The sequence below is a fragment of the Cherax quadricarinatus genome, chromosome 3 (genome assembly GCF_038502225.1).
Source record: "Cherax quadricarinatus isolate ZL_2023a chromosome 3, ASM3850222v1, whole genome shotgun sequence".
In the NCBI taxonomy this organism is placed as follows: Eukaryota; Metazoa; Arthropoda; class Malacostraca; order Decapoda; family Parastacidae; genus Cherax; species Cherax quadricarinatus.
In genome coordinates this window covers 32,528,157-32,600,245 of record NC_091294.1, presented here as the reverse complement: position 1 = coordinate 32,600,245, position 72,089 = coordinate 32,528,157, and the positions used below count along the sequence as shown (strand labels likewise).

Sequence of the window (72,089 nt, the reverse complement as noted above, 5' to 3'; positions counted from 1 at the left end):
ATCCAACCTATTTTTAAAGCTACACAACGTTCTGGCCTCTATAACGGTACTTGGGAGTTTGTTCCACTCATCCACAACTCTATTACCAAACCAGTACTTTCCTATATCCCTCCTGAATCTGAATTTTTCCAACTTAAAACCATTGCTGCGAGTCCTGTCTAGGCTAGATATTTTCAGCACACTATTTACATCCCCTTTATTTATTCCTGTCTTCCACTTATAAACCTCAATCATATCCCCCCTAATTCTACGTCTTTCTAGAGAGTGCAGTTTCAGGGCCCTTAGTCTATCCTCATAGGGAAGGTTTCTGATACATGGGATCATCTTTGTCATCCTCCTTTGTACATTTTCCAGAGAATTTATATCCATTCTGTAATACGGTGACCAAAACTGTGCAGCATAATCTAAATGAGGCCTAACCAAGGATGTATAGAGTTGAAGAACAACCTGAGGACTCCTATTATTTATGCTTCTTGATATGAAGCCAAGGATTCTATTAGCTTTATTGCGAACACTTATGCACTGTTGTCTTGGTTTCAGATTACTGCTAACCAGAACTCCTAAATCTTTTTCGCAATCCGTAATATTAAGATCTACATTATTTAGTTTATATGTGGCATGGTTATTGTCCTGTCCAACATTTAGAACTTTGCATTTGTCTATATTAAACTGCATCTGCCACTTCTCCGACCACTGCATCAGTCTATTCAAATCTTCCTGGAGTGCTCGAATGTCCTCGTCAGAATGAATTCGACGGCCTATTTTGGTGTCATCGGCAAACTTGCCGATGTCGCTCTTTATGCCCTCATCTATGTCGTTTATGTAGATTGTGAACAGCAGGGGGCCCAACACTGACCCCTGTGGAACACCGCTCGTGACGCTTCCCCACTCTGATTTCTCCCCATTTATGCAAACTCTCTGCTGCCTATTTGTCAACCATGCCTCTATCCAGGAAAAAATTTCTCCTCCTATTCCATGTGCTTTAATTTTCCTCAATAGTCTCTGATGTGGGACCCTGTCAAAAGCCTTACTGAAGTCCATATACACAATATCATATTCATTACCATGATCTACCTCCTCAAATACCTTAGTGAAAAAAGTTAATAAATTCGTAAGGCAGGAACGCCCCTTTGTAAAACCATGCTGAGATTCGTTGATTAATTTATGCTTTTCAAGGTGTCTACGAACTGCCTCGGCAATTATTGATTCCATAAATTTTCCCACTATGGAGGTTAGGCTTATTGGTCTATAGTTCGAAGCTAAGGACCTGTCACCTGTTTTGAAAATAGGTATCACATTTGCCATTTTCCACTTATCTGGCACCATGCCAGTTTGTAGTGATATGTTGAAAAGATTAGCCAAAGGTGTGCTAAGCTCCTCTTTACATTCCTTTAGAACCCTTGCATACAGTTCATCAGGGCCTGGGGATTTGTTAGGTTTTAATTTATCTATTTGCCTAAGGACCATGTCACTTGTGACCCTAATAGTGCACAGTTTATTATCGTCCTGTTCTACATAATTTATCATTACTGGAATATCGCTGGTATCCTCCTGTGTAAAAACTGAGAGGAAGTATGTGTTAAAAATTCTACACATTTCCTTATCACTGTCAGTGAGCTGACCCGAGGAACTTTTGAGTGGGCCTATCTTGTCCCTGATCTTACTTCTGTATACCTGAAAGAATCCTTTTGGGTTAGTCTTCGATTCTCTTGCAACTTTAACCTCATAATCTCTTTTTGCTTTTCTAATTCCCTTTTTTATTTCTCTCTTTAACTGAATATATCGATTTCTTAATTGCCCCTCTCCTCTTTTGATTTGCCTATATATGCCTCTCTTTTGACCAATCAGATATTTTAATCTATTGTTCATCCATTTAGGATCATTTTTGTTTGATCTGATTTCCCTATTTGGAACATAATTTGACTGAGCAGCTAGAACTATGCCCTGGAAAGCATCATATCGGCAACCATCACCACCTACCTGACCCCTAGTCAGGTCATTCCAGTTCAGCCCACCTAAGTAATTTTTCAGTCCTATGAAATCAGCCAAGCGAAAGTCAGGGACGGAGACTTGATTGCCATTATTAGGGGAATTCCATGATATATTAAAACTGAGTGATTTGTGATCACTCTCCCCAAGCTCATCATTAACCTCAAGATTATTAATTAGTGTTTCCCTACTGGCAAGAACCAAGTCAAGGAGGTTATTTCCCCTAGTTGGCTCTGTCACAAACTGTTTTAAAAAACAATCCTGGATCGTATCAAGAAAGTCACCCGACTCTAAATTTCCTGTCAAATTGCTCCAGTCAATCTGTCTATAGTTGAAATCTCCCATTAGCACAACATTTTCGTATGTAGATGCCTTACGAATTTCGTCCCATAGAAGTTTACTGCACTCCCTATCAAGATTTGGGGCCCTGTAAATCACACCCAAAATTAGTTTTTCTCGGCCCTCGAGAAGCTGTAACCAAACAGATTCAGTGGCTGACGCTTCTAATTTAATATCTTGTCTAACACAACAATTTAAATTGTCTCTGACATACATCGCTACTCCACCACCTTTCCTGTTGACCCTGTCAGTGTGGAATAATTTATAGCCTTGTATGTGACATTCAGAGGGCATCTCTCTATCTTTCAGATTGAGCCAGGTCTCTGTTATAGCAATAATATCTATGTTTCCTGCACTTGCAATTAATCTTAGCTCATCTATCTTATTTCTAACACTCCTGCTATTAGTATAGTAAACCTTAAGGGAGCTAGTCCCTTGCTGCCCTCTGCTGTCCCCCTTTGTTTGCTGACCTGTTCTATTGTCTTTATTTATAACTTCATGCTGAATGCCTTTTATACATTTACTGTTTCCAACCCTAGTGTTGCAACCTGCTTGTTTCCTAGCTCCGGAACTAGTCTCGTTGCAACCTCTGTACTTTCTCCAGATTCTTGACATGCTTGATCAAGTGTGAGTTGCAAAATGGCGTTGCCTACTTAAGTATGTGCCTAAAATATGCCGTATACAGTGTCGCGAATGTCTCCTTACCTTACGCGTGTTTGCTGCGGCACTTATTCAATCGATGTGCAACTCGGGGGATATACTCAGTACAATGCTCACCCCGATGTCTTCCTTGAGTGAGGTTTGTAACCTTTGCTTCTCGAGTTCGAATTCCGTTTGCGGTCTTCTTTGCCGTCCTCAATCTACATAGATTTGAATTTGCTGGGGTTAAATTCTAATAGCTACCTGTCAGACCAAACCTGCAGCCTGTCCAGGTACACTTGTAGTCTTTCCTGATTCTCACCTGTTTGTAATTTCCTCATAAACTTCTCATCATCTACGAACAGGAATACCTCATGCTGTTCACATACACATGAAACAGTACCGATCCCCAATAAATTTTTGTGAGCCTCGCTAACCGTGTCTGTATGTCCCTGAAGCATACCCGATGGATGTTTTGGGGATCAACGCCCCTGTGGCCCGGTCCTAGACCATGCCTCCTGGTGGATCAAGGCCTGATCAATCAGACTGTTACTGCTGACCGCATGCAGTCCGATGTGCTAACAATAGCCCGGCTGATTAGGAATTGACCTGAGAAATTGGTTCTGGCAATCATAGAAGTGTTGTGGGCACCACCCGCCTGTTTACCATTGTCATTTCCATACTAGAGCTGGTTGAGCACGGTTGTCCATTGTCTCGAGGCTGTGTCTTGGCCTTGTCTAAACCGTGTTATACACATACATTTCTAACTGCTTATAGTGTACATACCTATAAATATCCACATTGCTCTTAGTGAAGGAAAATATATTTCAAAGTCATTCAGCTGTGTTTGTTCTGCTCCTTGATCCCCTTTACACCCAGGATAACAGGCCTTATTATCCCTGGGTTGTAATATTTATAAAGTTCTCTGTGAGAGTAACTGTGGATATGCTGGTAATTCCCCCTATGACTGTGAGTGGCATGGCCAGGATTTCTATCTGGGGAAGACTTAAGGCAGGAATTCATTCTGAGAAAGAAGGGTTAAATCAGGATTTCAATCTGTGGAGGGATTAAAAATCATAAGAGGCTGAAAAAATCGAAGAAATCCTCTTTAAAAACGTGATTTTCAGCATGTGATATGTCGTAAACAGTTGTGCTTTCGTGGTCATTGGTCAATAAAATACCGCAAGAATTAGCTATTCTTTGAAAAAAATTAATAAATATTATTTGTAAGTGGTTTTCAAGTTTCTTCTGTCCTGAGATAAATGTCCACTTGTTCTTCTAAGTCTAAGCTTCTAATATCTTTCGTTGGTCAGTGCATAATAATAGTAATAATAATAATAATAATAATAATAATAATAATAATAATAATAATAATAATAATAATAATAATAATAAAAGTCTAAGCTTCTAATATCTTTCGTTGGTCAGTGCATAATAATAATAATAATAATAATGATAATAATAATAATAATAATAATAATAATAATAATAATAATAATAATAATAATAGTTTATTTTGACATACATATTTATACAAAGGAATACAACAGTTGGGTGCACATGCCAAAAGCCCCTTTATATTTATTTATTTATTTATTTATTTATTTATTTATTTATATCTTTGCAAATAGTACATTGAGATTTTGTATGCAGAGCATTTCCGGCAAACTTAATTTTAACTTAAGATTAATAAGTCAATAACAGTACATATGGTCATTAGATGAGTTACAATGAATACAAGAAGCTTGAGTATTTTATTAGGCTATGTTATATGACTTTAATAAGTCTTGTAAAGAAAATATACAGTTTTCATTATTAACCTTAGGCAGCAACAATACAGTGATTAAAACATTTGAGATGACTACATATATTGAGAGTACGTATATATTGATTATATTGATGAGAGAGTTTTACTTACATGTATAGTTTTTATGTATGTATTTATGATGGGTTGGGACAGGTTAAGGAGATAAGGTGCTTTTTAACTGTAGTTTTAAAAATGCTAGCTGAGTCAGTGGTTCTGGAGATTTCTGGCTGGGAGTTCCAGTTTTGGGCACTTTTATGTACACTGAGTTTTTGAAAAAAATTTAGCCTCACACGGGGAATATCATCGAGGTTTTTGTGCCTAGTGCTGTGTCTATGAGTCCCATTGTAACTGTCAAGAAAGCGTTTCAGGTCGAGATTTATATTAGAATTAATTGTTCTGTAAATGTAGGTTGCACAGTAGTACGATTGAATGTTTTGTATAGTGAGTAGGTTCAGGTTTTTGAAGACTGAAGGGGGGATGGGGGTGTTATCTAGCAGTGGATTGTGTTATCATCCACACTGCGGCTTTCTGTTGTGTTATTGATTTTATTCAAATTCAAATTCAAATTCAAAGTTTATTCTCTATAAGGATTACAATGCTGAGTTTACAGAAATTTGGTTATTGTTTGGTTTACATGTAGTAAAATTGTGATTACAGAGTGTACCACTAGAACGCTTAGCATGGCTAGGCATTTCGGGCATACTTAGTTTTATTCTTAATTGTAAAATGTTACAAAATATGAGGTAAGTTGGTCTTATGGCTAAGTGACTAAATACTAGTTTATGAGTTTAGCAATGTGAATGCTTTTGTTTTGGCACAGTATATAGTTTCAGTATTGGAGTATCACAGGATTCATTATTTTAAGACAGATTAATATTTCTGTTTATGGTCAAATGAGTGAGCGAGTGTAAGTGTGAACCACCAGGTGGTATTCGTGTAGTTAGTTGACGGGGTGTATCAGGGAGATAAGATGTTTTCTAATGGTAGTTTTGAAGGTGATGAATGTGTCTGCAGTTCTAGAGTTCTCAGGTAGGGTATTCCAGATTTTAGGGCCTTTGACATACATTGAATTTTTGTAAAGGTTTAGTCGGACACGGGGAATGTCGTAGATATGTTTGTGTCTGGTGTTATGTCTGTGGGTTCTGTCACAACTATCAAGAAAGCGTTTTAGGTCAAGGTTGATATTAGAGTTTAAGGCCCTGTAGATATAGATTGCACAGTAGTAAGTGTGGATGTACTGAACTGGGAGTAAGTTTAGATCTTTGAAGAGTGGGGGGATGTGCTGCCAGGGATGGGATTTAGTGATTATTCTTACTGCAGCTTTTTGTTGGGTTATTATTGGCTTTAGGTGTGTTGCTGCAGTTGATCCCCAAGCACAAATAGCATAGGTGAGGTATGGATAAATAAGTGAGTGGTATAGTGTGAGAAGGGCATTTTGCGGCACGTAGTATCGTATCTTGGAGAGGATCCCAACCGTTTTGGATACTTTTTTGGCTATATGCTGGATATGGGTGCTGAAATTCAGGTTGTTGTCAAGGTATAAGCCTAGGAATTTTCCCCCATTATTTCTGGTAATTAGAGTGTTGTCAATCTTAATGTTAATTTGTGCATCTCCTGCTCTGCTACCAAACATAATATAGTAAGTTTTGTCAGTGTTAAGCGTAAGTTTATTGGCTGTCATCCAAGTCGATATTTTAATCAGCTCCTCATTCACAATGGTGTTGAGGGTGGCAAGATTAGGGTGAGAGATGACATAAGTCGTGTCATCAGCAAAGAGAATGGGTTTCAGGTGTTGGGATACGTTTGGAAGGTCATTGATGTATATGAGGAAGAGCAGGGGACCAAGGACACTTCCCTGCGGAACTCCAGTATCAAGTGGCCGTGTTGCTGATGCTGTGTCTTTAATGGTGACGTACTGATACCTATTAGTAATGTAAGATTTGAAATAAGCAAGCGCATGGCCTCTTATACCGTAGTGGTCAAGTTTGTGGAGTAGGATTTGGTGGTTTACTGTGTCAAAAGCTTTTCTTAGGTCAATAAAAATTCCTAGTGGATATTCCTTATTTTCCAATGCTGTGTAAAGCAGATCTAGCATTTTTATGATTGCATCATTAGTGCTTTTATTTTTCCTGAATCCAAACTGGCAGGGGTTGAGTATGTTTTGAGCCGTTATAAATGAATACAGTCTCTTGTACACGAGTTTCTCAAAGATTTTGGATAGCAATGGTAAATTAGATATTGGCCTATAGTTGTTTAAGTCTGTAGGGTCACCACCTTTATGTATTGGTGTAACCCTTGCCATCTTGAGTAGTTTCGGGAAGGTGCTAGTCTCTATTGACTTGTTAAAAAGTAATGAAATAGCATGCGAAAGGACATGGGCCGCTCACTTGTACAGTAATGGTGGGACATGAGACAGATTCCCCGAGTTATTTTTAAGTGACTTTATGATCCCAATGACTTCCGTGGGCTCAGTTGGTGCAAGATAGAAGGAATTAGGGAAATTTCCATCTAGGTAGTCCCCGGCATGGGCATTGGTATGTGGGATTTTACTGGCGAGATTAGATCCTATGTTTGAGAAGAAGTCGTTTATCTTGTTAGCTGTGTCAGTGGGATGTAGTGGTGTTTCATTAGGTTTAGTTAGGACAATATTCTTGGTTTTTCTCAGTTTGTGGGTCCCTAGAATCTGAGAGAGTGTTTTCCAGGTCTTTTTTATATCTCCTCTAGTGTCTGTGAATCTACTGGAGTAGTATAGTTGTTTGGCTTTTTTTATTACTTTGGTGAGAGCTGATGAATAGTGTTTAAGAGTATCTTTGTGTATTAAGCCCTGTCTATATTGCTTTTCATATTGGTGTTTCTTGTCTATGGATTTCAGAATGGTGCTGGTTAGCCATGGGCAACCAAGCCATTTGTTTGTGATCTGTTTTGTTTTTATAGGACAATGTTTGTTGTATAGTCTAAGTAATTTGTTAAGAAAGATGTCTGTCCAGTCATCAATACCATTGGCCTTGGAGAATTCTGTAGGCCAATCAACAGTCTCTAGGTCAGCTGTGAACTTCCTTACTGAGGCCTCGTCATGGAGTCTAAATGAGACTTTGTTGTATTCAAGTGGTGGTTTACTAATGTTTGTCAGGAGGAAGGTAGGGTAGTGGTCTGTAGTGCTATCTGTGACTATCCCTGATTTAAGGAGGGCTAGTATATTGGTCCATATGTGGTCTATTATGGTTGCACTTGTCTCAGTGAGCCTGGTTGGTTTAGTTATTGTTGGTATGAGAAGTGTGTTGTTCATATTGTTGATGAAATCAGTTACAGGCTGATCATCTAGTAAGCCAAGGTTGATGTTGAAGTCTCCAGCTAAGAGAAGGTGGTGCTTATTCATTTGTCTGTTTGTTATTAGTGACTTTAATTTCTCACTGAAATTTGGGATGTTTGTGTGAGGTATCCGGTAAATGGCACCGATTGTTATAGGCGTCTTAAGGTTATTTACAGTAAAATTAGCAAAAATGTATTCCCCATATTCATCACTAAAGCAAGTGGTGCTAATACAAGATAATTGGTTAGAGTAATAGATTGCAATGCCACCCCCAACTTGGTTTGTTCTGCAGTTGTGAATTGCTGTGTATCCTGGTAGAGGGTAGATATCTATTGTGTCCTGCTTAAGCCAGGTCTCAGTAAGAATAATGCAGGAGAAGGGTGTCTTTAGTGATTCAAGGAGTGCTAGGAGGTCATCATAGTGTTTGCTTAAGGACCTGATGTTGTAGTTAAGTACTGATAGACTTTAGCATTGTTTAGGATAGTGGTGGCTTGTGATGCTGTGTAATAAAGGCAGTTACTTTCCAATAGGTTTTGATTGGGTGTCAGATTATGGAGGTTTAGATCAGGGTCAACGTGATCAATCATCTTCTAGGTTTAGAATTATGGTTATTTATATCCTGAGTTGTGTGTTGAGTTCTACTACTGATATCTGTAGTGGTTGGAAGTTTGGACAAGTATATAGCTAGAGTATTTTGGTCATGTAGGGTATAGTCACTACTACACATAATGAAGTTGATGTTGTCTGTGTGTTGTGCTGGAATGAACTAAAGTACAACTAGGTATAAACTAGTTATATAAAAATACAAATTAAAAATAGAACAAGACTCTCACTTGTAATTGCACTAAGGTCTAATAATGACTTTTGTGGAGTCTATGTTTTGAGCTAGAGTGAGCTATAGTACAATAGGTTTAATCTAATAATATAAAAGTACAAATTAAAAATAGCACTAGTCTCTCACTAGTAATTGCACTATGGTCTAATATAGTGAAATTGGTATTGACTATGTCTTGAGGTAGAATGAGCTATGGTACAACTGAATTTAATCTAATAATATAAAAATACAGATTAAAAGTAGCACCAGTCTCTCACTAGTAATTGCACTATGGTCTAATATAGTGAATTTGGTATTGACCATGTATTGAGCTAGAAAGAGCTATAGTACAACAACTTTAGTCTAATAATATGAAAATACAAATTACAAATAGCACCAGTCTCTCACTAGTAATTGCACTATGGTCTAGTATAGTGAATTTGGTATTGACCATGTATTGAGCTAGAAAGAGCTATAGTACAACAACTTTAGTCTAATAATATGAAAATACAAATTACAAATAGCACCAGTCTCTCACTAGTAATTGCACTATGGTCTAGTATAGTGAATTTGGTGTTGACTATGTATTGAGCTAGAAAGAGCTATAGTAGTTTTTCGTTGTGGAACACCAGGCACATATAGCATAGGTGAGGTAGGGGTAGATCAGTGAATAGTATAGTGTAAGTAGTGCTGTTTGTGGTACATAGTAACGTGTCTTTGAGAGGATGGAAACTGTTTTAGAAACTTTTTATGTGATCGATATTGGTGTTGAATTTCATGTTGTTATAAAGGTGCAGACTCAGGAATTTTCCTTCAATATGTTTAGCAATAAGGGTGTTGTTAAGCATAATGTTTAGTTAGACCTCACTTGCTCTACTCTCAAACAAAATGTAAAAGGTTTTGTCTGTATTAAGTGTAATTGAGAGACGTTCCCTATACAGACGAAGGCGAAGAGTCACAGAGCTACTGAGTGGGGCCAATATATCTGAAATACGAAGGGAGGCACTAGTCAATGAGATTGTAAATATCGAGCTTAATCTAAAGGAATCTTATAGGAGACAAGAATCACAGGAAGAACTAAAAGCCATAAAGGAAATTGAAAAAAAAAATACTTTTTCTCCTATGCCAAATCTAAGGGAAAAACAACATCCAGTATTGGGCCCCTGCTTAGGCGGGATGGGACATACACAGATGATAGCCAAGAAATGAGTGAGATACTAAAGTCCCAATATGACTCAGTGTTCAGTGAGCCACTGCCCAGACTAAGGGTCGACAATCCAAATGAATTCTTTATATATAACCCAAAATCTGGTCATCCCAAAAATCTCGGATATTATTCTAACTCCACAAGACTTTGAAGAGGCAATTAATAACATGCCCATGTACTCTGCCCCAGGCCCAGACTCGTGAAACTCCGTGTTCATCAAGAATTGCAAGAAGCCCCTGTCGCGTGCCTTCAGCATTTTATGGAGAGGGAGCATGGACACAGGGGTCATCCCACACACACTAAAAACAACACACACAGCCCCACTCCACAAAGGTGGCAGCAAAGCAATTGCAAAGAACTACAGACCGACAGCACTAACATCCCATATCATAAAAATCTTTGAGAGGGTTCTAAGAAGCAAGATCGCTAACCACCTAGATACCCATCAATTACACAACCCAGGGCAACACGGGTTTAGAGCAGGTCGCTCCTGCCTGTCCTAGCTACTGGACCACTATGACAAGGTTCTGGATGCTGTAGAGGATAAACAAAATACAGATGTAGTATACACAGACTTTGCGAAAGCTTTCGACAAGTGTGATCATGGTGTAATAGCACACAAAATGCGTGATAAATGAATAACGGGAAAAGTTGGTAGATGGATCTACAACTTCCTGACAAATAGAACACAAACAGTAATAGTAAACAGAGTAAAGTCCCGGGCAGCCACGGTAAAAAAGCTCTGTTCCACAAGGCACAGTACTCGCTTCCATTCTATTCCTCATCCTCATTTCTGACATAGATGTAAGCCATAGTTCCGTGTCTTCCTTTGCGGATGACACCCAGATTACCATGGCAGTGACCTCCATCGAAGACACAGCATGACTCCAAGCGGACATCAACCAAATCTTCGAATGGGCCACTCAAAACAATATGAAGTTCAACAAGGAGAAATTTCAACTACTCAGATATAGGAAACGTGAAGAAATTAAAAATATATCAGGGTATACAACAAATTCTAACCATAAAATAGAGCGGAAAAGTAATGTGAAGGACCTGGGAGATACTGTCAAAGGATCTCGCCTTCATAGACGACAACAATGTATCTACCTCATCCTCTAGGAAAATGATAGGATGGATAATGAGAACCTTCAAAACTAGGGACGCCCAGCCCATAATGATTCTCTTCGAATCGCTTGTGCTCTCTAGGCTGGAATACCTGTACACTAACGGCCCCCTTCAAGGCTGGAGACATTGCAGACCTGTAGAGTGTACAAACAACTTTCACGGCGCACATAAGTACGATAAGGCACCTAAACTACTGGGAACGGTTGAAGGTCCTGTATTCCCTCGAACGCAGGCGAGAGAGATACATGATAATATACACTTGGAAGGTCCTGGAGGGATTGGTACCAAACCTGCACACGAAAATCACTCCCTATGAAGAAAGCAAAAGACTCGGCAGGAGATGCAACATTCCCCCGATGAAAAGCAGGGGCGCCACGAGTACATTGAGAGACAACACAGTAAGTGTCCGGGGCCCAAGACTGGTCAATTGCCTCCCAACATACATAAGGGAGATTACAAATAGACCCCTAGCTGTCTTCAAGAAGGCACTGGACAGGTACCTAAAGTCAGTACCAGACCAACTGGGCTGTGGTTCGTACGTCAGCTTGCGTGCGGCCAGCAGTAACAGCCTGATTGACCATACCCTGATCCACCATGAGGCTTCGTCTCAGACCGGGCCGCGGGGGCGTTGACCCTCGAAACCATCTCCAAGTAAACTCCAGGTAAGGCTAGTACACCAAACGGGGATTAGAATGAAATTAGCTCAGAGGCACCCACACCACCATATGTCCTCGGATCAAGGTAAAACACCTAGCTCTGCTGGGTGCTTGATTCTTGTAGGATTGCGTGGTCCTGTGGGTTAGAGCATCATGTGATTTTCGCTCACCATGAGGCGGGCCAAAACGACATGGGTTCGAATCCTAGGCTAGTCGCAGTGTTGTTATTGATATATATATATATATATATATATATATATATATATATATATATATATATATATATATATATATATATATATATATATATATATATATATATATATATATATGTCGTGCCGAATATGTAAAACTGGTCAATTAGTAAGAACTCATTTAAAATTAAGCACTTTCCAAAATTTTCTCTTATACGTTTAAAGATATATTTTTTTCATTAATGTTGATGCAAAAATTTATAATTTTGCACCTAAAGGAACTTAGAAAACTTACCTAACCTTATTATAACAAGAACAATTTATTTTAGCCTAACCCAACTAAATATATTTTATTTTTATTTACAATAATTTAGTACTAAACAAACACAGTGAAATATATTTTTTTCGTTAGGTTCAGAATGATTTTGGCGAAATTATTGCATACACAAATTTTCATTTGTCCTATATGGCAAGATTAACGTTGCTATTTAAGCCAAGATCGCAAGTTCTGCCTATTCGGCACGACATATATATATATATATTATATATATATACTAGGTAGTAGGTTGGTAGACAGCAACCACCCAGGGAGGTACTACCGTCCTGCCAAGTGAGTGTGAAACGAAAGCCTGTAATTGTTTTACATGATGGTAGGATTGCTGGTGTCTTTTGTGTGTCTCATAAATATGCAAGATTTCAGGTACGTCTTGCTACTTCTACTGACACTTAGGTCACACTACACATACATGTACACGTTTATTTATACACACTCATCTGAGTTTTCTTTGATTTTATCTTAATAGTTCTTGATCTTATTACTTTTCCTTTTATATCCATGGGGAAGTGGAATAAGAATCTTTCCTCCGTATGCCATGCGTGTTGTAAAAGTCAATTAAAATGCCGGGAACAATAGGCTAGTAACAACTTTTCCTGTAATAATTACTAAAAAGAATAAGAAGAAAACTGTCAAAGTGGGAAGTCTGAATGTGTGTGGATGTTGTGCAAATGATAAGAAAGAGATGATTGTGGATGTTACGAATGAGAAGAAGCTGGATGTTCTGGTTTTAAGTGAAACAAAGCTGAAGGGGGTGGGAGAGTTTCAGTGGAGAGGAATAAATGGGATTAGGTCAGGGGTTTCAAATAGAGTTAGAGCTAAAGAAGGAGTAGCAATAATGTTGAAGGATAAGCTATGGCAGGAAAAGAGGGAGTATAAATGTATAAATTCAAGGATTATGTGGAGTAAAATAAAGATTGGATGTGAAAAGTGGGTTATAGTAAGCGTATATGCACCTGGAGAAGAGAGAGGTGTAGAGGAGAGACAGAGAAATTTTGGGAAATATTGAGTGAATGCATGGGGAGTTTTGAACCAAGTGAGAGTAATGGTGGTTGGAGATTTCAATGCTAAAGTGGGCAAAAATGTTGTGGAGGGAGTAGTAGGTAAATGTGGGTTGCCAGGGGTAAATGAAAATGGGGAGCCTTTAATTGAGCTATGTGTAGAAAGAGGTTTGGTAATAAGTAATACATATTTTATGAAGAAGAGGATAAATAAATATACAAGGTATGATATACCACATAATGAAAGTAGTTTGTTAGATTATGTATTGGTGGATAAAAGGTTGATGGGTAGGCTCAGGGATGTACACGTTTATAGAGGGGCAACTGATATATCGGATCATTATTTAGTTGTAGCTACAGTTAGAGTAAGAGGTAGATGGGAAAAGAGGAAAATGGCAACAACAAGCAAGAGGGAGGTGAAAGTGTATAAACTAAGGGAGGAGGAAGTTCTGGTGAGATATAAGTAACTATTGGCAGAAAGGTGGGCTGGTGCAAGTATGAGTAGAGGGGGGGTTGAACAGGGTTGGAATAGCTTTAAAAATGCAGTATTAGAATGTGGGGCAGAAGTTTGTGGTTATAGGAGGGTGGGTGCAGGAGGAAAGAGGAGTGATTGGTGGAATGATGAAGTAAAGGGTGTGATAAAAGAGAAAAAGTTAGCTTATGAGAGGTTTTTACAAAGCAGAAGTGTAAAAAGAAGAGTAGAGTAGATGGAGAGTAAAAGAAAGATGAAGAGTGGTGAGAGAGTGCAAAAGGAGAGCAGATGATAGGGTGGGAGAGGCACAGTCAGGAAATTTTAATGAAAATAAGAAAAAATTTTGAAGTGAGTTAAACAAGTTAAGAAGGCCTAGAGAACGAATGTATTTGTCAGTTAAAAACAGAGTTGGGGAGTTAGTAGATGGGGAGATGGAGATTTTGGGTAGATGGCGAGAATATTTTGAGGAACTTTTAAATGTCGACGAAGAAAGGGAAGCAAAAATTTCATGCACTGGCCAGGGAGGTATACCATCTTTTAGGAGAGAAGAAGAACAGGATGTGAGTGTGGGAGAGGTGCGTGAGGCATTACGTAGAATGAAACGGGGTAAAGTAGCTAGAGGAATAAGTTTACTGAGTATACAAGGAAAAGTGTACGGTAGGGTTATAATTGAAAGAATTAGAGGTAAGACAGAATGTAGGATTGCAGATGAGCAAGGAGGTTTTAGAGAGGGTAGGGGATGTGTAGGTCAAGTGTTTACATTGAAGCATATATGTGAACAATATTTAGATGAAGGTAGGGAAGTTTTTATTGCATTTATGGATTTAGAAAAGGCATATGATAGAGTGGATAGGGGAGCAATGTGGCAGGTGTTGCAAGTATATGGAATAGGTGGTAAGTTACTAAATGGTGTAAAGAGTTTTTATGAGGATAGTGAGGCTCAGGTTAGGGTGTGTAGAAGAGAGGGAGACTACTTCCAGGTAAAAGTAGGTCTTAGACAGGGATGTGTAATGTCACCATGGTTGTTTAATATATTTATAGATGGGGTTGTAAAAGAAGTAAATGCTAGGGTGTTCGGGAGAGGGGTGGGATTAAATTATGGGGAATAAAATACGAAATGGGAATTAACACAGTTACTTTTTGCTGATGATACTGTGCTTATGGGAGACTCTAAAGAAAAGTTGCAAAGGTTAGTGGATGAGTTTGGGAGTGTGTAAAGGTAGAAAGTTGAAAGTGAACATAGAAAAGAGTAAGGTGAAGAGGGTATCAAAAGATTTAGATAAAGAAAAATTGGATATCAAATTGGGGAGGAGGAGTATGGAAGAAGTGAATGTTTTCAGAGTTGACGTGTCGGTGGATGAATTTATGAAGGATGAGGTTAATCATAGAATTGATGAGGGAAAAATGGTGAGTGGTGCATTGAGGTATATGTGGAGACAAAAAAAAACGTTATCTATGGAGGCAAAGAAGGGAATGTATGAAAGTACAGTAGTACCAACACTCTTATATGGGTGTGAAGCTTGGGTTGTAAATGCTGCTGCGAGGAGGCGGTTGGAGGCAGTGGAGATGTCCTGTCTAAGGGCAATGTGTGGTGCAAATATTATGCAGAAAATTCGGAGTGTGGAAAATAGGAGGTGTGTAGTTAATAAAATTATTAGTCAGAGGGCTGAAGAGGGGTTGTTGAGGTGGTTTGGTCATTTAGAGAGAATGGCTCAAAGCAAAATGACATGGAGAGCGTATAAATCTGTAGGGGAAGGAAGGCGGAATAGGGGTCGTCCTCGAAAAGGTTGGAAGGAAGGGGTAAAGGTTTTGTGGGAGAGGGGCTTGGACTTCCAGCAGGCGTGCATGAGCGTGTTCGATAGGAGTGAATGGAGACGAATGGCATTTGGGACCTGATGATCTGTTGTAGTGTGAACAGGGTAATATTTAGTGAAAGGATTCGGGGAAACCGGTTTTTTTATAAGCCGGACTTGAGTCCTGGAAATGGGAAGTACAATGCCTGCACTCTAAAGGAGGGGTTCGGGATATTAGCAGTTTGGAGGGATATGTTGTGTATCTTTATGCGTACATGCTTCTAAACGGTTGTGTTCTGAGCACCTCTGCAAAAACAGTGATTATGTGTGAGTGAGGTGAAAGTGTTGAATGATGAAAGTATTTTCTCTTTGGGGATTTTCTTTCTTTTTGGGTCACACTGCCTCTTTTTGGGTCACACTGCCTCGGTGGGAGACGGCCGACTTGTTAAATATATATATATATATATATATATATATATATATATATATATATATATATATATATATATATATATATATGTGTGTGTGTGTGTGTGTGTGTGTGTGTGTGTGTGTGTGTGTGTGTGTGTGTGTGTGTACTCACCTAGTTGAGGTTGCAGGGGTCGAGTCCAAGCTCCTGACCCCGCCTCTTCACTGGTTGCTACTGGGCCCTCTCTCTCCCTGTTCCATGAGCTTTATTAAACCTCGTCTTAAAACTACAATAATAATAATATCTTTATTTACTGCAAGTACATGTACAAGGTATACAGGCCTAGCTGACAACAATGACATATTACTACATAGAAAGCCCCTTGTTATGCTCCGCATGTCGGGCAAATTAGGTCAGTGTCCCAGACCAGTCGACTAATACCCAGGCACCTAGGTGGAAAGAAACACGCCCAATGTTTCTACTCTGGCTGGGAATCGAACCCAGGCCCTCACCGTGCAAAGCAAGAGCGTTAGCCACCAGGCCACCAGAGCTCCGTGCTGGTTCCCGCCTCCACTACGTCACTTTCTATGCTATTCCACTGCCTGACAACTCTATGACTGAAGAAATACTTCCTAACATCCCTTTGACTCATCTGTCTTTGTCTACCATGTCTATTCCACGCAGTATTTTATATGTCGTTATCATGTCTCCCCTGACCCTCCTGTCCTCCAGTGTCGTCAGGCCGATTTCCCTTAACTTTTCTTCATAGGACATTCCCCTTAGCTCTGGAACTAACCTTGTCGCAAACCTTTGCACTTTCTCTAATTTCTTGATGTGCTTGATCAAGTGCGGGTTCCAAACAGGTGCTGCATACTCCAGTATGGGCCTGACATACACGGTGTATAGTGCCTTGAACGATTCCTTACTAAGGTATCGGAACGCTGTTCTCAGGTTTGCCAGGCGCCCATATGCTGCAGCAGTTATCTGGTTGATGGGTGCTTCCGGAGACATGCTCGGTGTTATACTCGCCCCAAGATCTTTCTCCTCGAGCGAGGTTTGCAGTCTTTGACCACCTAGCCTATACTCCGTCTGCGGTCTTCTGTGCCCTTCCCCGATCTTCATGACTTAGCATTTGGCGGGGTTAAATTCGAGAAGCCAGTTGCTGGACCAGGTGTTCAGTCTGTCCAGGTCTCTTTGAAGTCCTGCCTGATCCTCATCTGATTTAATTCTCTTCATTAACTTCACATCATCTGTGAACAGGGACACTTCTGAGTCTAACCCTTCCATCATGTCGTTCACATATACCAAAAATAGCACTGGTCCTAGGACCGACCCTTGTGTAACCCCGCTCGTCACAGGTGCCCACTGTGATACCTCATCACGTACCATGACTCGTTGTTGCCTCCCTGTCAGGTATTCTCTGATCCATTTCAGTGCCCTTCCTGTTATATGCACCTGATCCTCTAGCTTCTGCACTAATCTCTTGTGAGGAACTGTGTCAAAGGCCTTCTTGCAGTCCAAGAAGATGCAATCAACCCACCTCTCTCTCTCGTGTCTTACTTTTGTTACTTTATCATGAAACTCCAGAAGGTTTGTGACACAGGATTTGCCTTCCATGAATCCGTGCTGGTTGGCGTTTATACTCTTGTTCCGTTCCAGGTGCTCCACCACTCTCCTCCTGATAATCTTCTCCATAACTTTGCATACTATACACGTCAGTGACACAGGTCTATAATTTAGTGCCTCTTTTCTGTCTCCATTTTTAAAAATGGGAACTACATTTGCCGTCTTCCATACCTCAGGTAGTTGCCCAGTTTCCAGGGATATGTTGAAGATTTTGGTAAGTGGCACACACAGTATATCCGCTCCCTCTCTAAGGACCCACAGGGAGATGTTGTCCGGTCCCATTGCCTTTGAGGTATCGATGTGTGTGTGTGTGTGTGTGTACTCATCTAATTATGGTTGCAGGGGTCGAGACTCAGCTCCTGGCCCTGTACCATGTGTGTATGTGTTTGTGTGTGTGCCCACCTATTTGTGGTTGCAGGGATCCAGCCGCAGCTCCTGGCCCAGCCTATTCACTGGTCACTACTTAGTCCACTCTCTCCCTGCTCCTATTATAGTATTTCATTTTAATGCAATGTATGGATCCTACCTCCGCTACCTCAGTTTCAAGATAGTTCCATTTCCTCGCAACTCTGTGACTGAAAAAATACTTCCTAACATCCCTGTGACTCATTTGAGTTTTCAACTTCCAGTTGAGTTTTCCACTTCCAGTTGAGTTTTCAACTTCCAGAAGTTTTCAACTTCTAATTTCTTGGCATGCTTGACCATGTGCGGGTTCCATGCTAGTGCTGCATACTTCAATATGAGCCTGACATACACGGTGTACAGTCTTGAACGATTCCTTATTCAAGTGTTGAAATGCTATTCTTAGGTTTGCCAGGCACCATATGCTGGAGCAGTTATTTGGTTGATGTGTGCCTCTGGAGATGTGTTCGGTATTATACTCACCCCAAGATCTTTTTCTTTGAGTGAGGTTTGCAGTCTTTGGTCCCCTAGCCTGTACTCTGTCTGCAGTCTCTGTTGCTCTTCCCCAATCTTCCTGACTTTGCACTTGGTGGGGTTAAACTTCAGGAGACAGTTGATGGACCAGGCTTACAGCCTGTCCAGATCCCTTTGTAGTCCTATCTACTCTCATCTACTTGAATTCTCCGAATTAGCTTCACATCGTCTACAAACAGGGACACCTGTGCATCTATCACTTCATGTCATTCACATATACCAGAAACAGCACCGGCCCTAGGACTAACCCTTGTGGAACTCTGGCCGTCACAGAGGCCCCCGCTGACATCTCGTCACGTACCATCGCTCGTTTCCTTTCTGTCAGGTATTCTCTGATCCAGTGGAGTGACTTTCCTGTTATTTCTGCCTGCTCCTTCAGTTTTTGCACTAATCTGTTGTGCAGAACTGTATAGAAAGCCTTCTTGCAGTCCAAGGAAATGCTGTCTACCCACCCCTCTCTTTCTCTCCTGCCTTACTTGTGTCGCCTTGTCGTAAAAGTCCGGTTGATCTGTAACACAGGATTTCACCTCCCTGAAACCGTGCTGGTTATCGTGTAAAAGTTCATTCCTTTCTAAGTGCTCTACCAGTCTTTTCCTGATAAGCTTCTCCATGACAGCATACTATACATGTCAGTGACACTGGTCTGTAGTTTAATGCTACCTACCTATCTCCTTTCTTAAAGATTGGGACAACATTTGCTGTCTTCCACACCTCAGATAGTTGACTTGTTTTGATAGATATGTTGAAGAGTGTTGTTAGTGGCACACACAATGCCTCTGCTCCCTCTCTCAGGACTCACGGAGAGATACTGTCCGGTCCCACCGCCTTTGAGATATCTAGTTCACTTCGCAGCCTCTTTATTTCCTCGGTTGTGTATAGTGTGTCCAGCAATTGTTGGTGTACCTCTACTGAAAATACTTCCCTACATCTCTCCTCACATACTTCTTTGTCGTTTCTTGTGATCTACCCTCCTTTCTTCCTCACCCTGATTACCTGGTCCTTGACTGTTTTTTTCTCCTGATGTGGCTGTACAACAGCTTTGGGCTAGATTTGGCTTTCGATGCTATATCATTCTCGTATTGTGTGTGTGTGTGTGGGTGTGTACTCACCTAATTGTGGTTGCAGAGGTCGATTCATAGCTCCTGGCCCCACCTCTTCACTGGTCGCTACTAGGTGTATGTGTGTGTGTGTACTCTAGTGAGGGGCTCTTGATCTAAGGAGTTGGGCTTGGATTTCTCTTCCTTGAATTGAACATGTCTTCCCACCCCCAGGCTCTGTTATCACTCCTATGGCTTTAGTCCTTTCCTCTAAACATAATTCTTCTTTTTCTTATTATTGGGAAGAGCACTACGACCCATACGGGTCGTAGTGCACTACAGGCATAGTGTACGTACAGGCGAAGTACGGGTCGTAGTGCTGCATGTATATCTAAACCCTAGTCACTATTTTTGTGTAGTAAATGTATTTAAAAAATCCGACAATTACTCGCAAAAAAATCTCGGCTACCTCGAATCATATAACACAAATCTTCAAATTTGACGTTAAAAATAAGAAGTGGAAAATGAAGCACCCTGTCTTTTACACATATTTCATGTTAATAATTACACATTTACTCTTTTTATATAACTATCTGTTAGTCACCGCTACTTAACAATAAAACATGTATATTACGTGAAGATAAGTCATTCGTTGTTTGACAGATGAGTCAATTTTCCCAGACCGTCACCACTTTAGGGAACAATGCCAGTTTTCTGGATGATATTCATTTCCATTAATATTATTTCACCGTGTATTATATATAACTTCATTTTAAGATTTACTCCTCGATATTCCCCGTGGCGTCTGAATATGGAGGAAAGTCCCTTTGCAGTGTTTTCATCGTATAACATGAGCGGCCATTGATCGAGCGAAGAAATTGATGATGGGAAAATGGCAATGTTGTGGAGCTATGCCCTTGAGAGTTGACGTTGTCGCCTTCCACAAAATATATTAAATACCCTATGAAATACCTCGAAATTAGTTCCCCTTTGCGGGTGGCGGTAATCTTGAAGGACTTGGGTTCCCCGAGAGACTGTGAGAGTTGAACTACTAGAGAGAGGCTAATGAAGGTTTGGAAAAATGTTTGAAAAGTTTTGAATTAGGCGGTGGGTTGGTCTTTGTTATGTGTTTGTGCCGCTAGATGGGAGGTCGGGAGGCGGCAGCGTGGGGCTGGAGGCAGGCTGGCGGCGTTATCTTCTCTTCACCACCCTTCACACACGCCAAATGGGAGCTTACTAGTGAACTATGAGTATGGAAGGATGTGTTCATCTTTCTGAGTTCAAGTCAACGAAAGGAACGCAGCCATTCCGCTTAATCTACAGCTTCTTCGTGTTCTGCACGAGTAAGGCGGCGCGGCAACAGAAGGTGAGGCCCGTCAGCTGATCGGCGGCGAGAAGTCGACCTCCCACTTGTTTTCCGTTTTATTACCAAATTACAATCATCACCTTCATCCTGTGGCCTCCTAGAGGTTAACAACTAACGTGGTAGTGTGGCGGAGGCGTCAGAAACTAGCCAGGTGTTGTTGTTTGTGGTTAAACTAGACGTGTGTGTTTGACAAGATGCTTTGTTTTGGGTGGTGGTGAGCGATCAGCTGAGACGCACGTTGCCACAAGCCGCATTTTCAGAGAAATTTTCCCCAAATTTCGTCACTAACACTCACTTTTGCAATTTTTTTCTTTGCCTTGTGACACAGTTAAGGTCACCCCATTGTGAATTAAAGAATTTCCCCGTTAGGCACGCAAGAGTAAACGGAGGTAGATTATATAAAGCGCAATAGTAGCTTACTGTAATACAGTTTTCATTCATGCCTTATCAGTAAGGTCTTGGCAGGTGAATCATTTGATAAGAAGCCACAACAGGAAGTGCCAAGACGCTGTAATCGATCACATAATACTTGTACTATTAGCTGTAAATTTCCTAATTCACTTATAAAAACCATTATAAATACACAAGGGGCTCTTATTTGCACGCATTATTGTAGGCCTATAAAAGTTTTGCACTTCCATGTGCATTTTTGGTACTGAATAGGTCGACCGAGGCTATGTAATTGATGTGCACGAATTTCTCTTTATTGAACAGTGTTAAAGTTTAGAGTAAGCTTCAGAAACATATTTAACTAGACTAATTATTCAAGATTGGCGACTGTCTTGGGAAGAAATTTGTTCAACATTTTCTTTATTTAAATCAGGACTCTCAGCAATCTTATAAAAATTCCCCTATTTTCATAATGAGAATTCTATCCATCAGTATTTCTGTATTAATATTTAAAACTTTTAAAAATTTAGCCTTGTGTACATGTACTATATTAAAAAATAATCATAAATGTCAAAGGTATTTGGTATATAAATAGCAACAGTTGTATTACTAAAGAAGAGTTGTGATTCATATTTTTCAGTAAGAAAATCTTAAATATAATTTGACTAGCACTCGATAGTTTAGTGATGGAGCAAGTTGAAAGTCTCAATATGGGATATTATAAGAATATTAATGTTTAAATTGATTAAAATATCAAGAAAAATATATATTTAACATCATAAAATAGTATTAGTAGCCAATAATATTTAGGAGATATCTTTATGTATGCATGCATGTACTAATATATATATATATATATATATAATATATATATATATATATATATATATATATATATATATATATATAATATTATTCAAGCAATAAAATCACAAACGGGCAATCTTAACAATGAATAGCAAAGCACATGGGGATGCAAATCTTTAACTGTAGATCTTTCGCGCTCTCGTGCATCGTCAGGAGCTATTCGTTATTGCAAGACAGCAACAGCTAGAAGGGGAAATTATGTATTTTAAATATAAAAATTAAATATCTTATAGAATTTATATAAAATACATATTATATAACATATAAAACACATATTTATATAACATATAAAATATATATTTATATAACATATAAAATATATATTTATATAACATATAAAATATATATTTATATAACATATAAAATATATATTTATATAACATATAAAATATATATTTATATAACATATAAAATATATATTTATATAACATATAAAATATATATTTATATAACATAAAATATATATTTATATAACATAAAATATACATTTATATAACATATAAAATATATATTTATATAACATATAAAATATATATTTATATAACATAAAATATATATTTATATAACATGATATATATATATATATATAGATATATATATATATATATAGATATATATATATATATAGATATATATATATATATATATATATATATATATATATATATATATATATATATATATATATATATATATATATATATATATATATATCAACATCAACATCAACAAGTCGGCCGTCTCCCACCGAGGCAGGGTGACCCAAAAAGAAAATACTTTAATCATCATTTAACACTTTTACCTCACTCACACATAATCACTGTTTTTGCATAGGTGCCCAGAATACAACAGGTTAGAAGTATATACGTATAAAAATACACATATGTATAAAATATAAAAATATGTACAAAAATACTGCCAATATCTCAAACACCTTTAGAGTGCAGGCATTGTACTTCCCATTTCCAGAACTCAAGTCCGGTTATATAAAATAACCGGTTTCCCTGAATCCCTTCACTAAATATTACCCTGCTCACACTCCAACAGCTCATCAGGTCCCGAATACCATTTGTCTCCATTCACTCCTATCTAACATGCTCACGCATGCTTGCTGGAAGTCCAAACCCCTCGCCCACAACCCCTCCTTTACCCCCTCCCTCCAACCTTTTTGAGGGTGACCCCTACCTCGCCTTCCTTCCCCTACAGATTTATACTCTCTCCATGTCATTCTACTTTGATCTGTTCTCTCTAAATGACCAAACCACCTCAACAAACCCTCTTCAGCCCTCTGACTAATACTTTTATTAACTCCACACCTTCTAATTTCCACACTCTGAATTTTCTGCATAATATTAACACCACACATTGCCCTTAGACAGGACATCTCCACTGCCTCCTTGCTGCAGCATTTACAACCCAAGCTTCACACCCATATAAAAGTGTTGGTACTACTATACTCTCATACATTCCCTTCTTTGCCTCCATAGATAACATTTATCTGAAAACATTCACTTCTTCCATACTCCTCCCCAATTTGATATCCAATTTTTCTTTATCTAAATCATTTGATACTCTCATCACCTTACTCTTTCCTGTGTTCACTTTCAACTTTCTACCTTTACACAACTCCCAAATTCGTCCATTAACCTTTGCAATTTTTCTTTAGAATCTCCCATAAGTACAGTATCGTCAGCAAAAAGTAACTGTGTCACTTCCCATTTTGTATTTAATTCCACATAATTTAATCCCACCCCTCTCCCGAACACCCTAGCATTTACTTCTTTTACAACCCCATCTATAAATATATTAAACAACCATGGTGACATTACACATCCCTGTCTAAGACCTACTTTTACCGGGAAATAGTCTCCCTCTTCTACACACCCTAACCTAAGCCTCACTATCCTCATAAAAACTCTTTACAGCATTTAGTAACTTACCACCTATTCCATATACTTGCAGCATCTGCCACATTGCTTCCCTATCCACTCTATTATATGCCTTTTCTAAATCCATAAATGTAATAAAAACTTCCTTACGTTTATCTGAATACTGCTCACATATATGCTTCAATGTAAACACTTGATCTACACATCCCCTTCCCACTCTAAAACCTCCTTGCTCATCCGCAATTCTACATTCTGTCTTAGCTCTAATTCTTTCAATAATAACCCTACTGTACACTTTTCCTAGTATACTCAGTAAACTTATTCCTCTATAATTTTTACAGTCTCTTTTGTCCCCCTTCCCTTTATATAAAGGGACTATACATGCTCTCTGCCAATCCTTAGGTACCTTCACCTCTTACATACATTTATTAAACAAAAGTACCAACCACTCCAACACTATATCCCCTCCTGCTTTTAACATTTCTGTCATGATCCCGTCAGTTCCAGCTGCTTTACCCCCTTTCATTCTATGTAATGCCTCGCACACCTCGCCTACACTCACATCCTGCTCTTCTTCACTCATAAAAGATGGTATACCTCCCTGGCCAGTGCATGAAATTACCGCCTCTTTCCTCGTCGACATTTAAAAGTTCCTCAAAATATTCTCACCATCTACCCAAAACCTCCATCTCCCCATCTACTAACTCCCCTACTCTGTTTTTAACTGACAAATCCATTTGTTTCCTAGGCTTTCTTAACATGTATGAAATATATATTTTTATAACATGAAATATATATTTATATAACATATAAAATATATATTTATGTAACCTGTATAAAATAAATATTTATATAAATATATTTATATAACATATATAAAATATATATAACATAAAATATATAATTATATAACATAAATATATAATTATGTAACATATATTTGATTTTATAACAAAATTGTAATAATCATGTAACGTTTAAAACTGTATTATTCATATAGCTTGTAAAATTGTAATACATATTTATATAACGTACACTATTGTAATATATAACATACACTATTGTATTGTAACGTTTGTATATTACAGTAGTGTACGTTATATAAATATCACTATTGTAACGTTTGTATAACGTACGCTATTGTAACGTTTGTATAACGTACGCTATTGTAACGTTTGTATAACGTACGCTATTGTAACGTTTGTATAACGTACGCTATTGTAACGTTTGTATAGCGTACGCTATTGTAACGTTTGTATAGCGTACGCTATTGTAACGCTTGTATAACGTACGCTATTGTAACTCTTGAATAACGTACGCTATTGTAACGCTTGTATAATGTACGCTATTGTAACGCTTGTATAACGTACGCTATTGTAACGTTTGTATAACATACGCTATTGTAACGTTTGTATAGCGTACGCTATTGTAACGTTTGTATAGCGTACGCTACGCTTGTACGTACGCTATTGTATAACGTACGCTATTGTAACGCTTGTATAACGTACGCTATTGTAACGCTTGTATAACGTACGCTATTGTAACGCTTGTATAACGTACGCTATTGTAACGCTTGTATAACGTACGCTACGCTTGTATACGTACGCTATTGTAACGCTTGTATAACGTACGCTATTGTAACGCTTGTATAACGTACGCTATTGTAACGCTTGTATAACGTACGCTATTGTAACGCTTGTATAACGTACGCTATTGTAACGCTTGTATAACGTACGCTATTGTAACGCTTGTATAACGTACGCTATTGTAACGCTTGTATAACGTACGCTATTGTAACGCTTGTATAACGTACGCTATTGTAACGCTTGTATAACGTACGCTATTGTAACGCTTGTATAACGTACGCTATTGTAACGCTTGTATAACGTACGCTATTGTAACGCTTGTATAACGTACGCTATTGTAACGCTTGTATAACGTACGCTATTGTAACGCTTGTATAATGTACGCTATTGTAACGCTTGTATAACGTACGCTATTGTAACGCTTGTATAACGTACGCTATTGTAACGCTTGTATAACGTACGCTATTGTAACGCTTGTATAACGTACGCTATTGTAACGCTTGTATAACGTACGCTATTGTAACGCTTGTATAACGTACGCTATTGTAACGCTTGTATAACGTACGCTATTGTAACGCTTGTATAACGTACACTAATAAGAACATAAAGAAGGAACACTGCAACAGGCCTATGTGAGGTAGGTCTAATTCTCCCACCTTCTTAAGCCAATGCCTTGACCTAGTGAGGTCAGACACCTCACTTAAGGGAGGAGCACAGCATCCGACCTAGTAGCACAAGCTAGTCAGGTCCAACTCACACCCACTCGTGTATTTATCTATCCTGTTTTTAAAACAACACAACATCTTAGCTTCTATGACGGTACTAGGGAGTTTGTTCCACACATCCACAGCTCTGTTACCAAACCAGTGCTTTTCTATATCCTTCCTGAATCTGAATTTTTCCAATTTAAAACCATTGCTGTGAGTCCTGTCTGTTAGATATTTTTAGCATGCTATTTACATCCCCTTTATTAATGCCTGCTTTTCCTTTATACACCTCAATCATATCCCCCCTAATTCTACGCCTTTCTAGACTGCAGATTCAGGGCCCTTCAGTCTATCCGCATAGGGAAGATTTCTGATACATGGGATCAACTTTGTCATCCTCCTTTGTACGTTTTCCAGTACATTTTATATCCATTCTGTAATACGGTGACCAAAACTGCACAATATAATCTAAATGAGGCCTAACCAAAGATATATAGAGTTGAAGAACGTAAACTGTTGCAATATTACATAATGTACAATATTGTAATATTTATGTAACGTACAATATTGTAATTATATAATGTATAATATTGTAATATTTATGTAACGTACACTATTGTAATATTTATATAATGTACACTACTGTAATATTTATACTATAACGAACACTATTGTAATTATATAATGTACACTATTGTAATAACGTACACTATTGTAATATTTATATAACTTAAACTATAGTATTTATAAAACACACACACACACTGCACAGATGAGTCAAAGGGATATTAAGAAGTATTTCTTAAGTCATAAAGTTGTCAGAAAGTGGAATAGTCTGGCAAGTGATGTAGTGGAAGCATGAACCACACATAATTTTAAGACGAGGTGTGATAAAGCTCATGGAGCAGGGAGTTAGAGGACCTAGTAGCGACCAGTGAAGAGGCAGGGCCAGGAGCCGAGTCTCGACCCCTGCAACCACAGTTAGGCGAGCACATATTCACACACACACACAAACACGCACGAACACACAAACACACACGAACACACACACACACACGAACACAAGGTTAGTTTCAGAGCTAAGAGGAATGTCCTATGAAGAAAGGTTGAGGGAAATCAGCCTGACGACACTGGAGGACAGGAGGGATAGGGGAGACATGATAACGACATCCAAAATACTGCGTGGAATAGACAAGGTGGACAGAGACAAGATGTTCCAGAGGGGGACACAGAAACAAGGGGTCACTCCTGGAAGTTGAAGACTCAGATAACCCACAGGGATGTTAGGAAGCATTTCTTCAGTCATAGAGTGGTCAGGAAGTAGAACAGTCTTAAAGCTACATATGGCAGGAACCATACGTAGCTTTAAGACGATGTATGATGAATCTCATGGAGCAGGGAGACAGAGGACCTAGTAGCGTTCAGTGAAGAGGTGGGGCCAGGAGCTGAGTCTCGACCCCTGCAACTACAATTAGGTGAGTGCACACACATGTAGGTTGGTAGACAGCAACTGTCGAGGGAGGTACGACTGTCCTGCCAAGGGAGTCTAAAACGAAACCCGTAATTGTTTTACATGATGGTAGGATTGCTGATGTCTTTTTTCTGTCTCGTAAACATGCAAGATTTCAGGTACATCATGCTACTTCTACTTAGGACACTACACATGCATATGTATACACACCCCTCTGGCTTTTCTTCTATTTTTTGCTTGTTCTTGTTTATCTCCATGGCAAAGTGGAACAGAATTCTTCCTCCATAAGCCATTTCTTCTTTTACATACCCTACCAAACTCATCTGCCATCCTTTGCAACTTCTCTTCAGAATCTCTCAAAAGCACAGTGTCATCAAAAAAGAGCAACTGTGAAAACTATCACTTTGTGTTATTCTTTATCTTTTAACCCCACAACTCTTGCCAACTCCCGAGCATTCACTTCTCTTACAATCCCATCTATAAATATACTGAGCAACCATAGTGACATCACACATCCTTGTCTAAGGCCTACTTTTACTTGGAAATAATCTCCCTCTCTCCTACATACTCTAACCTGAGCCTCGCTATCCTCATAAAAACTCTTCACTGCTTTCAGTAACCTACCTCCTATTCCATACATTTGCAGCATCTGCCACATCCCCCCTATCCACCCTGTCATACGCTTTTCTCAAATCCATAAATACCACAAAACCCTCTTTATCCTTATCTAAATATTGTTCATCTATATGTTTCACTGTAAACACTTGGTCTACACATCCCGTACCTTTCCTAAAGCCGCCTTGTTCATCTACTATCCTACTCTCTGTCTTACTCCTGATTCTTTAAATAATAACTCTACCATACACTTTACCAAGTATACTCAGTATACTTATTCCCCTTAATTTTTGCACTCTTTTGTCCCCTTTTCCTTTATACAAAGGAACTATGCATGCTCTCTGCCAATCCCTAGGTACCTTACCCTCTTCCATACATTTATTAAATATAAGCACCAACCACTCTAGAGTTATATCCCCACCTGCTTTTAACATTTCTATCTTTATCCCATCAGTCCCAGCTGCCTTACCCCCTTTCATTCTACCCCCCACCTCACAAACTTCCCCCACACTCACAACTCACTCCTACAAGGTGTTATTCGTCCTTGCCCTATACACGAAATCACAGCTTCCTTATCTTCATCAATATTTAACAATTCCTAAAAATATTTCCTCCATCTTCCTGTTACCTCTAACTCTTCATTTAATAACTCTCCTTTCCTATTTTTTAACTGTCAGATCTATTCATTTCCTAGGCTTCTTCAACTTATTAATCTCGCTCCAAAACTTTCCTATTTTCAACAAAATTTGTTGATAATATCTCACCCACTCTCATTTGCTCTCTCTTCACCACTCTCTTAACCTCTTTTCCTCTCCATGTACTACTCCCTCCTGGCATCACTTTTACTTGTAAACAACTCTCATATGCTAACTTTTTCTCTTACTTCTCTCTTTACATCATCATTCCACCAATCGCTCTTCTTCCTTCCCACACTCACTTTTCTATAACCACAAACTTCTGCTGAACCCTCTAACACTACATTCTTAACTTACCCCATACATCTTCAATCCCATTGCCTATACTCTCACTCGCCCATCTATCCTCCAGTAGTTGTTTATATCTTACCCTAACTGCCTCCTCCTCTATCTTATAAACCTTCACCTCTCTCTTACCTGCTGCTTCCATTTTCCTTGTATCCCATCTACCTTTTACTCTCACTGTAGCTACAACTAAAAAAGCGATCTGCTATATCTGTGGCCCCCTCTATTAACATGTTCATCTTGAATTCTACCCAAGTCTTTTATCAACCAATACATAGTCCAACAAACTACTGTCATTATGCCCTACATCATATCTTGTATACTTATTTATCCTCTTTTTCTTAAACTGTGTATTACCCATAACCAAACTCCTTCCTATGCAAAGTTCAATCAAAGGGCCCCCATTATCATTTACACCAGGCACCCCTAACTTACCTACCACACCCTACTCCTCCTCCAACTTTAGCATTTTGGTCCCTTACCACAGTTACTCTCTCACTTGGTTCAAAAGTTCCTACACACTCCCTTAACATCTCCCAAAATCTCTCTCCTCTACACTCCTCTCTTTTCTAGGTGCATACACACTTATTATGACCCACTTTTTGCATCCGACCCTTATTTTAATCCACATAATCCTTGAATTTATGCATTTATATTCCCTCATCTCCTTCCATAACTGATCCTTCAACATTATTGCTACCCCTTCCTTAGCTCTAATTCTCTCAGATACTCCTGACTTAATCCCATTTATTTTTCCCCATTGAAACTCGCCTTTCCCCTTCAGCTTTGTTTTGCTCAGAGCTAGGACATCCAATTTCTTTTCATTCATAACATTAGGAATAATTTTTTTCTTATCGTATGCACTACGTGCACGCACATTCAAGCATCCCAGTTTTATAAAGTTTTTCTTCTCTTATTTAGTATTTTTCTACAGGAGAAGGGGTTACTAGCCCATTGCTCCTGGCATTTTAGTCGCCTCTTATGACACACTGGTTGTATCCCACCAAGGCGGGGTGGTCTAAAAAGAAAAAAAAAATTTCTTTTTACATTTAGTAATTTATACAGGAGAAGGTTTTACTAGCCCCCATGCTCTCAGCATTTTAGTCTATAATCTAACATGCTTCCATACATCTGCTGGATGCTGAGGTTCCTGGGACTCAAAACTTCCTCTACCTGCCTGCCTCCTTCAACTCTTCCTGGGAGAAACTTTCATCCCTCCTTCCTTACATCCCAGATTTATGTACTGTCTTGGTCATCTTGTACTGATCCTTCTCTAAATGTCCAAGCCACTTCAGTAACTCCCCAGCTGTCTGAATTGTACTTTTGGAAACCCCTGCTCCATCTTATTTGTATACTTTGAATTCTTTGCATAATAGTCATACCACTCTTTACTCTGACATCATATCTCTACAGCCTCCAACCTCCTTGCTGCAACATTTACAATCCATAGCTCACTCCCATTTAATATTGTTGATACCACTATTCTCTTATATTTTTCTCATTTCTTTTCTGTATTGTGTTTATCATCCATACCTATACCTTTTATTGACCATATTGTCGGGGTCAGCTGGAACTGTGATTAAAACTGATTTGTCTGATTTGTATTGCAGGCAAAATGGTGTGTGTGCTCAGTATGTGGCAATCACAGTCCCAGGCTTCACGCCTGCTTACACTGTGTTCATTTTGCATGTTATCAGGGCCATATTCAAGATCATTCAACCTCCATGCAACACAATCTAGGTTGGTATGTTTTCTGAATTGTAAGGGAAACTTTGAAACATACATACTGTAGAACTTAGGATAATTTTTGTTAGCCGTATACATTTTGTTAAAAAAAAATGATTTGAAGGGTTTTATTACTTTCATATGCTTGTTTGACGTAAATAAAGATCTTGTTAGGATTTCTGTACGTTGCTTTTTTTTTTAATAATATTTGTACTATAATATTACAGTTGTGGATGTAGAGCAAGGTCAAATTTTGTGTATGGCGTGTGGTGATTATGTTTATGACTTGGAGGTTGGCCGCATTGCGCAGGCCTGCAAGGAAAAGTTCCGCCGATCACTTGGGTTGGACACACAGTACAGAGCATGGGAACCAGATGCAGTAGAAATGACTCTACTTCAAGCTCATCCCAAAAGACGAAGACCTGCTGCAAATTCAACCATAGGTTTGTCTTGGCTCTGTTACCATCAAAGTTAATTGACCGTGCAGTGAAATGCTTGTCATCATTAAGTGTAACTAAATTGTTTATTTTAAAAAGCATTGTGGTCTCAAGACTAACAGTAATTACCGAGCTCTTGGGGTGTGACTCCTGTAAATGTATCACATGTCTTAATTGTTGAATATCAGGTAGAAGACTGCAGCCATTCCTGATGTTTATTTCATAAGGCAAATTTTTCTTTTCAAAGGCATTGAAAAAGGTCTATGTTAAGTATAGGTGGTTCTTTGACATGTGGAAAAAAAATTGATACGAATTGATCACAAAATGCCACGCTTGATCGTAGGGATGATTGCTGTCTGCTGCTTATTACACTAGCACTGGAGAGAGCTGTTACAACCTCTTTGATGGGCAGTCCTGAGTTACTGAGCATGCATTCATATTGTGTATTTAAATTTTTCATCGTTTTTGCACAATATAAATCTGCCCCTGACTTATTGATTATTTATAATAGGCTGCATTTAGACTGTGTTTCAAGAGTGTGTTTTGAGCTTATAAAGGCCATTACAATCAAGGACTGCACATGCAGAGTGCAGCACCGTACTTGGCTTTGGGATGTGTGCTATTACTCTAGTACAAATTTTCATTGATCATAATGTGACTGAATTGTTTGTCTTGAAATTAAATGATCTCAGTTCACATTTAATGGCTCCCGTTATATTTTAACTTGTTTTGCCAGATAATTTGCTATATTGCAGATAATTAAAATTGATGGATTGCAATCTTATCATCCCTACTGAAGAAGATGGGTCTTTTTTACAAAATAGTGTGTGGATCTTTGTGGAGCAGTTGCAGTAATAGTGAAAAGATTTTGGTGAGGGGGCAACCTAAAATCAAACATTTTGTATATATTTAGGAAAGATTTGAATATGATCACTGATTTATAAATAAGGATCAAGGCTGAAGTAGTTTAATTCACTTAATATTGCAGATATTGAAATTACTTGCAATAATGTACTTCGGAAGACTTGGTGTACAAGATAGAATCTGTATTAGGTCAAATCATTTTTATTAATCGAATAATGATTGTTTTTGGAAGGGTATGCTTCAGAGTTGCATGATTTTTAATCCAATCATATCATGGAAACTAATAAGTACAGTAGATTTTGCAGGATAATATAATTATTTAAAAGAACTAATGTATAAATTTGTATCATAATTATTTTCTCTCTAAATATTTGTGAGTAAATTTTGATACAGAATTTTTTTTCATCTCTTCCATCAGGGCTTCGTGGCTTAATCAATCTAGGTAACACATGCTTCATGAGCTGCATCATCCAGGCCTTGACGCACACGCCACTGCTTAGAGACTACTTCCTTTCTGACAAGCATGTTTGTCAGTTTAATAATGATGCAACACGCTGCTTGGTCTGTGAAATTTCTAGACTCTTCCAGGAGGTGTGTGCTGCATTCATTCTTTAAATAATTATAGTGCTGTAGATCATATATTTTAGTATGAATATTGATACAGTACCAGAACCACTTGTATATTAAATTATTCATTAAATAATAAATAATTTTTGCTCTGTCTAGTTACTGACTAGCTGCCTCTCCAGATGAGCACAGGTACCAATGTACAGCAAAGCCTCGATTAGTACAAGTAATGAATCCCATTAAAGATCACATTAATCAAATTTGTATTATTTGAGGCAGTTATAACACATGAATTATTGTAATTGGTCCCATTCCAATGAAAATACAGTATGCAATGAAAATTTTTAACATATTGCTATAGGATAATAAAAATGCATTTTTTAGTCAAGTTTATTATATTTTTTTACACGTCAGCTGTTTCCCACCAAGACAGGGTGACCCAAAAGGAAAGAAAAAAACTTTCAGCATCATTAAACACTTTCACCATCACTCATACATAATCACTGTCTTTGCAGAGATCCTCAGATATGACAGTTTAGATGTCCCTCCAAACTGCCAGTATCCCAAACCCCTCCTGTAAAGTGCAGGCATTGTACATTAAATTGTTGATCTAAATTAAGGTCTCCATTAGTTATTTCTTCGGGGCGTGATTCAAGCAAGTTGCGGACATTTGTAGAGTTCAGTTCATGGAAACCAAGCCGCCTTCCAAGGTCTCTCTATTTCTTCAACAACAGCTTGAACTTAAGAAGCAGCTTCTTTATCTGCACTGGCAGACTCAGCAGTTCAATAATGCAGTTTAATTCTATTTCTAAAATTGTCAAACCAACCATTGCTTGCATTAAAAGTTTCTTCTGTTTCCACATGAACTCCATTTTCTTCCACTGCCGTAAAGACTTGAAGAGATGCTAATGTAATAACAAGCCTCTTCTTTTTTGCATTTGCATTATTTGCACTGTAAGTATTCTTCCTTTTGTCCATATTTACTAAGGGCAGTTTATCAAAATTTAAAACCTGATATAATACTGTAAACACGTATAGGATAACAAGCTGCAGCATGTATTTACATAACAGGCAGAGCCATACTGACAATGGGTGGGCAGGTCTGGTGTCATTTTATAATTCAAAATAGACTGAATTTCTTACTATTGAAATTCGTACTAATCTAGGCTTTGCTGTATGTTGATTACTTTCCCTTTTAAACAAGGATTTCATTAAAATTTAACAATGCGTCAAGAGATGAATTATCTGGTAGTGACTGTTTTGTGTTGCAAGTTTACCTTTTTAACATTTTGAGTTTTGAATCAAAATCTTCAGATGTAGGGTTTCTGTATGTGTACTTTGAGATTGAGATTTATTAAAGCCATTGTGTATCGCTGGGAAATATATTTAGACAAAAATATGAAGTACAGTATCATTTTTAACTAAAAATCACATTTCAGATCTTTGGTACTTTACCAGGGCCTATCATACGTAATAATGTGCCTTTTTTCGCTCTGTGTATTTACTTTTAATGTTCCTGGATAGTTTTCACCCAAAATTTTTAGCTTTTAATGTGGGTGCTAGTAGGTATAACAAACTCACAGCTGAAGATGACTGGTGACTGGCCAAAGCATTTCTGATGTAAGACGGATAATTATGTTTGCATAACAGTATGATGAACTGTTTTCAAAATGAAAGCTTAGATATTTTGCACAGCATTTCAGTAGTGTAATTGCATCTTCTCTGCCTTTCTTGACAATTTCATTGAAGCATTTTAGCATATTAAAAGAATGTTCAACACACTGATAGATTTACAGTGGAACCTCAGTTTTCCTGATTAATTTGTTCTAAAAAGTCTGATGAAAATCAACTCGTACAAAAACTGAAGCAATTTTTTTTTTTTTCTCAACAAGTTGGTCGTCTCCCACCGAGGCAGGGTGACCCAAAAAAGAAAGAAAATCCCCAAAAAGAAAATATTCATCATCATTCAACACTTTCACCACACTCACACATTATCACTGCTTTTGCAGAGGTGCTCAGAATACAACAGTTTAGAAGCATATACGTATAAAGATACACAACATATCCCCCCAAACTGCCAATATCCCAAACCCCTCCTTTAAAGTGCAGGCATTTTACTTCCCATTTCCAGGACTCAAGTCCGACTATAAGAAAATAACCGGTTTCCCTGAATCCCTTCACTAAATATTACCCTGCTCACACTCCAACAGATTGTCAGGTCCCAAGTATCATTCGTCTCCATTCACTCCTATCTAACACGCTCATGCACGCTTGCTGGAAGTCCAAGTCCCTCGCCCACAAAACCTCCTTTACCCCCTCTTTCCAACCCTTTCGAGGACGACCCCTACCCCTCTTTCCTTCCCCTATAGATTTATATGCTTTCCATGTCATTCTACTTTGATCCATTCTCTCTAAATGACCAAACCACCTCAACAACCCCTCTTCTGCCCTCTGACTAATGCTTTTATTAACTCCACACCTTCTCCTAATTTCCACACTCCGAATTTTCTGCATAATATTTACACCACACATTGCCCTTAGACAGGACATCTCCACTGCCTCCAACTGTCTCCTCGCTGCTGCATTTACCACCCAAGCTTCACATCCATATAAGAGTGTTGGTACTACTATACTTTCATACATTCCCTTCTTTGCCTCCATAGATAACGTTTTTTGACTCCACATATACCTCAACACACCACTCGCCTTTTTTCCCTCATCAATTCTATGATTAACCTTATCCTTCATAAATCCATCCGAAAGCAATATTTCCCATAAATAATTTAAATCCAATTAATCCGATCCAGACACCCAAAAATATTAACAAAAAATGCATTTTATAGATAATAACTATAGTTTTACATATAGAAAACAATGAGAAATAAATATAAATGACTAACGAAATGGATAAATGAACATTTAACATCACTTTTACCTTTATTGAAGATTCTTGTTGGTGTATGGAAGATGGCAAGGAGAGGAGAGGGTATTGTTTGGAAGGGAAATCTCCTTCCATAAGGACTTCAGGTATCCAGGCCTTATCCGGGGTGACTTCCCTTCTTTGTCTTTTACTGGCGCTAGGACCAGCTTGAGAGTCAGTGTACCCCTGTAGCACAAAAAATCTGTCAAGAGAGGTCTGTTTCTGGCATCTCCTTAAGATTTACCTAAAATGGGAAGAGGCGTTGTCATTGAATGTGTTGTAGACTCGGCTTGCAACAGCATTGTTAGGGTGATATTTCTCCACAAAACTTTGCCACTCACTCCACTTTGCACACACATCCTTAATCACTGAAGAAGGTATATTCTCCCCTCTCTTTTCCTCCTCCTCTGAAGCAGTTTACTCAGCTGTGGTCTGTTGCTGTTCCAGTTGAAGGTCTTGCAGCTCTTCAGTGGTTAGCTCTTCCCTGTGGTCATCCACCAACTCTTCCACATCCTGGCCACACACATCCAACCCCATGGACTTCTCCACAGACACAGTAGATTCCACAATAGGCGTAGGGTCGTCAGGGTCAGCCTCAAACCCTTCAAAATCCTTCTTGTGGACACATTCTGGCCACAATTTTCTCCAAGCAGAGTTCATTGTCCTAGAAGTCACTCCCTGCCAAGCCTTATCTATAAGGCTTATGCAGTTGAAGATATTTAAGTGATTCCTCCAGAACTCTCTTAGGGTCAATTCAGTGTCCAAGGTCACTTCAAAGCACCTTTGAAACAGTGCTTTGGTGTAGAGTTTTTGAAATTTGAAATGACTTGCTGGTCCATGGGCTGGATGAGAGGAGTGGTATAAGGAGGCAAGAACTTCACTGTGATGAAACTAAACTTCTCCAACAATTGGTCTTCCAAGTCTGGAGGATGAGCAGGAGCAGTCTGTTACCAGGAGGCACCTGAGTGGTAATTGATTTTCCAGGAGGTATTTCTTCACACTGGGGCCAAACACTTCATTGACCCACTCAATGAAAATTTGCCTCGTGACCTATGCCTTACTGTTAGCCTTCCACATCACACACAATTTACTCTTGATGACATTGTTTTTCTTGAACACTCGGGGATTTTCAGAGTGATACACCAGTAAAGGCTTCACTTCGAAATCCCCACTAGTGTTACCAGAGAACAAAAGAATTAGCCTATCCTTCATAGGCTTGTGTTCTGGCAGGGCCTTTTCCTGCTGTGTGATGTAGATCCTCTTTGGCAATTTTCTTCAAAAAGAGGCCTGTTTCATCACAATTGAAGACTTATTGGGGGAGGAATCCTTAAGCCTCTACACACTCCTTGAATTCATCAACAAATTCTTTGGCCTCATGTTTGTCCGAACTTGCAGCCTTGCCATGTCTTACCACACTGTGTATGCCAGTTCGCTTCTTGAATTTGTCGAACCAGTCTTTGCTGGCCTTAAGTTCGCTAACAGCAGCACTCGTTCCAGGCATTTTCTTTGCGAGATCCGTATGCAAGTGCCTTGCCTTTTTGCAAGTTATTGCCTCCAAAACACTGTCTCTCGCTAACTGTTTTTCGTTGATCCACACCAACAACAACTCACCATCTTCAGTTGTTTGCGATCTCTGTTTCATTAGCACATTTACCCCTTTCGCAACATCAGCTTCCTTGATTTTTTTTTTTTCTTAGCCAGGATGGAACTGATCATTGATGTGGACTTCCCGTGCATTCTGGCGAGATCGGCCACTCATACACCACTTTCGTACTTTGCTACAAATTCTTTCTTGAATTCTCTTGTGTTTCTTGCCTTCTTCTTTATCAAAGGGCTGGCACTTGGAACGTCCTTTGGCCCCATGGTGGCTTATTTAGCAATCGCACTCAATAAACAAGCACAAAAAACAACGGATTATTACGAAATATTTCGGATGAACGTGCAGGGTGATGCTCACCCTGCACGTCTGAGTCACGAACGCATGGTATAGTTTGTGTGGGTGCTTTAGTGACTGAGTCACGTGGATGCGTTTGGTACGGACCATTTTCAACTCAACGAAAACCGAGCAGATGTACGAAAACTGGGACAAAATTTTGACGAAAAAGTCGTCGAAACTGAATCCTGTGAAAACTGGGGCGTATGAAAACCGAGGTTCCACTGTATTGAGATAAAAGTTATTTCATATATGTAAATTTCAAGAAAATAGTTAAAAAAAAATACAAAAAAAAAAATACTTTAACAAGCATAAGCAGACAATTTTTTTTTATTTCTTTTTAATTGCATTTAATAAATGAGGTGTTTTAGTGTAAGATGCCTTGAGGTTACTATTATGACTTGTTTGAACCCACAATAGCCAGTTGAAGTATAGACCACTGAAATATCCAAAGAGTAAGAGTAAGAGGAAAGAAATTGCTATTGGGTATTACAAAAAAAAAAAAAAAAAAAAAAGGTAGGATCTGTTAGTATCACCATAAGTTTTTAACTTAAGTTATTCATTTTGGGGATTTTTAGGGTTTCATTACAAGGTAAACTGATGGACAAATGGAAACTTTTGAGACATTCCATTTTTTTTTTTTAATGCACTAGTCATCTTTCACCAAGGCAGGGTGACTGGAAAAGATAAATTTTTTTTTTTTTTTTTTTTTTTTTTTGAAGAGCAAAAATTTTTTTTTTTTTAGATAATTAATGCTATGTACTTTATGTCAAATCTGTTAAGATAAATGCACAGAAATTCTAGGAATGCATTTGATAGTTTTTTCATTGAAAGACTGATCTTGAGCCTACAATATGAAATTAAGGACAAATTAATAATATGAGTGAGGGACTTTGATTTGAATGGAAAATGTAAAAGGATAAGATAAAAATGTCTCCATGAGAAAGTGTTACCTTGCCGTTCCAAAAGGCAGGTACTGTAAGAAACGTGCAACACTTGGGTATATTTATTACTGATGTTGACATTCTCTGTACCGACATGACCTGGTGTTACTGCATCATGCCAGTATATTATAAATGGTATACCCAAGATGGAGGGAATGATGATGAAAGTTTTTTCTTTTTTCGGGGCACCCTGCCTTGGTGGGAATCAGCCAGTGTGTTAATAAAAAAAAAAAAATACCCAAGTTAATTAAATGTGGTGTCTGATTTGTCAATTTGTTGGTATTGTATACCAGTATAACATGAAACTTGTCTGACACACAACCCCATGGCATCTTTGTATACAAGATGTCTGCTCCGACTATTAAACTTGATAGTAAAGATACCTAAGTGTTGCTCATGTCTTACTTGTCAGCATTGTATGCCCTATTTTTTTTAACAAGTCCCAGAAGGATCAGTACTTACCTCTAGTAATATTTCCAATTTATATACAGAGGACCTTCTTAAAATGTGGCTATACCATGCACAGTTTTGTTGGAACGTTGTTGAAAAAGTGTTACCAAAAATTTTTATTGCACAAGGAAAGCTTGATATTACGTACTGTCTAAAAAAAGAAAATTAACTTGGAATTTGTGTGCTACATGCACGTTTTTTCGATCTTCTTGCCAGTGCCTCCCAGCCTCCTGCTATTCTTACTAAGCTAGAGCACACAATGTCCACTACAAAGCATTTTCCCTTGCCTAACTAATGCTCTGCAAAACTGATGTAACTTAAAGATCCTTGATTTATAAAAGACAACTGTATTAGTGTATGCAAATATGCAGTGTGCATTAATATAAAGCATAAGCAAAACTTCAGTATCTACATTTACACAGTTCTTCTGCAATTCTACATTTCTATGTAGCTGCACTACTAAATTTGTTGAATATGTTGGTGATTGCTAATAAAGATTGAGAGAGTTTAAAAAAAAGAAAGTTGGATTTTGGAGGTATTTATCTTGACTGAGTCGTACACAAATAACCCGTACACAGGAGAGAGAGAGAGAGAGATGTTTATGATGCTTTGGTCTGACTTGGCTCCCTCATTCTTTTTGTATTAGTGTAACTTTGTAAATGGTCCATGTTGGACCAAAACCTTGTTGTAAGCTTTTTCTCTCTCCTCTGTGTGCAGGTTATTTGTGTATTGTTCCAGTCCTGGTATATTACGCTTTTTTGTTTCTGACTGAGGCATAGCCTTGACACAGTTGGCCAACTGCCTGAATACATTAGCATATTCTAGAGATTCCCCACACCTTCTTAGGTAAGGCAAAGCAGTGTTTGTCTAGTTAAACTAGATGCATTTCAGTTGCTGCATGATCAAAGTACTATTTTCCGTATCATAGGTACAGCCCCCCACTCTCCTTTAGAAAATGAATAATACAGACGCAGAATAAGTTTCTAATGCAGTTAAACATCAGCATTTGAAGTTTTGAAGCCAATCAAGAGGTATTTTCAAGTTGTGGTATGGAAACTAGTGTCCCAATTTCTTCAATAAATTGCAAAAATGTACTAACACTTCTGCAAACTAATTCAAACCTTTCACACCAGCTTTAAAAGTTGAAAGTCAGTCATAAAATATTTTCTCTAGTTATTGCATAGAGACCAATATCTGAATTAATTTAATAAAAGTGTCAAATTAGGGCTTTGGCAATTTATACTGGAGAAGGGGTTACTGGCCCCTTGCTCCTGGCATTTTAGTCGCCTCTTAAGTACGACACTCATGGCTTACGGAGGAAAGATTCTGTTCCACTTCCCCATTTAATTTGTCTGGAATGTAATCCAATTTTTCCCATATCTTCTACTTTTCTAATTGACTTGCCAGAAGGAACAAAAGCACTATGAGCATTTTTTTTATGGTGCAAAAAATCCTAGGTGAAGTACAGGTTAGTAATAAAAATGACTAAATCCTTGCAAAAAAATGACTGGTAAGTTTAGTAGAGGGGATATCAGTGATTGAATTTACGTAAAAAAAAATTTACTATGAAAATAAGAGAGCAATTACATTCCAGTTGAATATTCAGTGGATTGTGTATTAAGAATGGAAGTGTCAGAGAGGAGATTCAGAGAGTAATTATAAGCAAAGCTTTATCATAAGATCACATGTATGTCAGGAAAAAGCCTTCTGCCTGATCAAAAAAAAAAAAAATTGACTCAAGGTATAATAAGGAAGATTGTTTTTCAAGGCTTTTAACCCTTTCAGGGTCCGTGCCATAGTTCTACGGTTTTGAGTTGAGGGTCCAAACCTTAGTTCTACTCCATGAGCTCAGCTCACTGATAATTTGTGAGTGGTAAATTTGGGCCTAGATATGAGACAATACATCTATGTGGTATGTGTGTGTGTCACATAAAACAAATCCTGCAGCACACAGTACATAATGAGAGGAAAAAAACTGAGACCGTAATTTTCGATTAAAACAGCAACTTTGCAGTGTTTTTTCGTATATATTTTTATGTTTGTGATTTCCTGGTCTCATTTGATAGAATGGAAGATATATTACAGAAATAGAGATGATTTTTAATTGGTTTTAGTACTGGAAATGGCTTGAAATTGAGCTCAAAATAGCAGAAATGTTAAATTTTTGCCGATGTTCAAGAGTAAACGAATGACCTCACACGTCTGATACACGTCAGCTGGTGGGTCTGATATACATTCACAAATATGGTGATATTATTTATACAATTATTACAACATTGTATAACAGTAAATCTTTTACTTTTTGGTTTGAATAAAAATTCATTGTGAATAAAAAATTAAAATGGAATTCTTTTGTAAAGCCTGAAAACGTAACTAATGAACAGAGGAAATGTTAGTTTAGTGCCAGGAATGCCTGCATTGTTTATTCTGGGCCCTATTTTGAAACTGGAATATTTTGAACTTTGCATAAAATTGGCCAAATTAACAATTTCCAATTTATTTTGTAATTGAAACAGTTGACTTGGTGATTTATTGTGCTCAGTCGATAGAATAGAAGTAATACTAGTAAAATAGCTAAGAATTTGGTCGACTGGAATAATGTAATTGCCCTAAAATGGGAGTCAGTCAGCAAAATCACCGATGCATAAATATCGCTGATACATCAAAATTTGCGAGAGCATAATTTCGTCAGTTTTTCATCAAATTTTGTACTTTTTGTTTTATTACATTCAGAAAAAGATTCTCCCATAAGTTTTTCTTTTTTTTTTTTGAAATTCTTGGACCCTGGTGCACACTTAGAAATTTATCCTCTGGACCTGAAAGGGTTAATTAAAATTAAATAAGAATAAAAACTGGCCATTGTGATAATAGCAAGATGTTGGTGCAGGAGTGTGTAAAGCCTAGGATGGTTTTCTGATGTTGAAGAATTGGTGTAGGTTATCCTGGGCAGTGGTATTCCCAGGATGGTTTTCTGATGTTGAAGAATTGGTGTAGGTTATCCTGGGCAGTGGTATTCATCTGATGTTCTGGAATCTCCTATTACTACTTGGTTGAAGAACCACAAGTATGATGATGGGGGTGAGGAGTAGTTGTAATGTCTTACTAAGTTCAGTGGACAGGTATCTTGCTCCAATAATCTTGGCGTCTACCCTGGATGACCAGGCCAGCAGCAGAACTGATAATAAAGACAATAAACTGGTTACCGAAAGTTATACAAATACAACATTCAAGAAAGAGAAAAGGTGGTATTCAGTCTTAGTCATTACTGGTAACCATAAAAAAAAAACAAAAAATAGAAATACTCCTGGTAGATCACCTTACAAGATCAGGAGAAGAGTGGAGATGAAGTGACTCTCCAAATTTCAATCCACACCAGGTAAGGTTAAAACTACCAGGAGTAGAAATTAAAGCACATCAGACACCAGGAACTTGAGTTTCGCCTCAGCCCACTAGATGGAAGTGCGGGCTGTAACCCGCTAATAGCTTCTGGCTGTCTGAACAACCCTAACCCCAATTACTAATGGCTTTTCCCCCCTCACAGTAACCAATTTAGAAATCCCTTTACTACATTGGCAAATTTCAAAATAGCATTCAGATGTATGGATGGCATAATGGTGAAGAATAAGGCAAAAATCAGAATTAACAGTAGTGGTACTTCCCTCATGAAAAACAAGTGAACAAAATAGGAAAAGTCACAAGATATGGTATAAACTGGGTTCCAGATCTGATAATTTTAAGTTAAAAAGAAAGAATAAAAACAAAAAATGCATGTATTGGTTGATTTTGTTTTGATAATGGAATGAACCATTGTCCTCCTAATATAGACTGAAAAACTTAATATTTTAATATGCTTTCATATACATAGTTTTATTATGTAAACTGTGAATTACAAGTTCATAGATTTGTATTTTTGATACATTTTATTACCAGAGGAGCATCACTTTTTTTTTTTTTTTTTTTTTTTTTTTTTTTTTTTAGCTTTAACCCTTTGAGGGTCCAAACAGTAGATCTACGCCATGAGCTCAGCTCACTCTGATAAGCTGTGAGCGGTAAATTTTGACCTAGATATGAGAGAATACATCTATGTGGTATGTGTGCACAACATAAAACAAATCCTGCAGCACATAGTGCATAATAAAAGAAAAAAACTGAGACCGTAATTTTTTATTATAACAGCAACTTTGCAGTGTTTTTTTTGTATGTTTTTTTGTAGTTGTATTTGTGATTTCTTGGTCTCATTTGATAGAATGGAAGATATATTACAGAAGCAGAGATGATTTTGATTGGTTTTAATACTAGAAATGGCTTGAAACTGAGCTCAAATTAGCAGAAATGTTAAATTTTTGCCGATGTTCAGGAGTAAACAAATGACCTCACACGTCTAATACACGCCAGCTAGTGGGTCTAATATACGTTCACAAATGTGGAGATATTATTTATACAATTATTACAATATTGCATAACAGTAAATCTCCTATTTTTTAGTTTGAATAAAAATTCATTGTGAATAAAAAATCTAAATGGAATTCATTAGTAAAACCTGAAAATGTAACTAACGAAAAGAGGAAATGTTAGTTTAGTGCCAGGAATGCCTGCATTGTTTATTCTGGACCCTATTTTGAAATTGGAGTATTTTGAACTTTACAGTAAATTGGCCAAATTACCAATTTCCGATCATTCTACAAGATTGATGGACTGAACACATCGACTCCAGGCTGAGGGACTGATTACCTCATACTCCTCCTCTCCTTACGCCTTCCTCTTTGTATTGGACTGATGAAGCCACTGTGTGGCGAAACGTTTCCTGAATAAAGATTCCCATATGCTGCATAAGTGTCTCAATCTTCAACTTGTCGGTTTTTCAAACCATTCATCACATTTTATTTTGTAGTTGAAACAGTTGACTTGATGAATTCTTGTGCTCAATTGATAGAATAGAAATAATACTAGTGAAATAGCTAAGAATTTGGTCAACTGGCATAATGTAATTGGCCTAAAATGGGAGTCAAAGTTGGCAAAATCACCGATGCGTAAATATCGCTGACACATCAAAATTCGCGAGAGCATAATTTCATCAATTTTCCATCAAATTTTGTACTTTTTGTTTTATTACCTTCAGAAAAAGATTTCATAAAAAAAATAACAATTATTTTTTGAAAATTCTTGGACACTGGTGCACACTTAGAAATTTGGCCTCTGAACCATGAAAGGGTTAAAATAGTATTTAGAGCAGAAAGTTGTTCATAGTAAGAGTCATCTTATTTCCTCATTTTGATTTTAGAAAATAATACATAAATAACCCTCAATTATGGTATTGTGCCTTTTTTTTCCTTTAGAAAATAAGTTTAAGAATATTTCAAGAAAGCTTCAATTTGCTGCAAGTATTTTTGGAAGGTGAGGAACAACTATTTGTATATTATGTGGGTGTAAATTATAAAACTGTCTGAAGAGACTAGAGCTTGCGATGTATGTAGAAAGGCAATAGATGACAAATTATTTATTTGGCGAACTATTGGAGAATATGTATTTGTGTTCATATATGCTTGTACAGTTATTTTAACCCGTAAACGGTCCAAACATATATATACGTTTTTTCAACATTTGAAAGTGTAAAAAAAGTAGATTCTTTTTTTTTTACATTTGAAAACATGTAAAAAACTTTAATCTACTTTTTTTTTATATATATATTTGAAAATATGTAAAAAAAAAAAAGTAGATCTACTTTTGGAGCACTACGCATGTGAACGTAGATCTGCTTGGACAGTTTAAGGGTTAAGCAGTAACTATATACCATATGTGTAATATGTTATACTGTATATCTCTTCAATTAATTCTAGGGATCATTGTCTATGTTGCCATGCCTATGTGAAATTTTCTTTTAAATGTTGATTCAGAAAGTTTATTACTGAATACCTTTATTGTGTATTTTAAATGGGTGAACAGTATAATGATTTTCCTATACAATCTTTTGTTATAAGAAGTGCATTGTTTTAGTTCTACAGTGGGAACAAAGCTCCTTTGATCCTCCACAAACTGCTTCACCTCATATGGACTCATGCCAGACACTTGGCAGGTTATGAGCAGCAGGATGCACACGAGTTCTTTATCGCAGCCCTTGATGTCTTGCATCGCCATTGCCAGGTACCACACTACATGCATTTTCTAGTTTTCTTTTTTTTTTTAATACACTAGCAGTGTCCCACTGAGGCAGGGTGACCTAAAAATTGATTTTTTTTTTTTTTAGGGCTTCAGTGGTACTGTGATTGTTAAAAATTAAATGATTAATTTCATTTGCAAATAAAGTGGATCATATTTGTTGCATGGAGATTAGGATCCAGTAATGGGATAGCAGAATGAGATTTATGAAGCCCTCTGAGCATTGTTTTGGCATTACTGAGGCTTAAAAAGGGAAAGTATGTATACAGTTGATGTACATACAGTTGCACAAAATTTTGTACTAAGATTTGTATTAAAATTTTAAACTTCATAAACAGTTATATTACTGACAAATTGGTAAGTCAGTGTTAATATATTGCAGCACATTGATAACAACAATGCAGTTGTTTCGAACAAATTTTTTTTATTTACATATTAGCATTTTATATTGGACACTACAAAACACTAGGATAAGTTTGTATGATTGCTGGGGTTGCAAGTGAAGTAAAGTTACAAACTTTGCTTAAGTAGAGCTGCAAGCTTTCTTAAGGTGGGATTAGCTAATTTAGGTATTGTAATTGTAAAGTGGTTCAAAGAAATTTAGAATACTGTAGTTACTGTACATAACTAGACAGTGAAATTAAAAATGAAATTAATGGTAATAATAAAGGTATTAACCCTTTCAGGGTCCCCAGGCCCTCTCCCAGACTTGTTCTCAGGGTCACCCAAATTTCAAAAAAAAAAAAAATTATTATTTCTTATGAAAAGATAGAAAGTGTTTTCCCGATCATAATGACACCAAAAGTATGAAATTTGATGGAAAACTTACAGAATTATGCTCTCACGAAGTTAGTGGTCTCGACGATGTTTACGCATTGGCGATTTTCCCCACTTTGAGCCTTATTTTCGGCCAATTCCAGTGTACTGGTCGACAAAAATCATAAATATTTCGCTAGAACTCCATCTTTTCTATCGAATGAGTACAAGAAACCACCCATTTACCGATTTCAGCTATCCAATGCAGTGGTCAGTATTTAGCAATTTTGCCAATTTCACACAAATTTCAAAAGATGCCAATTTCCAAATAAATTTCCCCAAAATCAAACATTTCTGCTACTTTGAGCTCTATTTCAAGGTACTTTTCATTGTAAAACCAGTCAAAATCATCTCAATTTCTGTAATATGTCTTCCATTCTATAAAATGAGACCAGGAAAACTAGAATACAACAATAAATACCATACGAAAATACAGTGCAAAGTCGCTGTTTTAATCCAAAAACAGTTTTTTTTCTCATTACACAGTGTGCTGCAGGATTTTTTTTTATACTGCGCACACTGACCACATAGACCCATTCTTTCATATTAGGCCTACCAGCTTTCACCAGATTTGAGGGCGCTAGAATTTAGGCGTACAAATACGTCAAAAACCCTGGTGCGTAAGCCGTACTAGTACGTCTGAAACCCTGAAAGGGTTAATGAAGCTTAAATATTCGTGACTTAGTAATGTTAGTCAGAGAAGTTTGCTTGGTTGCTTAGGGCATGGTAATTGACCCATTCATTGTCTGTCCTGTAATACTACACCAAAATTCTAGCGGCTTCCAATCTTACAGGAGAAATCTGGTAGGCAGACATGTGAAAGAATGGGTCTGAGTGGCCAGTGTGCACAGTATACAAAAAATCCTGCAGCACATAGTGCTTAATGAGGAAAAAAACAACAGTGTTTTTGGTTTAAAACAGCAACTTTGTGGTGTATTTTCGTATAGTATTTACACTTGTATTCTCATTTTCTTGGTCTCGTTTGGTAGAATGGAACATATATTACAGAAATAGAGATGATTTTGAATGGTTTATGGACTAAAGGTATCTTGAAATTGAGCTCACAGTAACGGAAATATTAAATTTTTGTCAATGTTCAAGAGTAAACAAAAATCACATCACGCATCCAATACATGCCAACTGGTGGGTCTAATATGCTTTCCCAAATGCGTTGATATTATTTATACCATTTTTACAATAATGCAGTAGTATGCATAACAAGTATAATATTAGAGGTGCCTGGAAATATGACTAATGAACAGAGAAAATGTTAATTTAGTGCTAGGAATGTTTGCATTGTTAATTCTGGACCGTATTTTGAATCTGGCCTTCCTCAAAATGTGTATGAAATTGGCCACATTACCAGTTTCTGATCACTTTATTGGGTAGTTTAAATCAGTAAATGGATGTTTTTTTTTTTTTTACTCAGTCAATAGAACAAAAGGAGTTCTAGTGAAATAGCTATGAGTTTGGTTGACTGGAACAATGGAATTGGCCAAAAATAGGGCTCAAAGTGGGTGAAGTTGTCGATGCATAAATATTGCCGAGACTGCTACCTTTGCAAGAGCATAATTAAATAAGTTTTTCATCAAATTTTGTACTTTTGGTTTCATTACCATCCAGAATTTTTTATTTCTTCAATACCGAGAGCAAGTTTGTGAGCAGGGGTCTTGATAGTGAAAGAGTTAAGAGCAAATCCTTGATATAATGCTATAATAGAAGTGGGTGGGTGGCTGGTAATGACAGTTGTAGTGGATAGAGATGAGGTTTTTGTTATGATTGTACATAACATAAGAACATAAGAAAGGAGGAACACTGCAGCAGGCCTGTTGGCCCATACTAGGCAGGTCCTTTACAATTCATCCCACTAACAAACATTTGACCAACCCAATTTTCAATGCCACCCAAGAAACAAGCTCCGATGTGCAAGTCCCACTCAAATCCAACCCCTCCCACTCATGTACTTATCCAACCTAAATTTGATAAGACAACTTTGTCTATTGTTCCCAAATCAATTGATCCAGTAGACTGTATTCTGTATTTTCAAAGTTGGTTAAATTGGGGTTCATTAATTCTAATGTTTTTTGTATTACAATTAGGAATGGTAAAAAAAATAGGTTGTGTGTCTGTACAATAGAATAGATAGATGAGGGGGGGGGGAAGTAGGTGGTGTATTGAGGCATCTGTGGAAAGAAGGAAGTTGGCTGTGGAGGGAAAAAATAATGTACCCTGAATATGATGGTACCATCACTTGTATGGGTTAGTGGCATGGCCTTAAGCACTACAGTGACATCTCCTTTGTTAGAGGCAGTTGGGATGTCATGTTTTAGAGCAATGTGTGGTGTGAATATTATGTAAAGGATAAACAGAAGAATGGATGGTACTCAGACTGTTTCTAATATGTAGCAGGTGTAATTTTGTGCCCCTGAGCCAAGAAGCTTAATATTTTGTGTCCCTGAGCTTGTAAGTTTCATGGTACAGTGTTAGGTTTGCTATATATCAGGACCATGGTTTGAATCCATGTCCCTTTTTCTTTTTTTTTTTTTCCCATCAAGTCATTACAACTTATCCTAAGTGTATTATGCAGAGAATTTGGAGTGTAGAAATCAGAAGATGGTGTGGGTTTACCAGAGGTATAATTCAGAATGCTGATGCAGGGTTGTTGAGCATGCAAATTGGGTGTTCTATACACATACTTTTCCTGATCCTCTTCCTGATTCCTCTGCAGACGACATATTACATCTGTCTCCTCCTTACTCTCTGCAGCCTCGCTTGTCATACCCCCAGACCTTGGGCAAACATTTACAGAAGTGTGTGTGTCCCTTAATGTTCTCCTATGCTCTTGCAGTTAGTGGCATTGCTACTATAAATTAGTCTCTAGCTTTATAAAGAAGAGAACACACACGTTGCATTATATGAGCATGAGAACACACACATTAGATCAGCAAGTAAATGAACTTGTTGGATTCCTTACATGGCCACTGTAAATGTCAATACCTGTGTGCACAGTCTGGATACAATTACAATAGCAGACGAACGTGCTCCTGTCATTACAGTTGCTGACAAAATGTAGCATACCCTGTTGATACTCCAAAGCAAATGGTAATCATTTTAAGAACACAAGAAAAGAGGAACACTGCAGTAGGCCTGTTGGCCCATACTAGGCAGGTCCTTTACAGTCCTTCCCACTAACAAAATATTTGCCCAACCCAATTTTCAATGCTAGATGATTCTATTTACTCATTTTGCAAGTCCCACTCAAATCCAACCCCTCACTCATGTATTTATCTAACCTAAATTTGAAACTACCCAACATTTTAGCTTCAATAACCCTACTAGGCAGACTGTTCCACTCATCAACTACCCTATTTCCAAACCAATACTTTCCTATATCCTTTCAAAATCTAAATTTATCTAATTTGAATCCATTATTGCGGGTTCTTTCTTGGAGAGATATCCTCGAAACCTTATTTATATCCCCTTTATTAATACCCATCTTCCACTTGTACACTTCGATCATGTCTCATCTCATTCTTCGTCTTACAAGTGAATGTAATTTAAAGGACTTCAGTCTTTCTTCATACGGAAGATTTCTAATGCTATGAATTAATTTTGTCATTCTTCGCTGAATGTTTTCAAACGAATTTATATCCATTCTGTAATATGGAGACCAGAACTGAGCTGCATAATCTAGGTGAGGCCTTACTAATGATGCATAAAGCTATAGTATAACCTCTGGACTTCTGTTGCTTACACTTCTTGATATAAATCCCAGTAATCTGTTTGCCTTATTACGTACGCTTAGGCATGGCTGTCTTGGTTTAAGGTTGCTGCTTACCATAACCCCCAAGTCCTTCTCGCAATCTTTATGGTACTTTTCATTGTAAAACCAGTCAAAATCATCTCAATTTCTGTAATATGTCTTCCATTCTATAAAATGAGACCAGGAAAACTAGAATACAACAATAAATACCATACGAAAATACAGTGCAAAGTCGCTGTTTTAATCCAAAAACACGGTCAAAGTTTTTTTTCTCATTATGCACTGTGTGCTGCAGGATTTTTTTTATACTGCACACACTGACCACATAGACCCATTCTTTCATATGTAGGTCTACCATCTTTCTCTCACTAGATTTGAGGGCGCTAGAATTTAGGCGTACTAGTACGTCAAAAACCCTGGTGTGTAAGCCGTTCTAGTATGGCCGAAACCCTGAAAGGGTTAACAGTGTTGCAAGTAAGTTAAGCGATTAAGGGATAGAAAAACTGGATGAAAATAACTCTCCAATGTTGGTGGTGGTGGTGGTAGTATAGGGCCACTGAACATATGCTGCCCTGCTCTCTTCTACCACCCGAAACCTCTGCCAGCATCTCCTCCATCAAACTAACTAATTAAACTAACATCTCCAAAGTAAGTGTAAATATTTCTTATTTATAAATTAATTTGTAAATATTTCTTATTTTTAAATTAAAATGTACATAAATATTTCTTATTTATTAATTACATACATTGTGAATAGTGGTGGTGGCTTCTGCTTCCACCTCCACCACCATTAATATATACAGCTTCTCTCACTGACCCTTATAAACCCAACAACAACACTTCCACCACTTACTCCTCACATACATTTTGACATATTTTATTCATTCTAGAGTATATATCATGTTTCTATGTTATTAATATTATGTCATATTAGATGAATCATGATAGATAAATAAGCAGTAGAGATTATATTAGCATCATATTGAAGCATAATAAACTTGCCTCCCTCTCCCCTCCTACCTGTCTTCCATACACCAAGAGCCAATAAAGGTAAGTGTGATGTTAAATGTTCATTTATCCATTTTATTAGTGCTTTATATTTATTTGTCATTGTTTTCTGTATGTAAATCTATATTTAATCTTTAAAAAAAAAATTTTTTTTGTTAATACTTTTGGGTGTCTGAAACCGATTAATTGGATTTTCATTATTTCTTATGGGGAAAATGGATTCGCCAATCGTGAATTTCACCATATGGCAGTCTCTCTGGAACAGATTAATCATGAAACTCGGGGGTCCACTGGAACATAATGGAGGTTCTGATCAGCAAAGTCCATCCTCTAAAATAGTATTTGGAAGGGTGCTAGCAAGACGGTTTTTTTCTAAAGAAATAAATTCTAAAATCAAAGAGAAAGTGTGAATGAGGATAGACAGAACAGGAGAAATGAATGATAAAAAAGACTGTGGCAGTAATATAGGAGATGAACATATTACAGCAGGGCACAAGCAGCAACAGTTGTATATTCATGGAAAGCACTGAGCTTGAATGGGTTATTAATCACTGCAGAAGCAGTGACAGACTCAGAGAACAGACACTAGAGTATTCCACCAAAAAGGATGGGACAGACTCTCAGGATTTGGCAGGATATAAAGACAAGTAACCCACCCTGTGAGCATCATGATAGCGGGCAGGGAACTATCTTTCTCAATTGTAGTGATTGTGGAAGCTTTTCTAGCACTTGGCTAGGAATTTTGATTTGTAATAGTGTCAGGGTCTGATATTTAAAATTTTACTCCATAGGGCAAGAAAATTACTCTAAAAAAAAAACCCTATCCTTAATTTCAGGGCAATCCTCCCTCCAATGGAGACTCCACACATACATGTTCCTGTATTATAGACCAAATTTTTACTGGTGGACTTCAGTCTGATGTTGTGTGTCAGGCATGCAAGTGAGTAGAGTGGTTTGGTTTGCTAGCTGTAGGCGTTCCTCATCCCTTCAAGGAAATTGCCTTGAAGCTGCTGATTGACTTTTGATATAAGGAATTAGATCTACCTTATGCCCATGGAGCTGTGAGACTCAAGGGTTTAACACTTCCCCATGAATATAATAATAGTATAATGTTCTTGGGTTTATTGTAGTGTTAAGATACATTTTTGGTTGCTTATCTCACTAGCAAATCAACTTTGTCATTTAATTTTTGTCTTTAGTCTTCTCTGAGTAAATGTATTACAACTTTTGAGGCTTGTGTAGTATTCAGTAGCCTCAAATAAAGTAAATTTAATTTTAATTACTGCAAAAATATTATGATTATATATCTGCCAGAGTTCAGATTGTTTTATTAGGGAGTGTAGATGTCTCCGATATCAGGTATTATTGATTTTCAGTGGAGTCTCAACTACAATAGACCCATTTTGGGATATTTCGCTGGACCTGGGACCATGTCCCTATGGCACCAGCAAAGCCGATAAAACAGTTCCCACTTCTCTTGCTGACTGCTTAGATCGGTTTACTCGACCAGAGCATTTAGGTAAGTTTTTTGAACAGGATTATTGAATTATATGTTCATAACCAATTTCCTTCATATGAATTTGTATACATATACATGTACTGATAAAACTTTCTATAATTATTTTTGCTGTTTATAATTTTGTGTACAGTACTCATTATTAATGTATGCCGGCTCTCTCCTCTAAGACCACAACCACATAATAGGTTGTCCCTTGTGCTTTAGGACGTCTTTCAATCATCTAGGAAGTAATTAACACGCATGCTTCAGGTTTTTGTGGGGCAAATTTTCCCCGTGACTCACGGCTGGTATCTTCCAGCTGTGTGAATGGGTTGATATCCTTCCCATAATAGATCTCTCAATCACAGCCCGGAGGTTCTTAGTGGAGTTTGTCTGGGTAATTTCCTGGCCAGTCATCAAAGAAGGGTACCCCATAGTCAAGAAGCCACTGAACAGCATATTTCACTATGTGGCAAGGAGCACTTTCTTACATAAAAATCATTGAACTGCACTGAAAGATTTGGGCAAATGATCACAACAATTCTAGATATGTTATTTCAAATAACTTTAGTGGTGACATTTTTCTAGGCTTCCTTGGATATGCTTTTGGTGTGGGCGTGTTACCATCACTATCATCAAAGAATGGACACAACCAGATCCTCACTGAATGCTCACACACATTGATGGCTTCTACTATTTCTTCTGTTTGAAGGCCTGCTTTGTGTAATCCAGTGGTCTGTGCAATTGTCTCTTGTGTCAGTGACTTACTCCTTCCCATATTTATTTGTCAGTAGCCATAAATGCCTTACAAACTCAGCCCTCAGGACCACACAATACAGGCAGACCACAGACAGAATATCAACATCACAAGCCTAGAAGGCATATAGGATGTAGCCAGTAGCCTCAGGAAATCCAAAGACTGCCCACTACAAATTGTGACATTGGTATAATTTTTCATCTTCCCAAAAACCTAATAGGGTAAGGTATTAATTAATGATGAGCTTTGTATGTGTGTTTACCTGTATGTGATTGCAGCTATCAGATCCTAGCTCCTGGCCCCACCCATCAACTTGCTGCTTGACAGACTCATTCCCATCTAGCCTTGTGGGCCTTATCATACCTACTTTTAAAACTGTGGAATCTGCCTCCACCACTTAAGATTATTCCACTTCCCAACCACTCTGAGACCAATGAATGACTTCCTGACATCCATATGGTTCATCTGTGTCTTAAACTCCAGCTGTGTCCCTGAGTACCTGTTTCTCGCCTCTCAGGGTTTGTCCCTGTCTATCCTATCAATTCCTCTAAGTATTTTGTATATCTTCCCTGGTTATTAGATTTAATTTCATTACCCTTTTCTCATAGGTCATATCCCTTAGCTCTGGAACAAGTCTCCTTGCATACTTCTGCACTCTGTTCATTTACCTAACATTCTTTTACAGTAGCGGGTTTTATATTGTTGTGTACTCCAAGATGTGGCTGGCATTTATTATATAAATGGCTCAGAATAACTTTGAGACTTGCCAGATGATCATTGGCTGCAGTGGTTATTCAGCTGATGTGAGCCTTTGGTCATATAGTAGGCACTAAGGTTACTCCTAGGTTTTTCTCTTGAGATGTGTAACCTGTCCCTGAGTCTGTGCTCAGTATCCAGTCTTCTGGTCCCCTTTTCCCAATCTTCATAACCTTGCATTTGCAGTTTATCCAGATCATTTTGCAGCTTTTCTCTGCCTTCATCTGTTTTTATTCTCCTGTTTAGTTTACATCATCAGCACAAAGATGCACCTGACTCAGTTCCATTTAGTATGTCATTCACATGAACCAGAAACAGTATTGGTTCTAGTTCCAATGCTTGCAGAATCGCACTTGTTGTTCTTCCACCATTGTGACATCTCTTCTCAGACAATCACTTTTCTTCCTCACCCTAAGGTACTCTTTGCACCGGTGCAAGTACATTCCCTGTTATTCCTGCCTGCACTTCCAGTCTTTAGCAGGGTGCAGAATTAAATGCCTTCTTACAGTCTAAGGCAATGCAATCGATCCTTTGCTCTCTGTTGTTTCATTTCTATTACCTTGTCATAGAATTCTAACAGATTGGTAAGACAAGATTTGTCACTTCTGTACTTGTGGTGGTTATTGTTTATAAAACTACTTCTCATCAAATGCTCTGTTTCTCCTGATTTCCTTCATTACCTTCCCTGGTATGCATGTTATTGAAACAGGCCTGTAGCTCAATGCTTCCCATCTGTTTCCTTTCTTAAAGTCCCCATTATATTTGTGGAATTTCTCAAATTAAGTGATATTATGCTGTAGATTCTTGCAGTTGGCAAATGTAGCCATGCAACCCATAAAAAATATGTGAAGAAACTCCCCCTCTTTTTTCTGTTGATGTGCAAAGTTTTATTAATCACATTCTTAACCCTTTGACTGTTTTGGTCGTATATATACGTCTTACGAGTTAATGTGTTTGACGTATGTATACTCAAAAATTCTAGCGATTTCAAATCAAGCAGGAGAAAGTTGGTAGGCCTAAATGTGAGAGGATGGGTCTGTGTGGTAAGTGTTTGCAGTATAAAAAAAATCCTGCAGCATGCAGTGCATAATGAGAAAAAAACTCCAACTGTGTTTTTGGATTAAAATGCCGACTTTGAGGTGTATTTTCGTATAGTATTTATGATTGTATTCTTGTTTTCTTGGTCTCATTTGATAGAATGGAAAACATGTTATAGAAATAGAAGTGATTTGATTGATTTTACTATGAAAAGGATCTTGAAATGGAGCTCAAAGTGGCAGAAATGTTCGATTTTTGTGGATGTTCAAAGAGTAAACAAATGACGTCATTGTCCAATAAATGTCCAACTGGCCATTCTGATATGCAGTCTTCAGTGGGTTGACATTATTTATACAATTATTACAATATTGCAGTAGTCTGGATATCAGTAAATCTTCTATTTTTTGTGTGAATAAAAATTCAAAATAGAAAGCAAGAGGATTATAACAGGGGCCTGGAGACATGACTGATGAACAGAGAAAATGTTATTTTAGTGCCAGGAATGTCTGCGTTGTTCATTCTGGACCCTATTTTGAAATTGACATATTTTTTAATTTGCATGAAATTGGCCAAATTGCCAATTTCTGACCACTTTATTGGGTGGTTGAAATCAATAAATGGGCGGTTTCCTGTACTCAGTCGATAGAACGAATGGAGTTCCAGCGAAATAGCTATGAGTTTAGTCGATTGGAAAAACGAAATTGGTCCAAAGTAGGGCTTAAATTGGGCAAAATTGCCGATGCATAAATATCATGACCGCTAACTCTGCGAGAGCATAATTCCATAAGTTTTCCATCAGATTTTGTGCTTTTGGTGCCATTACCATCAGGGAAGGTTCTCTATCATTTCATAAGAAAAAATACATTTTTTTTTTTTTTTTTCAAAGATTTTGTGATACCAGAAGACACCTCAGAATATGTGGTTGCAACAGTCAAAGGGTTAAAAGGGTGTTGGTGTTGCAGTTTTTTAACTGTAGTGTAGGCATGCCTCTGTCAAGGCAGTGATGGAGTAAATGATGAAAGTGTTTCTTCTTTTTTGGGTCACCACCCTGCCTTGGTGGGAAATGGCCAAAGTGTTAATAAAAAAAAATAAGAAATTATCACTAGTGGTAGTATAAATTATTAATAGAGCAGTTTACAGCTTTTACAGCCTCCACGTGCCGCTGTCTCCACTATAACTGGAAACATCTCAAAATTTCAAGTGTTTTAAAGTTTGTATGTATGTATGTATGTGGTGTAAATATTATGCAGAAAATTCGGAGTGTGGAAATTAGGAGAAGGTGTGAAGTTAATAAAGCATTAGTCAGAGGGCAGAAGAGGGGTTGTTGAGGTGGTTTGGTCATTTAGAGAGAATGGATCAAAGTAGAATGACATGGAAAGCATATAAATCTATAGGGGAAGGAAGGAGGGGTAGGGGTCGTCCTCGAAAGGGTTGGAAAGAGGGGGTAAAGGAGGTTTTGTAGGCGAGGGGCTTGGACTTCCAGCAAGCTTGCATGAGCGTGTTAGATAGGAGTGAATGGAGACGAATGATACTTGGGACCTGACGATCTGTTGGAGTGTGAGCAGGGTAATATTTAGTGAAGGGATTCAGGGAAATCGGTTATTTTCATATAGTCGGACTTGAGTCCTGGAAATGGGGAGTACAATGTCTGCACTTCAAAGGAGGGGTTTGGGATATTGGCAGTTTGGAGGGATGTGTTGTGTATCTTTATACGTATATGCTTCTAAGCTGTTGTATTCTGAGCACCTCTGCAAAAACAGTGATTATGTGTGAGTGAGGTGAAAGTGTTGAATGAAGAAAGTATTTTCTTTTTTGGGATTTTCTTTCTTTTTTGGGATTTTCTTTCTTTTTTGGGTCACCCTGCCTCGGTGGAAGACGGCCGACTTGTTGAAAAAAAAAAAAAAGTGTGTGTGTGTGTGTGTGTGTATATATATATATATATATATATATATATATATATATATATATATATATATATATTTTTTTTTTTTTTTTTTTTTTTCAACAAGTCGGCCGTCTCCCACCGAGGCAGGGTGACCCAAAAAAGAAAGAAAATCCCCAAAAAGAAAATACTTTCATCATCATTCAACACTCACCACACTCGCACATTATCACTGTTTTTGCAGAGGTGCTCAGAATACAACAGTCTAGAAGCATACACATATAAAGATACACAAACATATCCCTCCAAACTGCCAATATCCCAAAACCCCTCCTTTAAAGTGCAGGCATTGTACTTCCCATTTCCAGGACTCAAGTCCGACTATATGAAAATAACCGGTTTCCCTGAATCCCTTCACTAAATATTACCCTGCTCACACTCCAACAGATCGTCAGGTCCCAAGTACCATTCGTCTCCATTCACTCCTATCTAACACGCTCACGCACGCTTGCTGGAAGTCCAAGCCCCTCGCCCACAAAACCTCCTTCACCCCCTCTTTCCAACCCTTTCGAGGACGACCCCTACCCCGCCTTCCTTCCCCTATAGATTTATATGCTTTCCATGTCATTCTACTTTGATCCATTCTCTCTAAATGACCAAACCACCTCAACAACCTCTCTTCTGCCCTCTGACTAATACTTTTATTAACTCCACACCTTCTCCTAATTTCCACACTCCGAATTTTCTGCATAATATTTACACCACACATTGCCCTTAAACAGGACATCTCCACTGCCTCCAACCGTCTCCTCGCTGCTGCATTTACCACCCAAGCTTCACACCCATATAAGAGTGTTGGTACTACTATACTTTCATACATTCCCTTCTTTGCCTCCATAGATAACGTTTTTTGACTCCACATATACCTCAACGCACCACTCACCTTTTTTCCCTCATCAATTCTATGATTAACCTCATCCTTCATAAATCCATCCGCCGACACGTCAACTCCCAAGTATCTGAAAACATTCACTTCTTCCATACTCCTCCTCCCCAATTTGATATCCAATTTTTCTTTATCTAAATCATTTGACACCCTCATCACCTTACTCTTTTCTATGTTCACTTTCAACTTTCTACCTTTACACACATTCCCAAACTCATCCACTAACCTTTGCAATTTTTCTTTAGAATCTCCCATAAGCACAGTATCATCAGCAAAAAGTAACTGTGTCAATTCCCATTTTGAATTTGATTCCCCATAATTTAATCCCACCCCTCTCCCAAACACCCTAGCATTTACTTCCTTAACAACCCCATCTATAAATATATTAAACAACCATGGTGACATTACACATCCCTGTCTAAGACCTACTTTTACCGGGAAATAGTCTCCCTCTCTTCTACACACCCTAACCTGAGCCTCACTATCTTCATAAAAACTCTTTACAGCATTTAATAACTTACCACCTATTCCATATACTTGCAACATCTGCCACATTGCTCCTCTATCCACTCTATCATATGCCTTTTCTAAATCCATAAATGCAATAAAAACTTCCCTATCTTTATCTAAATACTGTTCACATATATGCTTCAATGTAAACACCTGATCTACACATCCCCTACCCACTCTGAAACCTCCTTGCTCATCCGCAATCCTACATTCTGTCTTACCTCTAATTCTTTCAATTATAACCCTACCGTACACTTTTCCTGGTATACTCACTAAGCTTATTCCTCTATAATTTTTACAGTCTCTTTTGTCCCCTTTCCCTTTATATAAAGGGACTATGCATGCTCTCTGCCAATCCCTAGGTACCTTCCCCTCTTTCATACATTTATTAAACAAAAGTACCAACCACTCCAACACTATATCCCCCCCTGCTTTTAACATTTCTGTCATGATCCCATCAGTTCCAGCTGCTTTACCCCCTTTCATTTTACGTAATGCCTCACGTACCTCCCCCACACTTACATTCTGCTCTTCTTCACTCCTAAAAGATGGTATACCTCCCTGACCAGTGCATGAAATTACTGCCTCTGTTTCTTCCTTAACATTTAAAAGTTCCTCAAAATATTCTCGCCATCTACCCAATACCTCCATCTCCCCATCTACTAACACCCCTACTCTGTTTTTAACTGACAAATCCATATTTTCCCTAGGCTTTCTTAACTTGTTTAACTCACTCCAAAATTTTTTCTTATTTTCATTAAAATTTCTTGACAGTGCCTCTCCCACTCTATCATCTGCTCTCCTTTTGCACTCTCTCACCACTCTCTTTACCTTTCATACATTTATTAAACAAAAATACCAACCACTCCAACACTATGTACCCCCCTACAATAGGCCCTCATCTTACACAGACACCACATGCACCTTTTTTTGTAATTGCCAATAAAAAAAAAGAGCAGGATATTTTGTAAATTCCTATTTATTGGCTCACTGGATATGATATCCAGACTTTTGAAGTGTCCTGACAGGCCTTGTTCCCAAAACTGTTCAGATAATAGGTAGATGACTACTGTGTACAATAGTAATTATTAGATATTAGCTTTAATTTGATTGATGATGCTATCTCATTTCATATGTAAAGCATTTTATAAATTAATCATTTTTTCTGTGTATATTTGTAGGTAGCAGTGCAAAAATTAAATGTAGTGGATGTCAAAGCTACCAAGAATCAACAAAACAGCTTACTATGAAGAAACTTCCTATAGTATGTAGTTTTCATCTAAAGGTGAGTGTTTTATTGTATGTCTGGTGGATGATGAAGAGATTGATAGTGAATGTGTGTCCTTTTTTGGGTCACCCTACCTTGGTGAGAGACGGTATGTTACAGTAGATGAAGCCATTTTATTTACTTCTTAGAGGCAGTGGGTCGCTATATCTTACATTGAGATGAACCCCACCTTCTCCTTTATACAAAGGAACTATGCACGCTCTCTGCCAATCCCTTGGTACCTTCCCCCCTTTCATACATTTGTTGACCAAAAGTACCAACCACTCCAAAAAATTTTCCCATGGTTTTAGCATTTCTGTCTATATCCTATTAATCCCGTCTGTTTTACCCCCTTTTATTTTACCTACTGCCTCACCCACCTCACCCCCACACATCTGGCTCTTCCTCACTCCTAAAAAAGATGTTATACCCTGCCATCCCTTCCTAATGCCTATGATCAGTCTTCCTCTCTCCATCAACATTTAACAGCTCAAAAAAAATTTCTTCCATTTTCCTAATTGTCTTCATCAGATTAATAAATATGTAGATAGATTCAGAAATTTTTTGGTTTCCTCTTTTTTCAATATGTAAGCCTCATTGGAGTACCTGTAATTAGTAATGAGTAATGACATTGACATCTCAGAGAAATTAAGTTTATTTAATATTTTTCCTACCTGGGTTATTTAACACTTATTTAACAATAAGCATTTCCTTGTATATTAAACATTAACATAATTTTAAAAATAAAATATTGAAAAGGCCAAACATTTTGGTATCCCATCCCTAACTCAAGCCTTGTATACCCCTTTCCCCTTACTCCAACCATTCCTAGAATTACTCCTTCCTCTTCTGCCTTCAACCCCAGATTTATGTAACCTCTTTACCATTCTATCCCTCTCCATCCTCTTTAAATGCCCAAACCACCTCAACAGCTCCTCAGTCCTTTGAATTATATAATTGGTAACCCCATTCTGTCTTCTAATTTTTATGCTCCGAATTCTCTGCATAATATGTATTCACTCCATTCATTGCTCTCAGAAATGACATCTCCACTTTGCTGCAGTGTAAAAGTTTTGGTACCACTATACTTTGGTATATTTTAAATTTTTAACTCCATGGCTAAACTTTTCCTTAGATTTAGCCACAACACACCATACTACTTTCTTTTTGCCATTGTATGGTTCACCTCATCTTTTATAGACCGATCTTCTGTTTTTTTTTTTTTTTAACAAGTCGGCCGTCTCCCACCGAGGCAGGGTGATGTCTACTTCAAAATATCTAAGTACATCCACTTCCTCTACACTCCTTCCCTCCAATCTGATATTTAGTTTTTTTATTGCAAAGACTTTCTTCTTATATTTACCATTTTGTTATGTTCACTTTTAATTTCCATCTTTTTATGCAACCTTCCAAATTTGTCCACCAACATTTACAACTTATCTCCAAACTGTCCCAAAATAATGTTATTTGTCAATTTTGGTGATGTGGAGTGCTAGTAAATGGGGTATTTATGTACATTCAGTATTCACATAAGTACACTTTATGCAACTTGTTTGGCTTTTCTTTGAAAGTATGTCTAATTAGTGAAAACTTCCATTTTTTCAGAGATTTGAACATAGCAACAGATTACACAAGAAAATATCCACCTTCATCTCCTTTCCTGAACATTTGGACATGACTCCATTTATGTCTAACAGAAGAAACAATAATAACAACCATAATGGTGTCACAACTCATCCAACTGATATTAATAATAGGTAAGCACATACTTCCAGCAAGCGTGCGTGAGCGTGTTAGATAGGAGTGAATGGAGACGAATGGTACTTGGGACCTGACGATCTGTTGGAGTGTGAGCAGGGTAATATTTAGTGAAGGGAGTGAGTTAAACAAGTTAAGAAAGCCTAGGGAAAATATGGATTTGTCAGTTAAAAACAGAGTAGGGGAGTTAGTAGATGGGGAGATGGAGGTATTGGGTAGATGGCGAGAATATTTTGAGGAACTTTTAAATGTTAAGGAAGAAACAGAGGCAGTAATTTCATGCACTGGTCAGGGAGGTATACCATCTTTTAGGAGTGAAGAAGAGCAGAATGTAAGTGTGGGGGAGGTACGTGAGGCATTACGTAAAATGAAAGGGGGTAAAGCAGCTGGAACTGATGGGATCATGACAGAAATGTTAAAAGCAGGGGGGGATATAGTGTTGGAGTGGTTGGTACTTTTGTTTAATAAATGTATGAAAGAGGGGAAGGTACCTAGGGATTGGCAGAGAGCATGTATAGTCCCTTTATATAAAGGGAAAGGGGACAAAAGAGACTGTAAAAATTATAGAGGAATAAGCTTACTGAGTATACCAGGAAAAGTGTACGGTAGGGTTATAATTGAAAGAATTAGAGGTAAGACAGAATGTAGGATTGCGGATGAGCAAGGAGGTTTTAGAGTGGGAATGTGTAGATCAGGTGTTTACATTGAAGCATATATGTACTTGGGACCTGACGATCTGTTGGAGTGTGAGCAGGGTAATATTTAGTGAAGGGATTCAGGGAAACCGGTTATTTTCATATAGCCGGACTTGAGTCCTGGAAATGGGAGGTACAGTGCCTGCACTTTAAAGGAGGGGTTTGGGATATTGGCAGTTTGGAGGGATGGATATGTTGTGTATCTTTATACGTATATGCTTCTAAACTGTTGTATTCTGATCACCTCTGCAAAAACAGTGATAATGTGTGAGTGTGGTGAAAGTGTTGAATGATGATGAAAGTATTTTCTTTTGGGGGATTTTCTTTTTTGGGTCACCCTGCCTCGGTGGGAGACGTCCGACTTGTTTAAAAAAAAAAAAAAAAAGCACATACTTAGTACTAATGTATATGCAGTATTAATGTAATGATTACAGTATTAGTGTAATAATTACAGTATTAATGTAAGTAGCACGTGAGGGTGAGAGGTCGTCCAAAGGGTACGACTGATGCCGAGATTCATAAGGTTCATTGAGTATTTTTCAAGATTATTAGAATTACAGTTATAAGTTAAAAGACACAAGTTGCAGAACAAATGTATGTTAGTACAATGTTTTGCTCTTTTGTAGTGTTTAATCAAAAGTAAAGTGACATCACATGAAATAATTTATTGCAGCTTGCCTCGATTGTAAGGACAAAGGCGATATCCCATTTTGTTGGAAGGTTACAATTGTTGCCTTTTTTTTTTTTTTTTTTTTTTTAACTTGCATAATGTACTGGGTCAACTAATTTGGAAATGAACAAATTTTGTTGGTACACACTTGTCTGATATTGTTATGATCACTGCAAAGCAATCTAGCCTCTATCCCTATTGCTAGTCACTTGCTTGTTCCCCAGTTAGTCCATTAACTGGTTCAAGGAGGTTGGTGCCGTAGTGCTATGGCTTTGGACTTTGGGTTGGTGTCATAGAACTACATGATGAGCTTGGCTCATTCAGAATGTTAGCAGTAAAAAAAAAATTTCATAGACATGAGAGAATGGGTCTATGTGGTTAAGTATGCGCCACATAAAAAAACCCTGCCCCACGCTTTGCATAATGTGGTTTAACCCTTACACTGTCCAAACGTAGATCTATGTTTTTTCAACATTTGAAAGTATGTAAAAAAAGTAATCTTTTTTTTGTTTTACATTTGAAAACATAAAAAAAAACTTTGATCTGCTTTTTTTTATTTGAAAATAGTATGTAAAAAAAAAACGTAGATCTGCTTTTGGAGCACTACGCATGTGAACGTAGATCTGCTTGGAAAGTTTAAGGGTTAAATTGGCAATTTTGCAATTTATTTTTGTATGGTTTTTATGGTTGTATTGTTGGTTTCTTGGTTTCATTGATAGAATGGAAGATACATTACAGAAATAGATGATTTTGATTGGTTTCAGGACTGAAAGTAGATTGAAATTGAGTTCAAAGTAACTGAAATGTTAAATTTTTGCCAATATTACAGAGAACAAAAATTGTCACTCATCCAATGTGTGTCCAACTAGTCGGTCTAATATGCGTTCAGGAGTGTGCTGACATTATTACAATAATTATTACAATAATTCATTAGTCTGCATAACGGTAAATCTTCTATTTTTTGTGTGAATAAAAATTCAAAATGGAAAGAAGGCAAGGTATAGGAGAGGTCTGGGGAAGTAACTAATGAACAGAGGAAATGTTTTTTAGTGCCAGTTATGTCTACATTGTTTATTCTGGACCTTATTTATAAATTGGCAAGTTTTTAATTTTGCGTGAAATTGGCCAAATTACCGATTTCTGATCACTTTATTGGGTAGTTGAAATAGGTAAATGGCCATTTTTTTTGTACTCAGTAGACAGGAAGTAATACTAGTGAAATAGCTAGGAGTTTGGTCAGCTGGGACAATGGAATTTACTTACAGTAGGACTTGAAGTGGGCGAAATCGGTGGTGTGTAAATATCGTTGAAACCGCTAACTTTGTGAAAGTGTAATTCTGTAAGTTTTCCATCAATTTTCATGCTTTTGGTTTCATTACTTTCAGGAAAACGATTCTCTTATTTCATAAGACTTTTTTTTTTTTTTTTTTTTTTTATAATTTCCTTGACCATGAGAGCAATTCTTAGATCCAGGAATTCGACCCTGAAAGGGTTAAATCATGGCTCTACTGTACTAAATTTTTTTTAAATTGTTAGTTGGAAATTTATTGCTGAAAGACCCTTATTATTGTAGTATGAAAAGTACTGTACATGATTGTAGCTTTCAGATACATTCCCCTTGATAATTTTTTCTTATTTTTATTTTATTTTCAGATATTCTCTGTTTGCGGTAGTAAATCACGTAGGCAACTTAGATGCTGGTCACTATACAGCATATGTGCGTCAGCACCGTGACCAGTGGTACAAATGTGATGATCACATGATAACTCGAGCAACCATCCAGGATGTGCTTCAGAGTGAAGGGTCAGTACTATGTATGCTGTTTCCAGTGCAACTGTGTTTTGTGTAGTTCAGTGAAATGTAATTAGTGTATCAGGCACACTTGAGCCTTTAAGTTTGGAAGGCTTCCTTTTCCTTACTTGTGGGTTTCATTTATTCCAAGTTTTTAATGATGGACATCCCATGAATAATATCAATTAGTGTTTTTCTGGCTCAGTTGGTTTTGTTGTCAAACCTTGTTATGTTTTCTGAACATGGAATTTTGTGGTGCATAATTGTTTTTCAACAAAATTTGAATCCCTTTCCACCCCAAGGTGTCAAGAGTGACAATCCAATGGGTGCTGCTTGGCCAATAATGCTTTTAGTCATTTTCAGATGAGTAGTTTATTATATCATGATTAATAAGATGATTAAAAGTGTATGTAAATCTGGGGTGGGAGGAAGGAGTGCTAGAGGCCATTCAAGGAAGATTGAAGGGAGCGGGTAATGGGTGCAATGTTGAATGACCCAAGTGTGTTGGGCATTTGTTAATCAAGAGTTCTATATCGAAAAATAATTTAATCACCTTGTCACTGTTTTCAACATTTATGCACAGCTTGATAGCTGGTTTGGTTCTTGAGACCAAAAGTTTGATCTCCCTACGCCAGAAGAATGTGTGGTTTTTGAACAATGGCAGTGGAACCATCTTTGGAACTAATTATGGTGGAAAGGTAGCTGGTAAGAATAGTCATTTCCATCCCCTTTCCCTTATCTCGCAATTTTTTTTTTTTCTTGCCTAAGTGCAGGGGCCTCTGGGAGTGGTGCAACTCACCCCACAGGGTATTTGGCTGAATAATAACTCACAAAAGCTATCAACATAAATGGTGGGGTATTTTCCCTTTTCGTCTAAATTTGCCAATATTGACAGCAGACAACACAATAAATTATGAATAGGGATTGAGGAATGTGAAAGACTGAAAAGTTTTAATTGTCTTATGATTATGATTTATGTAGTATGAGAGTGAATTGATCATGACAGTAGCAAGTTCGTAATGATTGTGCAAATGTAATAATGCTAGAAATGGAATATATTTGTAAATACAGTAAAACTCCCTCCCTCTAATACTTTTTCATCATAACTTGGCAGGTGCCATCTGATCTCATAAGTGTAGAACAAGCATGTGAATGATAATTTGGCTAACTAATCAAATGTTTTTTAATTGCTGAGAAGTATTCATTCACAACTGCACTGATCTCTTTTTCTCTCTTTCAGATACCTCCTTTTTTATCACAAACAAATTCTAGAGTATGATTGAGTAAGTTGTATGTCAAAACCACTGGATATGAAAAACTTCAACCTCTGTAATCTCAGCTGACTTCTGAAAGTCTTCATTGCCATCCTGCTAACTTGGAGTGGAATGCAGGGAATGCATTTCATTATCCTGGCAACCATGAACAGATCCCGGCCAGTCTGCAAGTTGTGAATACAAATCTAAGATTGTCATATATGGAATGTCGCCCCATAGGAAAAAGAAATGCAGTAGGGCTGTACATTGAAGGCATCATAGATCCTGAAGAGGAAATTACTGCACTGAGGACTGAGCTGAATAGGTGATGGAGATTTCAGAACGCACTTTGTATTTGCCTCTTTCCCAGTTTGTACTTTACTTGCAGAGAGAGAGACCAAAGGCTCTAGCTTTTGAAGATAATCAGGGTGACAGAGTGTTTACTTTTTACTTTGTAACTGAGGAATTTTCACCGGTGTGGTGATGATTTCTTTCTTGATTTACGTCTTCCATGACTTAACAGAAGGTGTAGGGGTGTAAATTGGATCTAGTCCTTGGTATATAAATATTCCATTATGGTTCTGGAATGTAAATGCAAAAGGTTATCAGGTATTTCATGCTTTGTCAGGTGATAGTAATAACTTATTTTCATCACATTGAAAGTAAGGGTTAGAATGGTGTTGACAGTAGGTAAGATGATCTCTCTAGGATTATCCACTGTTGCTTAAGTTATGTACCATCAGTACATATCTCATTTGCAGTAGTGTTGGTATGTTGATCTATATATCAGTTTTAGGCATAACAGTTCAATAATGCTGTTTAGCTTGGTTGGGTAACTTAGTGGGATAAGGACACTTAGCATCCCATTTGGGTTAAAGGATCAGGAGCTATTGAAAAGTTATTCTTGGTGTGGTGAAAAAGTGTTATTAGTTTGACTGCTAAATTTACTATTTTCATGAAGACACTTCATAAATTCAAACTTTAATAATAAAAAAAAAAATCTGCTGACATTTGTTTGTATAAACCATTGAATAACTTTTGGTTTTGCCTCTGATGGTAAAAGTTTCATTGCACACATCAAACAGTATTATGGGCATTTTGTGTGTACAGTTTATTTGTCATGTCCATGTCAAAAGTATACATGTTCTTAATAATTGTGTTGAAAGACTACTTTAAACTACAGGTATTAAATGCCAAAGTATGAGAATTTGAGGCCATATCACACTGCTGTATTTTTTTCCAATCTTATGTACAACTTAAAATGTCATACAAAGGAATATCTTTAATAATATTAAGGATAATAACTAATATATGTAGCATGTTTAAATATGATCAGTATAGTTCAATTTAGTTGCACATAAGGTTAATAGTAAATATGGCCTTGCAATATGACCCTTAGAATGTCTTGTCACAGCAAGGTGCTCTAGCAGTGGCCTCCATGGTTGCATGTAAAGCGTTCAAAGGCATTAACATTGTCCCACCCCCTTGAGGCCATAAGTGAAGTACTGTTTGCAGTTGTAAGAGATCATTCATGCGTAAATGTCGGAAATAATAATTTCTGTTACCAGTGATTTGGAAGTCTGACACAGTTATGTAATGTTGCAAATATTGCGGTGAAGTAACTATGCAGGTACATTAAAGTCGGTCAATTGTATTTAGTTATATTTTGCCGATGATGAACCCTGCAATGTATCTAAGGGAACCTGCCGGCATCATTGCGTGCAATCCTCTAGAATTGTAAGTAGGCTTTTGTACTCTTTTTTGTAACTGCCTATGGTTAGATAATTATTTTTTTCTAATTGAAACATTTTTGCACAGAACAGATTTCAGACTGTTAGGTGCTTTGTCACACAATTATGTCTTAAGTGTGTCAATCAAATACAGTAAGTCATGGTAATTGTATTATGCCTGGAGTGTATGGATGTAGTTATTCACTTGAAAGTATGGTAATTCATCTAAATATCATCCCCATTCTTAACCTCATCATCAATACATTTTAAGAATATTGACTAGAATGATGTGTGTGAATGAAATTAAAACCACTGTATGGAAGGAGATGCAATAAGGGATTTATTACATTATAAATTTAAAGGTTAGTGGAATCCCATATTTGGCAAGTGACAAATCAGTAGGGCTTGGGTTTAAATAATTTAGATTATGACCCCTATTCATAATCTTTGTATAAAAGCTCATTATCTGTTTCTTATAAACATGCATGAGTTGAATACACTTTGTAATTTTTCTAAAAAAATTTAAATTTTTTATGCAACTTCTGTTAAGTAACTAATAAAAAAAATCAAATTCTTGCTGCATTTCACTGTGCAGTTATCAAGTAATAGTAATCATGAAGATAAAAATTCTGTAGTTCAAGGAACATGTCTTTATTGTAAATTTTATATGTATGGAGTTAAAGTTGGCAACACCTTATTATGCAATCTCACACTGTAGAATGCAGTCTTTTCCCAGGAAATATATTTTGCATTGGTCCTTGGCACATAATTCAATAACTGTTTTTAGCGAGTAGAATTCAGACAACTCAATTCAGATAATGAGAATGTACATTTCAAGAGCTGCAGATTACGATAATTTCCTGTTGATCTTTAATATTGGTAATATTCTTAATGTTTCATAAGACTTCAGTTTTGAAATGTTGATGTATGCAACAATTAATTTTGTGCTAGTTCAGCTGTGATGAAAGCATGTTGCAGTGAAGCAATTTGGGTATGTATTTGATACTGTAAATTGTTCAACTCTTTTAGTTTTAGTTAATGTCTATTAGAGGATTTTAAAACTCCCAGACTATTCAGACTCAAATAACTATTTTTAAAATGTATAAAACATTGTAACTTAGAAGTCTTTGATATTTATAGTCCATTTTCCATTTAAATTTACTCTTTGGTTAAAGATATAGATTTTTGGAATATCTTGCATAAATTGAATTAATTTGTTTTTCATTTAACATGGATGTAAATGCCAGAACAAAATGACTAGTGTAAAATGTGCAGTATTTATGTTTATACTGGACAGAGGAAATGAAGTATTGTTATTAATAGTGATTATAGTAATTAATAGTAAACTTAATATTGAATCATTAGATATTAAAGTTCAGCAGTATTTCTTACATGTTTTAAGAATATTAGATTTTTGGCTTCTGCTACAAGTGCATTTTGTTCATGCATTTCTTCAGAAGTATAATTGTGCCAGCTTGCTAAAATAAGCCCGAAGAAAATGACCCTTAGCAGGATTTACATATCATTTTAATAAATAACGAAGTCATATTGTGCACTGCATGCCAGTATTCTTTACCAGGAGATAGGGAGGGGGCCGAGTATGGATAATTAATTTTTGTCAAGTTGTGACTGTGGATGAATCTTGATTATATGCTTGTGTGCAATAAATGGTAATGTATAAAAGTATTCTATTCTAGACACAGATTCTCTAAAGATTCATATTGCTCTTTTCCACCCTCTTAAACAGAATTATGGATATTTCTGCATTTTCGACACCATTTTGCCAAGCATAACTGGATTTATTGCGAGTGATTTTGACCCACTTCAAATCCAGAGTAATGGGGAAACTTAGTGTGTGAATCTTTGTGAATCCGTGCTGATTCAGTTGAGTGAGAAGAACGAGTGCAGCCTTAACTTGTACCACCACCACGTGACCAGCCACTATCTGTGATAAATGCCAGGGCACACTGCCTGGTCCTCATGTCATGGCTCAGTCTCATTAAAATTAAGTCCGTCTACTTTAGTTTTATTAACTCTTCCACAATATTGTTGGCCTTTAATATCACTCTTTCAATTGAATATATAAAAAAAATCTCAGATTTTAAGAATGTAAGTACAATTATTTGTTTTTGCATTTAAATGACAATACTCATATGAAGCAAAATAGTATGTTTTGGTGTTTCTCTTGGGGAGAAAATACTAAGCATCCCTTTTTATTGTCTTCTGGTACAAAAGTATTCATAATTAATATACAAGTGAGCAATACAGTATAAGTATTATACAGTGGACCCCCGGTTAACGATATTTTTTTCACTCCAGAAGTATGTTCAGGTGCCAGTACTGACCGAATTTGTTCCCATAAGGAATATTGTGAAGTAGATTAGTCCATTTCAGACCCCCAAACATACACGTACAAACGCACTAACATAAATACACTTACATAATTGGTCACATTCGGAGGTGATCGTTATACGGGGGTCCACTGTATTGTCATCGGTCATCTATACCATCATCAGAGACTGGTTTAGGGATATGTTGTGTATCTTTATATGTATATGCTTCTAAACTGTTGTGTTCTGAGCACCTCTGCAAAAACAGTGATTATGTGTGAGTGAGGTGAAAGTGTTGAATGATGATGAAAGTATTTTCTTTTTGGGGATTTTCGTTTTTTTGGGTCACCCTGCCTCAGTGGTAGACGGCCGACTTGTTAAAAAAAAAAAAAATCCTAGGTGTGGAAATTTGTTAAGTGTTTTGACATTTGCTTTCAACAACAGATAATTTTAGGTGAAAAATTAATTTGATTGGAAAAGGTTGAGTTTTAACCTGAATTTGGAGATGCTGCTGGTCTCCAAGGGAACAATTGTTGGACAGTCCTGCCAAACTATTCACAATGTTAATCTTTATACTTACTTGCAAAAGCAAGGAAGTACGTTGCTGCCGCAGAATATTTGTAAGTGCTATTGTGTAGGATTGGTGGATGCTTTGGCTTCTGATGAGGGCCAGTAAAGCAAAATTTCCATGCAGGTCATCCTTGGGACTGTCACATGTTAGATGGTTGGGGGGTCTGATCTTTGGAATGTTAGAAAAGGAACATTGGGCTGACTAATTAAGGGGCTCAGGTGAAAAATCTGTGGATGTAAGAGCTTCTCCCAGTCCTAATTCCTCAGCCCTCTGGTGTCCCTGAACTTAATGGAAGTACAGTGACGCTATTATTATTTTTTTTTTTTTTTTTTTTTTTTTTTTTTAAATAATAGTGTCACTGTCCTTCCATTAAGTTCAGGGACACCAGAGGGCTGAGGAATTAGGACTGGGAGAAGCTCTTACATCCACAGATTTTTCACCTGAGCCCCTTAATTAGTCAGCCCAATGTTCCTTTTCTAGCATTCCAAAGATAAAAAAGAAGTGCTAAACCACAAGGGGAAGTACAGTGACATATTCCTGTTGTACTGTTTTTTGAGATATTGCCACCCTGGTTAATGTGTCTTCTGGTCCTCATTCCCAGATGTTTCTTCTCATTTACCTGAAAATGTCCTGCTGTTCTACAGTACCATTAGTCTAGCTTCAGCATAGACATTATTTTTTTCTGTTCCTGTCTTAGAATAATAGTACTGCTCTTGTGTATTTTCCATGCATGGATTTATAGATTATACTTCTAGTTTCCCCTTGATGCCAGTGAAGGGATCTTGATCCAAAAATTGGAGACTCCTTTGGATTGCATCCGATTACCTGTCATTCTCCAAGTGCTCTATGACCCTTGTGAGGTTAGTGCTACCCTTAGAATGTAATATACTGTTTTCCTCATGGAAACCTTGCCTACACTAGGGCTGTGGTCAGTTGGCTTCTCAAGGATGGTGTCTTTATATTGGTGATGGGATCTTGATCCAAGACTTCTCAAGGGAGGTTTCTTGACATGTAAGGGATTCTTGATCCCAAAGAATTAGACCTGACATCCCCTTTCTTGGATTGATGTTATTGCCTCACTTTGTCATATGGCATTATGGGTTTAGTACTCCTACCATGAATGTAACTAATAATTTTGTGGGGTTCCCTCTGAGTGCTCCTTCCTAGTGATGAACTAATATTGATCTGAAGATCGATATTTCGTTACCTAATTGTTTTTGGGAGATTCTGACGAGAAGTTGCAGAGGTTGGTGGACGAGTTTGGTAGGGTATGTAAAAGAAGAAAATTAAAAGTGAATATAAAAAAGAGTAATCTTTCCTATATTCACTTTTAATTTTCTTCTTTTACATACCCTACCAAACTCGTCCACCAACCTCTGCAACTTCTCGTCAGAATCTCCCAAAAGCACAAGTGTCATCAGCAAAGAGCAACTGTGACAACTCCTACTTTGTGTTAGATTCTTTATCTTTTAACACCACACCTCTTGCCAAC

The 72,089-nt window shown here is 37.5% G+C and overlaps 1 protein-coding gene across 4 annotated transcripts; it reads left to right on the top strand.

Moving 5' to 3' along the window:
• Window positions 1-20,822: 20,822 nt before the first annotated feature.
• not (ubiquitin carboxyl-terminal hydrolase nonstop) lies at window positions 20,823-69,712 on the top strand. Of its 4 annotated transcripts, none has more exons than XM_070091184.1 (11): window positions 20,823-21,057; window positions 31,173-31,302; window positions 31,515-31,730; window positions 33,007-33,179; window positions 45,397-45,543; window positions 51,982-52,085; window positions 52,522-52,664; window positions 59,714-59,817; window positions 61,405-61,556; window positions 64,576-64,725; window positions 65,954-69,712. In XM_070091184.1, the coding sequence occupies exons 1-11, from the start codon at window positions 20,938-20,940 to the stop codon at window positions 65,994-65,996; spliced, it is 1,482 nt and encodes a 493-aa protein (XP_069947285.1). In that variant the 5' UTR covers window positions 20,823-20,937; the 3' UTR covers window positions 65,997-69,712. The 4 variants fall into 4 exon arrangements, with proteins under 4 accessions (XP_069947285.1, XP_069947290.1, XP_069947296.1 ...); XM_070091195.1 differs by lacking the exon at window positions 20,823-21,057 and adding an exon at window positions 21,067-21,208; XM_070091202.1 differs by lacking the exon at window positions 20,823-21,057 and adding an exon at window positions 27,634-27,971.
• Window positions 69,713-72,089: the final 2,377 nt, after the last annotated feature.

What these genes read in the sequence shown, in the direction of transcription:
- not (XM_070091184.1), top strand. Translation starts at nt 20,938, where the DNA reads ATGAGTATGGAAGGATGTGTTCATCTTTCTGAGTTCAAGTCAACGAAA. An exon ending in AGGCGGCGCGGCAACAGAAG is followed by an intron (nt 21,058 to 31,172) that starts GTGAGGCCCGTC and finishes TTTGTATTGCAG; the next exon opens with GCAAAATGGTGTGTGTGCTC. An exon ending in TTTCTAGACTCTTCCAGGAG is followed by an intron (nt 33,180 to 45,396) that starts GTGTGTGCTGCA and finishes GCATTGTTTTAG; the next exon opens with TTCTACAGTGGGAACAAAGC.